At 41.3% G+C, this 71,084-nt stretch overlaps 2 protein-coding genes across 14 annotated transcripts; both read left to right on the plus strand.

Annotated features, from left to right (window-relative positions):
• The first annotated feature begins 913 nt into the window (after positions 1-913).
• ZNF532 (zinc finger protein 532) lies at positions 914-46,694 on the plus strand. Of its 11 annotated transcripts, XM_068665788.1 has the most exons (11): positions 3,077-3,445; positions 3,882-3,991; positions 5,743-5,822; positions 16,403-18,759; positions 24,473-24,654; positions 27,685-27,861; positions 34,347-34,509; positions 38,204-38,482; positions 42,342-42,454; positions 43,393-43,540; positions 44,804-46,694. In XM_068665788.1, the coding sequence occupies exons 4-11, from the start codon at positions 16,423-16,425 to the stop codon at positions 45,296-45,298; spliced, it is 3,894 nt and encodes a 1,297-aa protein (XP_068521889.1). In that variant the 5' UTR covers positions 3,077-3,445; positions 3,882-3,991; positions 5,743-5,822; positions 16,403-16,422; the 3' UTR covers positions 45,299-46,694. The 11 variants fall into 11 exon arrangements, with proteins under 11 accessions (XP_068521892.1, XP_068521881.1, XP_068521885.1 ...); XM_068665784.1 differs by lacking the exons at positions 3,077-3,445; positions 5,743-5,822 and adding an exon at positions 1,304-1,439; XM_068665781.1 differs by lacking the exons at positions 3,077-3,445; positions 5,743-5,822 and adding an exon at positions 1,493-2,267.
• A 13,726-nt stretch (positions 46,695-60,420) lies between these two features.
• Positions 60,421-66,174, plus strand: SEC11C (SEC11 homolog C, signal peptidase complex subunit). 3 transcript variants are annotated; one of them, XM_068665130.1, is made up of 6 exons: positions 60,421-60,669; positions 60,894-61,003; positions 62,224-62,373; positions 64,140-64,259; positions 65,497-65,554; positions 65,961-66,174. In XM_068665130.1, exons 2-6 carry the CDS (start codon positions 60,921-60,923, stop codon positions 66,012-66,014), a joined length of 465 nt encoding a protein of 154 aa, XP_068521231.1. In that variant the 5' UTR covers positions 60,421-60,669; positions 60,894-60,920; the 3' UTR covers positions 66,015-66,174. The 3 variants fall into 3 exon arrangements, with proteins under 3 accessions (XP_068521231.1, XP_068521232.1, XP_068521229.1); XM_068665131.1 differs by having other exon boundaries at positions 60,421-60,605; XM_068665128.1 differs by having other exon boundaries at positions 60,618-60,760.
• The last annotated feature ends 4,910 nt before the right edge of the window (positions 66,175-71,084 follow it).

Genomic DNA, 71,084 nt, shown 5'->3' on the forward strand with positions numbered 1-71,084 from the left:
GATTTGGTTAAGACTGGAAACAAGTTAGAATTGGTATCTGATGAAGTCCCACCTGCTGGGGCACGAGCGGCCCGGCCAACAATGCCTGCGCACAGAGCTTCTGGCAGGGCATCTGCCCACGAGAGGCTGCTTTAGGAACAGTGCGGTAGCTCTTGGTGACTTGCTGCGCTACCAACGGGCTTATAAGAGGTCTTAATACAACAGCATTGTTTCAAATAGGATATGTTGTTATTTATATACTCTATAAAAAGTCAATTTATATCATAAACTGGGTATGGGTGTTGCTGATTCCCTGCACTTACAGCCATTGCCATCACCCAATAAAGCGATTCACGCGGGACACTTTAAATTCCAGGAATCGTGGTGCGCACTTGTGAAAATGACAGAAAGAGAGGAAATTTCATTTCGACGAAAATTTCATTGAAATTAAAAATTGCAACAATGGAGTGACGTCAGGCTGCCTTGCAGCAAACGAGAAGCAGCTTGTCACAGAGATGGCAGCCGAGAAGCGCAGGCCGTCTTCAGGAGGGGCTGCGAAAACTCGTGTTAATCTTGGTTACCGTGAGACGCAGCAGCCGCGGCACGGGGGAGCCGCGGGCTGCGCTCCGCTCGGTGCAGCAGGCGCACAAATGGCTCCGCCAGCAGGCGGGGGGCCCGCAGGTGCCGCGCTCCGCCGGGCACGGGGCCGGCGTGCGAGGGGCGCCCGCGGCGTGCGGCCGGGCAGGGCGCTGCACAGCCCCGCGGGCACCAGGCCCGAGCGGCGCCGCCTCGGGCAGCCGGGCCGGGCCGTGCCGCTCCTTAGCCCCGGGCCGAGCGCCAGCCGCAGGCCGGGGGCCCCGGGGCAGCGCAGCCCCGTTGGCAGCCGCTGAGAGCGCCGCGGCCCGGCCCGGCCCGGCCCGGCCCAACTCCGCGGCTCCAGGCCGGCGGCTGCGGCGGTGCGGGCGCGCCCGGAGCCGCCCGCGGGCACGGCGGGGCCCGGGCCTGCCCCGTCCCGGCCGCGGCCTTAGCGCGGGGAGGGCTCGGCCCCGGCCCCGGCCCCGGCCCCGGCCTCGTCGCCGCCCGGGGCGGGCTCCGTGACCGCCTCGCCTCGGCGCGTGCCGGCGGCGGGAGGCCGCGACCTGCCCCAAGCCTCCCGCCCGGCCTCGGCCCCGGCCCCGGCCCCGGCCCGGAGCCTGCCCGCGGAGCGCCGGGGGCCGCGGCAGCCCTCCCCGCCCCCGGCACGCTCCAGGGAGCCGTTGCACAGGAATCACACGGGAGCGTCTCCCCCATCTGTGCGAGCCGAGGCACCCCCACCCCCGCCTTCCCGCAGTCCCGCAGAGCCTCTCTGCCATTATGCTCCGCCGTCTCCCGGCCAGGCCCCTCCGCAGGCGGCCGGGGCGGCGCGGACCCTAGCCATGCCCGCCTGAGGCCCCGGCCGGGGCAGCCGCGGGCCGCAGCAGGTGTGTTTGCATGGGGTGCGGAGTTTGCATGCGGGGGGGTCGCCTCCTCCCGGCCCGGCTCCCGCACCGCCTGCGCGCAGGCCCCGCCGCGCCGCGGGCAGGCTGCGGGGAGCGGCCCGCGGGGCCTGCCCGGCTCGGCTCGGCGCGGCCCGGCCCGGCCCGGCCCTGCCCCGCCGGGGCGCCGCCAGGACGGCGGCGGCCGGAGCCCCGCGGCCACCCGAGCGGCGGCTTCGTCTGTCCCGGCGGCCGCCCCGCCGGCGCCTCGCCTCCCCCCCCGCCGTCCCCGTCCCCGTCCCCGCCCGAGGGGCCGCGGCCTCCCCTCCCCGGGCTGCCCCGCCGCGGGGTCGGTCGGTGCAGCCGGCGGGCCCGGCGAGGGGCGGGGGGCGGCGGCGCGGGGAGGGGAGGGGGCCGCGGGCCGTGTGCGAGGTGCCCGGGGCCGCGGCGGCCGCGGAGGCCGCAGAGGCGGGGGCAGCCCGCCCGGGCTGCGGGGCCGAGGGAGGGCCGCCTGGGGCCGCCTGTGCGGAGCGGAGGGGCCGAGGCAGCGGCAGAACATGGCAGCGATCCCCGGGGTGGGGTGGGGTGAGGGATGCGGGGAAGGTGCCGGCTCTCGGCGCTCTCCGCAGGGGAAGGGGGGTGCGGGTTGTGCCCGGGGCCTCTGCTAACAGTTGCAGGTGCAGCCTGGAGAGAGGCAGGGGCTAGGTGCTGTAGCCTGGCGTGGCAGCTCCTTGGAGGAAAGAGCCTCGCCGAAGAGCCATCCCGCGGCACATCCCGGCGAGGATGGGGCTTGGCACGTAGCAGGAGGTAGTTACGGGTTGTGCCAGTGCGAGGGTGAGTAGCCAAACAGGAGCGGGGCGAACAATGCCTGGGCCTGGGGCAGCTGTCAGCCTCGCAGGAGGAAAGGCCCCGGGTGGCAGAGAAAGCGGGGGGCACGGGCCACGAGCAGCGCTGCGTCCAAAGGCAGGCGCAGGGCCCTGCTCTGGCAGGAGGCTGGCAGCGTGGGGAGCCGTGCCACGGCGAGGCGTGGGCCCAAGGCAGCCGTGGGACGCAGCGCAGGGCTGCGGCCAGCAGCCATCTTTGCGGGGTGGGCCCCGGCCTCCCACGGCTGCGGCTGTGGGAGCCGGGGGGTGCTGGGGCGTGGGTCCGCAGCCTTCGTTTCGGTGCCTCAAGGAGAAGCTGAACAGCAAAGAAAAAAAAATCGGCCGAGCAGCCAGCTCGGTGCTGCTCGGAGGGGGCAAAGGAACTGTTTTGCAGGCATCTCGCTGCTGCGGAAATGGATTTCTTGAGGGGAGGGAGGTGCGCGTGTGGGTAATCTTTGTAGTTAATGCAGTACGGAGCAGGGAGAATGCCACTCGAGCGGCCCCAGATGCAGCGAGCAGTGGGGCGGGTGGGCGCAGACCCCCGTCAGCCCTGGGCATGAGGGGGCAGCTGTGCCGCCGAGCTGCGGCCACCCGTGTGCCGTGGGGAGCGGGGAGGGGGAGCAGCCCTTGGTTAGCAGCCCGTCTCCCAGTGCTGTGGCCGAGCCTGCCTGGTGCTGCAAGAGAGATCCTGTGAGGATTTTTATTGCGGTCTCTTTGTTAGCTACAGACAGGCACGCACACACTCACAGCTTTCAGCCAGGTTGTGGGAGGTAAGTGGGGGAGGAGAGGAAGGGGCGCGTGGGGCGGCACTGGGGAGCAAGGGGCTGCGCGGGCCGGCCGGGCACGGGCTCGGGCACGGCGGGAGCAGGGGGACCGGCTGCTGTCGGCCCCACCGCCACAGAAAGCAGAGCCCCTGCAATTCCAGGGACTTGTTGGCAACTCAGCGAGGGTTGCCATAGCTTTTTATGTAGGGTGACCAGAACCGGCTGGAACTGGTTTGAGGCAGATCAGCTCCTGAACACAATGCAGTCACTGAGCTGCTACAGTGGGATAGCTTCCTCCCTTCATGGCAGCCAAAAGCAGAGGAGCTTGCAGAAAGATACCATCCCAAAACAGTATGTGAATGCACACTTTAGACACACAGCACTGGTATGTGGCTAATGTAGTCATAAAGGATTCTGTATATAAATGTACATATTTGCAGTAACTGAGATTACTTTGGCTTTTCGTGCCTTTTTATGCTTAAGGAATGGGCAAGAGCTGAGATTTATGACCCTTATTAAAATATTTTTGCTTTGCAAGGGTGGGACACTGGTTATGCAGTCTATTTTAAAACTAAACTAAATAAAATTGATTGAATGATTTGTAATTGTAGTTGTGCTTGTGACTGAAGAATGCTGCTTTGCATGCTGTTTTATTTACAGGGTGCTGTCTTGTGGTTTTCTTCTTTAGGAGACGTTGGGGGGGGGTCCGTGCCTTTCTGAAAGGCCAAAAGGAAACGATATTGTTGTAGAATTGTGCATAAAAGCATTGCAAAGATGCTGTAAGGCATACTCGTTTCTCCCTTTTTTTTTTCTCCTTGTAGGCCTATTGATTGGGGCTGCCTTTAACCCTTTCATATTTGCAGAGGTAATGCATCTGTGGCAGTAACTGAGCATTGGCTAAAAAAATCTTTCAAAGGTCAAGGTTCACAAGGTGAGATGCGGTGTTTTGGGTATGAATATAACAATAGTACAAAGGTACATGTATATGAAAAGTAAATCTGGCTCCTGATTGCACACTTGGCACATTAGTAAAAGAGACAATGGTTTAAGTGTTAGTGAAGAAATACTATTAACCTCCAGGTTTAATAGGATTAAAGCTATTGTTTGTAAAGTCTTACCGATACCTTAGCTAAATACAGTATTTTCATTTAAATATCTTATATCCAGATAGACGTTTTTCACAATGTGGTGATAAAGCATAGGCCTCTGAGTGACAATCATAAATTGTGGACCACATGGCAGTGAACTGTTCTGTGCTGCTTTGCAGCATAGCACATTCAGAATTTGCCGTCTAATTATTTAAAGGTTGCTTGTTTGGCCATATGTGAGTAACCTGATGTTTATTTCTGAATCGAGGTCTTCGGTGTTAAACATGTACTTAATATATCCGACACAGGAAAAAAAAAAAAAACATAAAAAATAAATTGTAAGCATGGTGTTTCTTAAACTGTTGTAACCCAGGGAGAATTTTGCAGCAGCCAAGTGGAAAGATGTATTTTAGAGATCTGATGGAGCTCCAGTGGATTATTAGTTGCATGAATTATAATATTGTGCAGTAATGAAATAAGAATGGGAAACCGGATGGGCAGTGCATCAGCTCCTGAGGGATGACTACTTTTAACTCAAAGCAATGGATAATGGATAGGATTATTTATTTATTTATTTATTTTTAATCTAAAAAATAAATGTGTACTTAGGTTTGAGCTGGCATTTGCATCTTACAGTGAAAGCTGGAGGATTCAGAGAGAGGGAGAGGGGGAGAGAGAAGAAAGCAGTAATGAATATAGCAAAGGGAAGAACAAAGGCTGTTAGAGCTTGCACATTGGAACACTAAACATTTTGCTTTGGGGATTCTTTTGCCAGAGCTGTTACTTCCTATAGCAGGAAATCAGCAGCTCTAGACTCTTATGCAGTGCGATTTTAAAAAAATCTGACCAGCCTTGGCTATGTTAGCTGGTTTGGTAATCTACAATCAAGATAAATATGGAGGCAAAATGGTGAAAATGTTCTGGTCTAGGGTGAAATGATGCTTTTTTCCTCTGTTCAGCAGAATAAAGTAGACAGTCTTAAAAGCCTTGAGAGATTGTGGATATTGGGTAAGTTTTATGGTGGCTGATGATAGGCAGGGTGCCTGCATCAGAGTGTGACAAATACAAGAGAACCTTTTTTATTTCTGACTGCAGTGGATTACATAAGATACTTAGATATTAACTGTAGAAAAGTGGAAGTAGAATGCCGATGTTTAGCTTGAAATTAATGTTTTTGTGGTTTTTAATGCAGCTGCAATGTATTGTTTCTCAGATTTGATAGGGCAGTAAGTAGCTTGTGTGGTGGAGCAAAATGCCTAACAACACTGCGCTGATTTGTGTCCATCTTTTTCTGTAATTTGTATGCAGAGGTTGAATATATATTTGACTGTAGACATCTGTAGCACAATTATGCTTACAAACATGAATTCTTGTTGCATGATAGGAATAGTATCTGTCGCTGCTCTTAATGCATGCTTTTTCCAAGTGTCAGCTAAAATGCATGTAACATGAGAGCACCTTTTAGATTTTTTTTCCCCTCAACCAGAATAGAAAGGTCTGTAAAATTTTAAGTACTTGAATGGTCACCAAATTCAACGTATCTGTTTTATTTGGATTTTTGAACAAGATCTGTACTATGAATTTTTATTTTTAGCAAAGGATTTGAATTTGCGGGGACTTTGTAGGCTCTAAGATAAGAAACCTGACTAGATGCTGGAGTCTGCAGTATTCTTGGTGAGTTGTTGTTTGTTTTGTTTTGTTTTTTTCTTTAGACTAAAAATGTTTGTAAATGTTCTTCACCGGGTGATTTTGATTTTGCACATAGGCCAGCTTCTCAGCAGAAAATGCTGCTTAATGTTTGAGGGTTGGTCCTCTGTTTCAGCAATCATGAGCTCATCTTCCGTTGAGGCTTGTCTCAGGAATTTAATCTTGAGAACAGGGGTAATGACTTATCAAATTCCAAGTCTCTTTTGAATTAATTAACTAGGTTTGTTTTTCTTGGAAGTATGAACGTGTGATAAAATATAAATATGCACACAGATTGCTGGGAATGGATGTTTTTTAAAAAAATGTTGACCCTAATGTTTTAGGGCCTGTTTGTTGCTAGTGTTGCACAGGCTGGCCCTGCCTGACTTGGAGCACTCTCACTGGGGTCGTCTGGAGCTGCTTCATGCAGTTCTCAAGCAGAAATTGACATCCACTTAAAAAATTAAAGGAAATGGACAGGAAGCGAGTGTAATTTGGAACGTGGTTCAGAGTTGATTAAATGACGTGATTTAGCGATGGGACTCGGTAGGTCAGGTTGATGGTTGGAGTTCATGATCTTGAAGGTCTTTTCCAACCTAGATGATTCTGTGATTCCAGACTGAGAATCTCTGAATTCACGCTAGCGTTGTACATCCACACTAGTCACATTACTGTACCAGCCCACTTCACATATAGAATTATAAAACTAAACCATTTTTAAATGGGGTGCAAAAATAATGGTTTGAGGACCTACCTGCTTTTTATTAATTTATCTTATTTTTAAAAGAAATCAGGAGGTTACAAGGCCCAAAACTTTAACAGGATCTCTTTGCAAATGTAGGTTGTTTTTATTTGGACAGCTGTAGATAGAGATGGTATGTTCAGCTCCCTGTGGTGTGAGAAAAGAGATAACCTGCCTCCGTGTTGAAATACTCCCTTTATTTTTGCCAGCCAGAGGCTGGTAATAGTGAACTTTGAACCCATTGCATGTGGTTCTCTTCAGACTCTGCTAGAGGTGTTTCAGTGGCAGTGTGTGAGGAGACATTGACTAGACTTCAGAAGATGGCTCTTCTCTTTCCCTTCCTGTACTGTCCTACTCAAAGAGGAGAACTTGAGATAACCCATTTTGAAAAAAAAAAAAAAGTTCAAAAAATTAGTAGTTAGACTGCAAGATGAGGCTTCCAAGGAGCTGTAAATTACAAGGGATTTTATTTTGGCTGTGGAAAAAAAAAAAAAAAAAAGTGGGATTTTGCATAAGAAAGTGAATAAAAACTCTAAAGCCTGTCTTTACTTAATTATACCTATTGGGGGAAGAAGGACTAGAATTTTAAAAGGTAAGATAAATAGGATCTGTATTCAGGTACAGGATAGAGTAGAAAAGGGGACAAAGTCGATTAGCCGCTCTTAGATAGCCAGTTATGGGAATGGATATGTTTTGAAAGAATGTGATAACATAATTGTAAAGCAACTCAGGCTGCTTTTGAGAATAAATACTTGACTTGTTGGCTTGACAAGGCTTTGCCATACCTCATGTTAAAGACTGAATAAGAGACTCTTCTGCAGAGATCTTGTATTCCTAAAAGTTCTACCTGCACGAATCAACAGCAAATGGCAGTGTAAGTTTTCAAACTTCATTCTGGCTGCAAGTGCATCTGCATTCTGTATGTGGAGATAAGTATCATCCTCATGGCCTCTGGGGACTCCCACATAATTCTGTTTACTGGGAAAAGACAATGTGTATACACATGCAATGTAGGTCTGTCTATGCCAGGTTTTTAGCAATATGCTGTGAACATTGTGCAATTGCACAAGTGCAATTCAGGATTTTTTTGTGTGTGATTTTTCCATAACTTCATGTTCTGCTATCCCAACTGTAATTTGTTACGGTTGCTTTCATTTCTGCTGTCTGTGATTTTGAACTTCCACATTTTTTGTGAAAGACACTCCAGAATTGAAAAGTTAAAAACATTGTAAACAATTGTAACCAAACTGAACTTCTGTACAAATCAACAGAATATGCTTGGTGATACATTGACTTTAGTGCTTTACAACTTGTTTGCTTTCAGTATTGGCCAGTTTAACACAGCTCTTGCAGCCTGTGTGCAGATTAACAGGCCTCAGTGATAGTCTAGAACCAGGCAAACAAAAGTAGAGTGAATGGAGGAATCTTTTTTTTTTTTTAATTATTTTGTAAGTATTTTAGCAGTTATTACAAATTGATGTCTTTTGCATACAGTACTGGGCAATATTTTCCTCCTTAAGACATCCAGATTTGTTTAAAGTGTCTTTATTGAACAACTTGCGTGAAATTAAATCAAAATCAAATGTGAACTGATACCGTCTGTTGTGGTAGCATTTTCTTTCTGCACTTCATATTTCAGAATTTTCCTTTAAAATACTGAATCTGACTTTCTCCTGTTACACTGTATACATTCGCAAATTGTGCCCAGAGTTTTGAGAAACAAAATCAAGAAGCCTGAACTAGCTCCGGTGCTGCTAAGCAAGGCTTCCATAGCCAGCAATGGTCTTTGCTTGAAACCACATGCCTGCAGTTGCTCAGAGGTTGGGGATAAAAGAGAGGAGAACATGGACATTTCCCCAAAGTTATTTTGGTTAGGACCTGACTGCATATAGCTAATTATGGTTTCAGAAAACTAAAGAAAAACCATTATGTATACAGAGTTTTGCCATCTGCTTCTGTCTGTATGCTTTTGGCAATGTATGGTAACATCTACATTTGTCTAAGTTGGTAGAAATAACTTCTGTTGAAAACCAAAATACTACATTTAATCATTTTACTATAGTAAAGTTGTGCCTTTGACTAGTGGATACACGTGCTTGAATGGTCATATTTGATAGGGGCAGAGCAGTTTATTGTGAAGGGTGCAGAGACAGATGTATAAATCACAGGTACTGGCTGGGCGTTGTGTAGCATCGTACCTTGTGCCGGTTCCAAAATGTTCTAAGTGATAGTGCTGGGAGCTGGGATTGTGCTCCAGATCAACAGTTTGTGGGCAGTGTTTCAAAAAGCTTCCATAACTTGCTTCCATTTGATAGAGGATGCTAAAGATGCGTTCAGATATTGTTATGATTGGGTAATAGGGCAAGGTAGGTCTGGATGCTCATTACTGGTTTAAAACTTTTATGATGAGAGTGGTCAGTCCCTGGAACATGTTGCCCTGAGAGGTTTTGGAGTCTCCATCTTCAGAAATATTGACAGCCTGACTGGACAATGTCTTGAGCATCCTGCTGTAGCTGACTCTGATTTGAGCAGAAAAGTTGGAGTTCCAGAGGTCCCTTTCAACCTCAGTTATTCTGTGCTTCTATGAAATGGCTGTTGGAAACTTCTAGGGGCTAGTAAAGAATAAATCTTTAAATCCTTCTGAAACTATCGACAGTTGCTGTTGATAAAAAAAAAAAAAAAAAGTTAATACTTGAAATATGTCGATACTACTTGCCTTCCCAAGCTTTTTTGAAGAGGTGGAAGAGGAAGTAATAAAATTGGTAGACTGTTCTCTTAAAAAAAAATAGAAGTGCAAATTCAAACTTGTCTTACTCGTTGGAGGTTGTATGTGGAGACAAGTAGGATTTTCCTTTTTTAAGGGAGCTACTGTGCATAATGTTGAAATATCAGATTGCTTGGTATAAATGTTGAGTGTAAAACACACCAGTACTTCAAAAAGATGGTCAAAAAGCTAAGGACTGGTACAACAGCTGCCTGTCATGAAAGTTTTATTTTTGGAAGCAAGAATCTGCCTGATTTTTTTCAATACTAACAAGTCATGGGATCCTTGATAAACCAAAAGGAGCCTGTATTTTATGTGAATATGATCAGCATTGCTGATTGTGGTTAAAGTGGCCTCTTGCATATCCTTCTTGCCTGCTGAGTATTTCAAACCACACTGAGTCATGATTTGAGATGTGGTTCTCATTTCCTGGAAAAGTTTTGGTGGTTGAACTAGCATATTGCTTTTGTCTCTCCTTAGATACTTAGCTTTCAAACTAAACAGGCAGAAGTGTTAGTCAATCATCATTGCTAATATGCATCATTGCTAATATGCAAGATAACTAATGAGCTGCTTATAATTTGTGTGTCAGGCTAAGATTTGCCTAAGGTTGGGATATATTACTGTAAGTCTGGTTGAATCACTTATGTCTTCTCTGTATGATGAAATTTCTTGGCATAATGATACAAAAATAAAAAATATATATTTTTGTGCAGGTGAGGCTGGTATTACTCTCTGTGTATGCATTTTGCTCCAGAGTGAACTTGTTGCTATATAGGTGTCATTACTTGCATTTGAAAGCAGAATAATTACACCAGATTATCAGATATTTGTTCTGGAATACCATGTCTAACTGGGAATTTATAAATATTTTGCTGTTGCTGTTCCATAAATCTTCTTATAGAGACTAGGCATTACCATGTACTAGACACCAAAAAATGCTTTCTCAGTGCTGTTGTTTCTTGGTACTGAAAAGGATGCTAATTTTCTTTAAAGAACGTACAAAAGAAAATGTGTCTGCCCTAGAGAGAGCACAGTCCACAACTGTATATTGTATAGAAGTAAAAACAGTAGGAAGTGTTTAGGGAAATTAAAGGAATGTAGTCACAATAACATGAGTGCCATAGGTAGATGAAAATTAACTTTTTTTTTTTTTTTTCCTTAAATAGTGAACAGATTTGCTGCTGAAAGGAAACTTAAGTTGCATATTTGAGCATGGAGACATACAGCCAGTGTAGATGGTCATATGGGATTTGAAGACACAAGTTGGGAATTTAATACAGCAGAAAGGACAAGGCTGGTACAGGCAGTTAAAACAATTGTGTGGTGCCATTGGATTTGTGGTTGAGAAATGAAGAGTTGGATGGGCAAGAGCGTGTGTCAAGAAGGAAAACTTGTTCAGTTTTTTACAGGTTAATGATGAATAAAAGAATAAAAATTGAATATGTTATACCATGCTTGTGATTAAGAATATGTTGTTAGAAATATTAATGCAAAGAGAGTGTTCATTGGGTAAGTACTGTCAGTGCTGGGTCTGAAAAGCTTAAATTGTTCTCGTACCTGACAGACAAAATCAATGTTATGCGCAGTTTGGATCTATGTGGGAGCTGGCAGATCACTCTGTTTTTTGCCTTCATTACGGTGGTAACTTCCCCCAAAAGTCTGACTGCTTGCAGTTGCTTAGCTTTACACCAAAAAGTACCTTTTAATTTCTGCAGTAATTTAAAGACAGCTTGGTCTGTCTTGTGAAGAATAATGTGCCCCATCTGCAGCAGTCCTAAAGCCCAACTGTAAGATGGATCATACTTAGTAACTGAGTAACTGAGTAAAAGTATTTTCTTCTGTGTTTTTTCCCCTTGGCAGAGTGCATGAAAAGGTAGGTTTGTTTGGTTTTTCTCATATGGCTAGAATCCCTCCACCTGGAACCAGCACAGATACAGGGCTTGAGGAGGAGCGACAAAAATTCCCTGTAATAAAACAAAACTGCCTTTAATCCTTCAGAAGCAGCTATTTGCTTCTGGGCCCTAATGTTTCTTCAGTTGCTATTTATGTCATCACATGTTTGAGCCTTCCCCACATCTCTGCAAACAATCACTGTAAGAAAGCTGTATTTCAAAATGGTATCTTGAATCTGTAACAGTAGAATAGGAGCTTTCAGATGTACTCTGTCTTGCACATGTTCTGCCGTTTTTCTGGAATCAGCCTTAGAAAACCCTTGCATGCATCTTTAGGTTTTCCATTTTAACAGGTAGGATACGACAGTGCCAAAAGGTTTACAAGAATGTAACTATTCCTGATGGGTAAGGCAGCAGATCCTTGTCCTGCTCGCTTACTGCCTCACTGATGGCAAAGCGTTCTCACAGAGGGGTTCTTGTTTTGACATAATTACCAAGCGAGTGCTTCACTGGAATGTGTTACCAGATGAGTGAAAAGGCTGACTGGGAGAATAAGACAGTGGAACAGCAAAGCAGTATCTTCCTTTGGCTGAAACCTGGGCCATTTTCTCCATGATGTTCATAGGAAGCCCTTATTCAGGAGATGCATTTCCAAAGAAAGAAAAAATTTGCATCGTGAACAAATGCTTTGAACGGGGAAACAAAATGATCTTTATGTCTCCTCCAGCATTTAATTCAGACCTTACATTTCATCAAGATAATGATGTGCATGTAACAGTGGACTTTATCCCCAGAGAGACTGACGTAAACCATGAAGCAAGGATATCCTTACAACTCTCAGAGTCCTTTATCTTCTGGACTTAAGACTCACTGGTAGTCTTACCAGGAGTCCAGTCACCCACCGTCAAAAAACAGAACCCAAAAGCATCGTTTCTCGCTGCACTGGCTTTTTTTTTTCCTTTTTGCTTTTATCACTGAATAATCAGGAAAGTAATGCTTAGATTTTTAAAGACCCTTTTAAAATTATTATTTTTCATAAAGTAATTCGAATTCCATTGCAAATGTGGCAGGCCTTCCGTGACATTCTCCTGGTAACAATCAGCAGACAGCTGGGCGGAGAGGCAGGAAATGGAGTTAGTCCAAGGGAAGTAAAAGGAGTTTACAAAGTGCAACCACCATCTGAAAATGAAATGGTACTGTGGACAGAGAGAGAACATCTAAGAACTGTCTCTTTATATAAGTGCACTCCAAATTAGGGATATTTAATTTATGGTATAATCTATCCAGTGTGTTTTGTAATATATGCTTCAAGTTAGTAGTCCCATGTATTGATGTGCATTTAATTTCTGTTATTTAGAAAATAAAAATAGAAAGTATTTCAGACAAAGATGTTTGAGGAGGTGGATGTCTTGCAGGTTGTTTCTTTAAATATTTTCTTTTTGCTTATCCTTGGTTAGACGTGTTGCAGACTGCTTCTCTGTTTAATTCTGAAGATCTTCCTTTGTTAAGTGCACTTGAAAGTCATTAGCAATAAAAGAGATAATTTTAATGGCAGCCTTTTGATGCAAGGTGGTTTTTTTTTCATCTTTGTATGTCTCTTGGGAGATGTTGAGCTTTGCTCACAGCAATTCTCAAAGAAAGCAGCTGTCAAAGAAATTCCAGTTCCTGGAAAATCACCATTTCCTAGGGAACCAGGAACTTGCCTCATTTCCCATTCTGAAGTATTTACAGGCTTCGGGTCGGCCCAGAGAAGGAATAGACCAACAACTTGTCTGGCAGCCAAGGCGACAGTCAATTTCAATCTGAGATAAAAGGCAAAGTTTCACCTTTAAGGGGAAGGGTTATTGAAAGATGTCTGTAGAAGCCACCTTCCTCTTTTTTTACTGAGTCCTGACAATTGTGAAGTGAACATAGTTCATATACTGAGTCTTAAATTGATACTCTAGAATAACAAGGAAAAAATTAATAAAATGTCAAGGTTACAACTTTGTTTAGTTGTTTAGCAAGACTTGCCATGCCTTTTCTCCCTTCTTGTTTAATTTAAATTGCTTTACAGGTTTGAAGGATGGCAGAGATCCTCTGCAAGGTCAAGAGCAGTTCTGGGTGCCCCACGCAGACAAAACCCCTCCGTTCTTGTGCTCTGGTAGAGTGCGGGAATCGGTCTGGATGCCTGAAAGACAGTTGTAGCTTTATGCAGCGTGCTCTCTATGGATAAATTTATGATCTCAGCTTAAAGCTTCAGACCTCTGAATTCTTTTGAGATATTTTCCCATTTTGGAATTAGCCTTAATGAAGTTTCTTGGTAAAGAACAAATGCGTCTCCTCCTCTGTTACGTAGTTTTGCTCTTAAAGATACATGGATAAAATACTGTGTGAGTGGCCTTTACTTAATTCATTGCTATTGTTAAATGTTAATGAAACTCCATTACATATAATTGGAGGAAGTTTTAGACAAGGAATATTTTAAGGTTCTTTTTAGTGTGTTTAGTAACTGCAAAAAGACATCCATAGATAGATGTACAGTTGGAGTGGAAGTTAGTATATCAAATCATTAAAAACTGTCAATTAAGGCTTTGTTATTGTGGGTTTGTGTGGATTTGCATGCTGTGGTCTCTAGAAACTTCTTCACTTAAATCTTATAACAACTTTCTTTGTAATGTTAACATTACATATGTATGTGATTCTTCCTCTTTGTTAAATAAATAAATAAATAAAAAGTAAAGTAATTCATAAAGATGTTAACAAGTACCTTGCAACCCAGCAACCTCTACTCAGTAATTTGTAAGCAGGGTGTTAAAGTTGCAGTTCAGTCAAGGTGAACTATTACTTAAATATCCACTGTCTATTTTTTTATTTTTTTTTACCAGCCTAGGTAGCGACTTAACTCTGAATTGTTGTCGTGCCTGGGGTGTGTTACCACAGTTGTGATTATTTGCATTGTGAATAAAACATAGCTGGGGCAGAAAAAAAAGGTCATTTTAGACGTTTGTCTTTCAGGTTACATTCATTATGGTACATCCAGTGTGTTTTCTTAATTCGTGCTTCGTTTATGATAAGGTATGCATCCACATGGAAACAAGGGATACGATCAGACTGGCAGCTCTAGATAGTCTTTTGTCCTTGTCTGTCGTGCCAGATTCTGTCACCAAAGACAGAAATGTTTTGATCTGTGGTGTTCACTGTAGCTTAGTATTCAAACTAGCAAAGTGGTTTTTCTTACATTTTAACTATTACTCTTGAAGGAGTATCTTGGCAGAGCTCCTCTTCCAATGTCTTTACGACAGCTGAAAAGAGGAAGCAGGCAGCAGGACAGCATCTTCCCGAAGCTGTGCTGCGGCCAGGCTCCTTTTGAGTGGGCCCACCTTCTGGTTGTCAGCTCTGTCCTTTGCAAGTTACTCCTAGTGAGTAATTCAGTGTCATGTACTAAATGTGTCTGGTCTCCTGGGATCTACTCTGGGTAAGGGCTGATGACACAGTGGTACACAGATACCTAAGCCAGTTTTAGGCTGAGTAGTTTAAAGTCCCAAGAACAAAGCAGTCATGACTGTGCGTTCAGGCTAACTTACTCTTTGGGGACATCTGTGCAGGGTGGAGTTTTTCCCCTGTTGTGCTTTGTTAGACAATTAGAGAAGGCATTCTGGAAAGGTTTCAATTTCTTGTTCTTTTCTGTTAATACCCTCACTGATGTAGAGTAAGTGATTATTGCAGTCTTCATCCATGGATTATATAAAAGTCTTTGCACTTCAGGAATGCTCATTTGTCTCTTTGTCTTGCAGGGAATAACTTAATGGCTTTTAAATCTAGAAGGGACCATTATGTTTATGTAGTGTGAACTTCTGCAAAGCTTGGACCAAAGAATGTTCCTCAGTAACTTTTGTATCAAACCTGTGTGTGTTCTGTATATGGAGCTTTTTGAAAGAAATCAATAATAGACTTAAAAATATAAACAGATTAAAAAGGAAATTATGCCAGTGCAGGATTCCTTTTATCACAAAATCACAGAATGATTGAGGTTAGAAGGGACCTCTGGAGGTCATCTGTCCCCTCCGTTCCCTCCCCCTTCTGTAATTCATCTTTTTAGACCTCTGTAAGTGATTTGTTTTGCATCCCTTTGCAAATTCTTGAAACATATGTGGAAAAAGGCAAATACCGTAGTGGGATTTATGAAGGAAAAGTACACTTAAAGTTAGCTTTCCTTTTACACAACATTTGCAAAGTTTCAGTTTTTAGTTATCTGTTGGGTTTTGGAATGGAAAGGAAAAAACAGTGATAGTGTCCAGTGCTGAACAGAAAGAATGGGATCTGGAAATTGTTATCAGGAAAGGGGAAAAACAAACAACAACAAAAGAAACCCCTAAGGATCTGGTAATTTTTACCCTAAAAAGTAGGCTGAAGGGAGGTAATGGTCTCAGCATAAAGTGCTGTTGCAAAGAGTATAGGTGAATAGAACCACACGTAGTTGCATCAAGAGAGATTCAGATTATTCAGTAGGAAATACAATGGTGAAATTGTGAACAACTGGAATAAATTGCATTGGAGGTTGTAGAATGGGAGGTCTGTAAAGTCGATGAGACACCTGGAAAGCAATGCAGATATAGCAGATCCTTTGTTGGAGTTACTGGAGAAAAAAAATGCATTGTGGATACTGGGAGACAGATATTCCATAATTCATATAAAGCAATTTAGCTTATAGAAAACAGTGCATTAGTCTTGAACTGTTAGTAGAAATACATCTGTTTTGCTCACTTTGAGAAGGTTCATGAGGTTGATAGTGCAAATGTCAAGTCAAAACTAGACTTAGGAGGAATTGCAAATACCTCATTTTTCTGAAAGTCTAGGTATCTTGCTGTAATCGTAGCATGGGTGGGAGATGGTAGCAGGGAGTGTAGGAGAGTGGGCAGGAAGAAAGCTACTTGAAGAGAAAATTTGTTCCCAGAATAAAAATACTAGGTTACAGTCTGTGAACTTGATGGATTGCTGTAGCTCTTGGCATTGTAATCCAACTGTACCTCTGCACTGGATACTATTCTGTAATGTGTAATTTCTGAAAATACTATTTCAGAGGTGAAATAACTTTTTGCATGGCATATGTGAACATATGCTTATTTTGTGTGCGTGCTATTAGAATGTAAAATACTGAGATGATGATTTTCTGCTTATTTTACAGACTTGCTTACAATCAAATACATGACCATGGGGGATATGAAGACCCCAGATTTTGACGACCTTCTTGCAGCCTTTGACATACCAGACATGGTTGACCCAAAAGCAGCTATTGAATCTGGACATGATGACCATGAAAGCCACATAAAACAAAACGCTCATACAGATGAAGATTCTCATGCACCATCATCATCTGATGTTGGTGTGAGTGTCATTGTGAAAAATGTACGTACAATTGATTCTTCTGAAGGAGTGGACAAGGATGGCCACCATTCCACAGGCAATGGCTTGCATAATGGCTTTCTAACATCATCAGCTCTCGATAGTTACAGTAAAGATGAAGGCAAGTCATTTAAAGATGATGGGTCAACTTCCGAGAGTACATTGAAGGATTCAGCTTTCAACCAGTTTAGCCCAATTTCAAGTGCTGAAGAATTTGATGATGATGAAAAAATTGAGGTGGATGACCCTCCAGACAAAGAAGAGATGCGTGCAAATTTCAGGGCAAATGTCTTGACAGGATCTGTATCTCAGCAGGAATATGACAAACTAAAAGCACTTGGAGGGGAGAACTTGATTAAATCTGGTATCCCTGTTTCAAGCAGTATAGATAAAAATAAAGTAGCTAAACGAGAGACAGAGACAAACTCTGTGAATTTAAGTGTTTATGAGCCTTTCAAAGCTCGGAAAGCAGAGGACAAATTGCTAAAAGACAATTCTGAGAAGCTTCTTGAAAACAGGGTACTTGATGGAAAACTGAGCACAGAAAAAAGTGAAACGAGTCTTGCCAGCATTTCACAGTCCAAAGCAAAGTCATCAGCAAAGCTTTCTTCGTGCATTGCTGCGATTGCAGCACTGAGTGCTAAAAAGGCAGCTACAGATACCAGTAAGGATTTACAGTCTAATTCAGGAGAGTCTTCTCCATTACCAAAAGACATGAGCGAAAGTCCCCGGGCTATGGAAAAGTCACCCGAATCTCAGAGTCTTATCGATGGTGCTAAAAAGCCGTCTGTTAAGCCACCTGATAGTCCCAGGAGTGTATCAAGTGAAAACAGTAGCAAAGGGTCTCCATCTTCTCCTGCAGGGTCAACACCAGCAATTCCTAAAGTTCGCATAAAAACCATCAAGACTTCCTCTGGGGAGATAAAGAGGACTGTTACTAGAGTGTTGCCGGAGGTTGATTTGGACTCTGGTAAAAAGACAGAGCAGAGTGCTTCTATGGTAACTTCCATGACATCTCTCCTGTCCTCTCCAACTTCTGCTGTTCTTTCCTCTCCTCCTAGAGCTCCTCTCCAGTCCGCAGTTGTCACCAATGCAGTTGCATCTGCAGAACTTGCACCAAAGCAGGTCACTATCAAACCTGTGGCTACTGCCTTTCTCCCAGTTTCAGCAGTTAAAACAGCAGGTTCACAAGTTATTAATTTGAAGCTCGCTAACAATACTACAGTGAAAGCCACTGTAATATCTGCTGCTTCAGTGCAGAGTGCCAGTAGCGCCATTATAAAAGCTGCCAATGCTATACAGCAGCAGACTGTTGTGGTGCCAGCATCCAGCCTTGCCAGTGCGAAACTTGTGCCAAAGACAGTCCATCTTGCCAACCTTAATCTTCTGCCTCAAGGTGCTCAAACCACCTCTGAACTCCGCCAAGTGCTAACGAAACCTCAGCAGCAAATAAAGCAGGCAATAATTTCTGCAGCAGCCTCACAGCCTTCTAAAAAGGTGTCTCGAGTCCAGGTGGTGTCATCTCTACAGAGTTCTGTAGTGGAAGCGTTCAACAAGGTGCTGAGTAGCGTCAATCCTGTCCCGGTTTACATCCCAAACCTTAGTCCCCCTGCCAATGCCGGAATAACGTTACCAACACGAGGTTACAAGTGCTTGGAGTGTGGCGACTCGTTTGCTCTCGAGAAGAGCCTGACACAGCATTACGACAGGAGGAGCGTGCGAATTGAAGTGACATGTAATCATTGTACAAAGAATTTAGTTTTCTACAACAAATGCAGCCTTCTTTCCCATGCTCGTGGACACAAGGAAAAAGGAGTTGTAATGCAGTGTTCCCATCTGATTTTAAAACCAGTCCCAGCAGATCAAATGATAGCATCTCCTTCCAGCAATACTGCTCCATCTATGCTTCAAAGCCCTGTGGGAGTCGGCACGCATACTGTGACAAAGATACAGTCTGGCATAACGGGGACAGTAATATCAGCTCCAGCAAGTACTCCCATCATTCCAGCTATGCCACTAGATGAAGATCCATCAAAACTCTGTAGACATGGTCTAAAGTGTTTGGAGTGTAATGAAGTTTTCCAAGATGAGACATCTCTTGCTACACATTTCCAGCAGGCTGCAGACACAAGTGGACAAGTAGAGTATCATATGTTTAAATTCCAATGTTTCACTTATAAGCCTAGGAGACTTTGGATATGTTTTTCTTTCATTTAGATGTTAATTACCTGAATCTCCATGATGAAAAACAAACTAAAACCACAAAAAAATCTTGCACACACTTTTATAGTGAACGTCAACATTTTTAAATAAGACTTTTCTTAGATTTTTTTAGGTCATTGAAGTCTAAAATTTCCACTGTATATTTTTAACTAGAATTTAGCATTAGCTTTTTTACAGGTGAACCTTATAATACTGCAATTGATAATGGCCTTTACTATCCTTGTGCTTTGAAATTTGATTATCCCATGGAATCCACTTAATTGGCACCCTCATTAACAGCACGCTTTTTAGTCTGAGAAATATTTTTAAGTGATTCATTCTTGAGCCGTCCGTGGATTTTGTTATTTTCATATAACACTATAAGTGAGGTTGGCTTTCCTGTTACCTACAGGGACTCTAGCCAGCGAGTAAATGGCACACTGTCCTGAAAGGGTACACGTGCTGTGTTCTTCAGGTCTTTCTTGAACAGAAAGAGGTGTTCACTAGCATACGTTACTTGCTATGTGACCATTTGCATATTTGCATTGGTTTTACTTTCCTCTCATGATTGCTAACGAATTAAACTTATTTTAGTAAAGAATTCTAAAACGGTTTGCGTGTGGCCTAATCTGAAACACCTCATTCAATAAAAGTTACTATTAATCAGTGTGCCATGTATTTTATAACCCTGTAAGAATTAAGATCATTAATTAAATGATATAGCTGAATTTCCATCGGAGTGTGCCAATTAAAAGGGATTCTGGCACGTTTCAAAGCATTCAGTTGATGTTGCGGTTTGTTCCTGCACATCAGCAACAAAGCTGAAAGCCTGCAAACAGGCTCTGACTGATTAAGTCAGGGATGCCCTGGGAATATTCCTAGGACTCTCAGTAAAGTGCAGAGTAAAGGATTACATCCTGCAGCTAGGAGGGAGTCCGCTAGGAATAGAAGTGCAGAGAGGTTCCTGCTGGAATCTCTTCACTGATCTTACGACCTGTTATGTGGCCACAAAGCAGGTACGCTGTTCCCACCAGTACAAGCAGGGATGCAAAGAGATATGAATGTGGAGATAATCTTGATTATATGGATTATGTGGCTCTGCCTCAGCTCCTGCTTCACTAACTGGTTAGCAGACTTAGGCTGAAATTGCCTGGATTCACAGTGAAATGCAATGTGAGCAAGTTTGTGTTTGTAATGTACTACAGACAGGCCTACCTAAAGCCAGTTTATTTAAGCCTTATGACAGAAAGAAGTTAGCAGAATATATTCTGTCCTTAGATCTTGCTGCAGTTTTGAACATTTTCTAATAGCTGACCAAGAGCACGTTCTGCGCCAGCTCTCAAGTTGGGCAATACACAGTAATTGTTTTTAGCTAACTCCTCTGTTGGTGTACGATAAGTTTATCTTTTTTTTTTTTTTTTTTTTCCTAATAGGTCCATTAATTATCATTTGTGGTATGATAAGATGCAGTAGTCCTTGGGAAACCCCTGTTGTGTTTGGTACTATGAAAATGAGCAATTAAGATGGTAGTTCATAAGCAGAAAGCCTCCAAAACAACCAAGTGAATAAGACAGAGAAAATAGGTTGGGAGGATGAGGCAAGGACAAAATGGAAAAAATAGAGAACAACAAATATTAAAAAAAAAACAAAACAGTATTGTACTTGCTTTTTGTGGAGGCCTTTTTTTGGTATGGACAGGTAAACAGGTTTGTAGAAACACCTTTGGCCTTTCTTGCTACCTCTTATTGGTGCTTGTGCTTTGTTGCTGCTGAGTATGCTCTGTATGCATGTCCTCTTAGATACTGTTTACCTTGGTGGATTTACTGTGGGAAAGCAATGAGATCTTCACACAGCATCAAAATGTAGCGTCAGTTAAGCAGAAAGATAAGTATGGGTACACAGATACTGCTGTTTAAGGAGGAAAGCTTATGAAGATACAGAAAATAGCATTGCCTACAACCCACCGATGTGTTTTTATCTCTTGTTGGAAAGCCACTGTCTTTTAAGAGCTGAGGTATGAATAAGGCATTAATACCTGCTTACTAGGCCATGGTTTTCCAGATTTCAAAAAATAAAAAAAAATAAAATAAAAGCCTTGTGCTGCAAAACAGAAAGGAAAAGAAGCAATTTTCACGTTGTTCCATTTTAAAAGAACACAATCAACATTGTTTAAATGTTTGTTGAACTACCTCTTAAAAACTACTTAAATATTTTTTATGGTCCTTTTAATACATCAAGCAGCAGTTTTCAATTGTGTGCTTTTTTTTATGTTGTGCTATATTGCATACTGTAATGATGTTGCTCTACTGCTACATCATGGAAGCTGCTTCACTAAACAGTTGCTTTACAGTGAGAGCAATGCCTCCAGCTTTCTTGACAAGTTAGCTTCTTGTCCCCTCTTCAGTTAGCATGAGCATCACTGCAAGAGTAGTGTTTGCTGAAGAAAGTCTGTGTATAGGTGTTTATTAATAAAAAATAGTATGTTACCCCTTTAAAAGCTTGAAAAAGAGCTTTATTTGACTTCTGTTAGCGCTTGGCACTGGGTTTTTGTTATGAAACTACAATTAATATGGGGGGAAAGAGACATGAAAGTTATATAAAATAGATATTTTCACTTGAGGAGGAAGGAAGGAAAAAATATTTGGATGTAAAAAAAAATAGAAAAAATAGTTATTATTGGCAACTTATCATTCTTTCTAGTGCCTACCTCCTTACTCTTGAAAAGGAAATTGCATACTGCTTTGTGGTAAAAGTAGGAAGTCGCTGTTACTTCTTTTTAAACTCCTGCTATAAAGGTAGAATGTTTCTTTTAGAATAATTAAAAAATAAAAAATAAAGTAAAACATCAATTAAATGAACAGCAATTGAACAGCAATTAAAAAATGTTCCCTATAAAGTTTTTACTTTTCTGTAGCATCTTCTTTCTGTTAGTAGTCCCATTGAAAGGAACCAGACCACTCACTGGTAGATTTCATGGTTGAGTGTAACCCTCACCTACTTGGTGGGGAAACAGAAGTAGCAGACCCAGACTAATTCATGTTAATGTTTGTCTTACTTATAGCTAGCTATAAGTGTATTGCTCTCGGGGATACTACACAGTTCATTTACCTTCATGCTCATAGTTCTTGTGTATCTTTATTTTCCACCTCCACCATTTTTTCTTCTAACCGTTTTTTTTTTCTGGAACTTTGACTTTAAATGCAGGCAGGTGATGATTTTCACAAACTGTTTTATTTTGGTATGGGTTGGAATGAGAGAACTGGAAGTTAATGCCACCTTAAGCCCAGAATAAAATGGTAAGCAAAAGTGCTGAATTTCAGAATTTTGCAGTAGATTATTCTTGATCTACTGTAATCAGTTACAATTAAATATTTTCCAAGTCAACATAGCAAACCAGTAGCCTTAACAAATAGCATTATTGGCATTTCTCGTCAGTCTGAATTACTGGCATTGCTGATGAATCTTGCAGACTGCTTGTTGCAAAATCACCATCTGGGATACGCTTAGCTGGGGTTGGAGTGTTGCATGGCTCTTACGTGGCATAACACCAGGTTTCCTTTTGTAGTGCTGCAGACAAAATGCTTGGGAAGGGCTGTGAAAACCCCGTATGTTTCTGTGATTGGAGTAAGAAGTTTTGTTTTGTCGGTTTCTTACATAATCGAATAACATTCCAGGCCCTCCAGTGCTATATTGCTACTTGTTAATACATACATGACAGAAGATAAATTTTAGGAATGGTGCAGAAGGCAAGTAAATGTGGCAAGCACATTTTAAGTAGAGTTATGGTTAGTCAGGCGTTTGCAGCCCGTCAGCCTGAGCTGAATACAAAATTCACGTCCCAGACCAGCTCTGTTCAGTGTCGACAGGCATGAGTCAGTGGTTCAGACCATGGTTGTTTGGTCAACTGAGGACAAACTCTGACATTTCAGAGTGGATAATATGACTATATTTAGTCATGTTTGTATGACTGTAAAGCCTTTTTGCTTCCGGCACTGGGGTTAGTATTTGTCTCGCATTGATTAAATGGATACAGGTGATTTTTTCTACTGGCAAAGTTGCCAATAGTAATAAGGCAAACTCATTTGAAACCTATTTGTAACACTGTAGTATTTCTTCTACAATGGTAGCTTTGATTCTGCTGTTATGTGCTCTGAATACTAGTGTTTTTTAAAAGACACAGGTTACTGGCCTAAACTGGGAGAAGGGGGGTGTCTCTTTGTGAAGCCCCTGTCTTTCAGTAAGAAACTGTTTTATCATGAGGGAAAGGATTATTTCTCAGTTATTTGAGGATTTCTTTATACGTAGGTTAGTAAATCACTTTTAACACAACTTTGGAGATCTTGTTTTTTCTATATTCTTGCAAAATGTACACATTACTCCATCTGCAAGACTCTTACGGATAACATTTCTAAAAATATGTAAATATCTTGTTCAAAAATACCCATGCCACGAAGAACTCTTAGTTTTGCTTTTAAATCTTCACGAGTCACTGATGACATTCATAATTTCCAGGTCATAAGAGAGAACAATAATTTAAAAGGCCTTACAAAGCAAAGTTGTACAAAATGAAGTCGTTCTGCAAAGCCTTTTATTTGTGCTTGAGTTTTAGCCAGTGTTTCTGTTAAAGCCAATGAACCAGTAGCTTCTGTGATAAAACTTAACCAGAAGCATTGCTCCATAGAGACTGTCAACCACCTGCTTAGAGATCTTTGTGATGTAATACTCTAAATGAAACATTTTCACAAATGGTTTTACAGGTTCTGCTCTTTGTTCTCTCCAGTAATGGAAAGCAACTGTGAGCAGAAGTGAAGCGTGTTTCCAGCTCAGTTGCATCATTTACATTTCACCCCAAGAATGACACACAGTACCCAAAGAATTCCGTGATTCTGATTTGGCAAATGGTCAACATGTAGTTGAAGTTGTGTGTTTTTTTTTAATTATTTTTGTGTAACAAAATACTAGAAAAGAATTGGTACAGGAAGTAGTTCCTGCACTGAGAAAGATTGCCCTTCAAAGAAAAGCTTCTAAAGTATTTAGTATATCTGCAGTTTTTACTCAAATGCACAATATTTTGATACTTTACAAAGCAGATGCTGTGGTCTAGCCTGAGAAACAGATTTTGAAATTATTTATAGACTATTTGATTGATAATACTCTGTTTTGTTGGTATTGAGGATATTGCCAATAAAATTCATCAAGAGCAAGTATCAAAGAAAGTGAAGATAATATATATATATATTTTTTTTTTCTGTGTTTATTTTTTATTTCTTGTCACGGTACTTTTAGATAAAGCTGCTATGTTTGTTTCTCAAGTTTTACATAGACTCCTTGCACTATTAAGGTAATCTTTTGAGGCACGTAATAAAATTTAAATAATCTGACATGCATCTTCTATGGTCAATGGTATGTGAAAGAGCTTTGTTTTGTCAGAATCTGGCCCAAAATACCAGTATATCCTGTGGCCAATATTCTTCACCTCCGTCCCGTGAGGTTAGTCAACAGAGTCCAGAATTTAGTCCTTGGCTACTTCTTTTGGTTCACATCACAGTCACAACATTTAACCTTTTGTTTGTATTGCAGTGTTTGACACAAGAAATTATGTCTAGCTGAACCAAACCTTTTGTTTCATCTATTTTGGTTTATCGTTTAGAAGACATGCAATATCTGCCAGATGCTGCTTCCTAACCAGTGCAGTTTTGCATCACACCAGAGAATTCATCAGCATAAATCTCCATACACGTGTCCTGAATGTGGAGCAATCTGCAGATCTGTCCACTTCCAGACTCATGTTACTAAGAACTGCCTGCATTATACCCGAAGAGTTGGTTTTCGGTCAGTATAATGATTACTTTGTTGTCAATTTATATGTAATTTATGCTTTCAAAAGTAATTTTCCATTTTCATAAGCATTGTTTGTAGAATACAGCTTCATGGGTTTAAGGTTGTCATGGAAACAATGCTATTAGTACTACAAATTTTGGAATAAATACTGCATTAGAATTCAGCTTTGTTTTGGGCATCCGCTTTTGTATGTTATTAAATCGGAATATTAGCTAATCTCATCCAACCATAAAATGTCAGATTCAGGACTTCACAGTTTCTAAGGTCTAGAAAATTCAGATGTATTTTCTTAATTTCAGGTTCATAACAGACTTCTTGAGTTTTTTTCAGGACATTGAATTTTAGGCTGTTCTTTCTGGTAGAACAGTCATTTTCAGTATTTATTATCAAGAGAATTTATTATCAAGATGTGGATGGGCATACGGCACCGGTCTGGTAGCATAATAAAAACAACTTTGTAAAGTCCTTTTTGCTCTATTTGCTGTGGGAAGTCAAGATTTGTCTCTTTATACTGCTTGAAAATTATCTTCCTCATTCAAACAGCCTGCTCTTCTGGTTGTTCATTGTTACTCTTCAGTTTTCCTTTTATTCTTTCGTTTCCCTGTAATGGCAACTCACTGAGAAAACGGGGATCAGAGGCATTTCATGAAAATGTTAACTTTTGAAAGGCTTGAAAATTGTTTTACCGTCAGAATTTTACTGACTCTGAGTGGCAGGCAGCACAGCGAGAGATCGGAAGAGCAACCTGTACAGCTGCTCTTTGCTCAGCAGTCCTCAAGCATTTCCATTTCATCCTATTTGCCTGGGGAAGGGTGATTTAAAGTCCTGCCTACTAGAAAGCTTCTTCCCCTTCATGGTACCGCAGTTCATTTACTAGGATGGCTGTGACGTCCTTCCACAAAGGGAAGAAAGCATTTTTCCTCCATCAAGGCAGCTGCTGTGGCAATCAGTTTTCAGACTGAACCTATGGCCTGACACAACTCTCAAATCTTCATGTTTCTTTGGATTCTTTTCTTTTATCCTTTCCTCCCAAGCAGTGGTCTTTCTTGTCCTAAGTTTCTTACATCTGCTTCCTCCACTCTACTGCCCTTCCCAATAGTCTGTACCTCTTTGTATCATCTTCAGGGACTCTTGGGCTGCACCAGTAACACCGGAAGATTCATAAATCCTTCACAGTGAATCATGATAATGTTCCTAAGCCTTCTGAGATTTATCATAAACATCTCATGTCACACTAAGTCAGAATTTATTTGGTGAGAAAAAAACAAAAATACTTAGGCAAGGAAAAGCAGCATCTGGGAAAGTTTAACTCCTCAGCATCTCTTTATCACCACAACACATGCGCTGGTGAAATGCATGGTATGTCTTGCCTCCCCAATGGACCTTGTTTGGTTTCAGTGGTTTAGGCTAACTTCTGAACTAAATAAGCTAAAAGTGTCAACCTTAAGTTTGATTGCATCCTACTGTGTTGAGAACATGAAAGGTGATACAACAGTCAAAGAAAGGAAGGCTTGGGCCTTAGGAGTTGTTTTAATATGCAACAGTGGATGCTGAGGATCATTTATGATTTTGCATCGCTAGAGAATAAATTCCAGGCAGAATGGGATGGAGGGGGAGAGGGGGGATGCGCCCCAGCTCTATTGAGGTGACGCCGTAGGAGTAGAGCTATTAAGGATTCACTGCAATGAGAGGGTCACACTTTCTACTGCTATGAAGAAATGTTCATCTCTATATAAACAGAGAACAGCTTAACAGAACCCAAAAAGGTGAGGACCATTTACTTTAGAAAATGTACTGGCAAGTGGAGACTAGATAGCTATGGACTTACTAGGATTTACTAGTTATTTACTTATTTACTAGTATTAGGGATGTAAATTAAGTGCTTAAGAAAGAAAGGGTGACATTTCATAAAATTCCATGAAGATGCATTTTAAAAGGAAAGCAGGATTGTTAAGTGCAATTTATAACTATCTAATGCTTTATTGGTATCATTAAGATGTTAAAACAGTATCCAAAAATCCAAATCCAATATCCATGTGATGTTTATACAAAAATGATCATGCTAATGTGATAGATGCCAAAATTATTATTTCAGAAGCTAGGGGCCTTCCAAGTTGAAACTAAAACTCTTACTGCAAAACACGGATCACTAAGAAATCTGTTGATTTGACAGGTTATGTTTTAATTGCTTATTGCAGTGTATTTGCAGGCTTACTGGGTATATATACTAAGACTGGACTGGAGGTGCATGGCACTATAAAAGGGGCCATTGTGGGTAGAAATTCTCATGTGCTAATTTTAATTCAATTTTTTAATCATTTTGTTTTAGAATAGATGCGGAAAGGTCACAAATTTTCGACATTGCAGAAGTACGTTTTTGAAAAATATTTACAGAATTCCAATCTGATATATTGACGTGATTGTAGAGATTCAGTTTAGTTGTTCTGAATTTAAATTTACTTTTTTTTTGTTTGTTTTAATCCAAGCATTGATTTGATTACTAGCACAGAAAATCATTACCATTATGTTTTCATTAAGTCTAAACAAGGGAAGTGGTGAAAATGTTTTGCTTACTGGTTTTTCATTTTGGTGGTAGCTCCTAAATTACTGTGGTGTACCTTACATAATCCACTGCATGTGAAAAAAAAACGCATTTTATGAAAGCTCTTTACAAATTTGCAGAGGATTGAAGCATTCTTTTTATAATCAATAGAATATTTGTCTGACTCTTCTGTCTATTCTGTTGTAATATCATGAAACATGCTCTGACTTCATCTCTCTTAGATTTTACAAGTTAAAATTGGGAAAATCCTTTTTTTTCTCCTTTTTGATATGCAAATCTCTGCTTATAGTGATTCTTATTCTGTTGTTTGTACTTTTAAATTGACAGTGTAATGTAGTTTTAACTGGTTATATGCATATGCTTAACTCTTCCACTTGCTTGAAAATCAGTGTTGATTCCATTTCTTTCAGTACTGCTTTATGCTAGGCTGAACTGACTCTTTTCCACTCTTTTTGCAGCTGCGTGCATTGCAATGTTGTATACTCTGATGTGGCGGCACTCAAGTCTCATATTCAAGGTTCTCATTGTGAAGTCTTTTACAAATGTCCTATCTGTCCCATGGCATTTAAATCTGCTCCCAGCACACATTCCCATGCCTATACACAACACCCGGGTATCAAGATAGGCGAACCAAAGTAAGCAAAATTACTGTTTTTACTGTACTTGCTTGCATTCTAATAACCTTTGAAATTGCATTCTGTCCTGTACTTACAATCTTAAGTCAAGTACTGAACAATCAACAGTTTGTCATCCATTTGGTAATATGTGTCATTCTTCTAATATTTTCAGGAGGTTTTAGCTAGGAATTTATTAGGCAAAGGTTAAATTTCCATGAACATAGCCATAGCAGTTCTTTAAACACAGCACTCCAATAAAGTGATGCAGTAATTACAAAAACAATTCAGCCTGCTAATGTGCTGCTTCTTGTTTTCTAATCCACTTACCTCACATGCATTTTTACTGTGAATTAAATATAATGTGATTCCAAAAAGAACTGCTAAGACTCACCAGTGCTTTTATAGTGATTTTCTTAATGTCTGGTTGAAAAGGCAGAAAAAAAGTGATTTTATTTTTTTCTGTTATGTGTTTACAAATAGTTGTCTAGGTGAATTTGGGAAATTGGTTCTTCTGGTGCCATCAGCCCTCAAGGGTTGGGGTGCACACTTGTGGCTGGGGCGTTAGATGCAGCTGCAGTTGTCTCTGGGCAGACCTTAGGCGGCTCTCACGGGCTGCAGCCTCCTGCGGTGCCACAGAGGTGGTTCTGATCAGGCAGCTGCTCGCTTGTCAGGCTGCTATCTGCTAGATGTGTCTCGTGAAAGCTGTAAGTTTGGGAATGGTGAGCTAGGTTTTAGCTTCACTAAAACCGTCATGTCTAAAGGACAACAATCCCCATCTGATAAGTGAGAGGTGCCAGCCTTTAAACCTTTTCCAGCCTTGCCCTGAAATTCAAAATAAATATATATACAGAGCTATTTTTATATAAGACTTTTTCTGATACAAAATCTTTTCTGGATTAAGGCAGAAGTGTTTCCATTCTTCACCTAGGTTGGTTGTATATAAACACAGTAAGTGGTTTACTGAAGGCAGTAAGAAGGAGCATAAATCAGGGTCTTCATTGTGAAAATGTTGAATATTCAAGGCAGGGGGAGCTGCAGGTGTCGACACATATGAAAATCAGACTTCAGACTGCGTAGGCCTTAAGCCCAATGCCTTCTAATCACAGTCCTTTTTCTTCTCTCTTCTTCCTCTGCTGGTATGAATGCAGAACAGAGTAGATACTCAAATGTTTAACTCTGTTTTGTTCCTTTGAACTGCTTGGAGCACACAAGTACATTTTAACAAATTTCGGAGTTGAAAAAATATAGAGCAGATGAAAGAAATAAGGTATCCTGCATTGTAATAACCAGATTTCACAAGAATCTGGCATAACACTTTTTCTTCTAGCCTATTAAAAGGAGATCTAAAAGGAGATCTGTTTGTTGGTTGTTTTTTTTTTTTTCTTTAGCAAAATAGCAACAGACTTACTGTGTCTGATACTAAATTCAGACATTTCCACCAGTGATAAGTGATACCTTGTTTTAATTCAGGATAATATCTGAGTGAGAGACTTTGACATACCAGCATTTTATCTAAAACTTGTTTAAGGTTCCCATAATTTCCATTACAGAAAACTGAAAGATTAAGATCACCAATTGTGTAAGATACTCCACATATGAAAAGTAGAGAAGATTTACTGAGTTGTGCTTGGATCTGTTGAATTCCTCATAAATTTGGTGAATTAAGTATTTTGCATTAGTTTCCTTTCCATATAAGAAGGTGTGTTTTCTTTAAATTTGGCCATTTAAATCAAGGTGCTGTCTCATATGCTTGCGGAATGACTAGTAAGGTTTTCCCAGTCTTTGCAATGTTTGGAGTTACTTGTTTCTGTTTCACAAGCACCTGTAGGTAGTACAGTGTCAGCACCAGGGCACAAGATGCTCATTGATTACTGTCTGACCGTTTAATGAGGTCTATTTCAGGCTATCAGGACCTGTGGCTTTCCTCAGAATTAACTGGATGTATTTATGCTGTTCAGCAGCAATGTAAAATGGAAAGTATTTTCTTGTTTGGATTAATTATTTGCTGAGGATATTTCTCACATATCTTAGTCAAGTGACATCAAGTTTTCATAGCTCAAAGTCTTTTTTATCTACTGTAGTGTGCCATATTGTACTGGAAGAAATTTTATTCTTGCTTGATGAATATGCCAGTGCCACTGCTGGTTTACCTGTCTTGTGTTACCTGCTATCTGTGCTGCACATGGCCTGCATACATTCTGAAAGCCTGACAATTTGTTGTAAAGAAGGAGTATAATAAATACAGTATTATAATACTAGAGATATTACCATGAAAGTTCAATTGTTTATTGCTATGAAGTAAGCGTTTTAAAATAAATGAAAAGCAGTGTACAGTACCCTTTTGTGTTTTAAAACAGGAAGCTTTCAAGCTTTTATGTAGTGGTTGAAGGTCATTTAACCCAGATTTTTAAATGGGAGTTTCAAACCTTATGCTGATAGGCAAATGTTTTTGAACTCCTGTCTGACCACAGAGCCTGGTTTCTAGAGGCCCTGGTCACGGCGGTGCTGCAGGAAATCAGGCTGTGTGTGTGAACAAATCAGGGGAGCTGGCAAGGATTTATTAGTTCTCCCTCATAAGTGGGCCGAGACCAGCTCAGGCTCTGTTTACTTGTTCACACAATTTTTGTTTACAGGAATTAGGCTTAGCGGGTAAATGGCTGTGTGCCTCTGGCATTTACTGGAATTGTATGATTTATAATTATATTAAAAATGGTTGTTTCAGAACAGATATAGTAAACTATTTGCTGCATGAAAAATGAAGTCTATATGCAGTGATTCTCTAACAGTTGAAATTAGATTATCTTAATATAGGGAAATGGATGGCTTTCAACTTTGTCAGCTCTCTCCTGTAACATATCTAGGATGTTTTGATGTGAAACCTAAGCTTACATGTGATTTAGTTTTTTCAGTAAATATTGGAAGTCCATAGAAACAGCATTAAGGTATTTTTCATGGCTGATCTCTTTTTTGACATTGGAGAAATTCTTGTTTATGAAGCCAGATTATGAATATATACTGTACTCTCAGAACAAAATATATTATCCCACAAGTACTGTTTTTTTGCGGAAAAAAGTGCAGGAAGGAGAAATACCATGCTCTGCAAAAGCTTTCAAAATGCTAGACATCTTTAATGCAATGTGAAAGTATTTTTCTGTGATATACATGTGTTCATTCAAAGATAATATATGAATATTTATTACCCAGATTTTTGAAAAGTGAAGAAGTGTATGTATCATGCCTATTTTGGTGTGTACTGCGGAGCAGGAGTAGTTAGTGAGCATGTGTAACTACGCTGGTTGTGCAGTGGCAGTACAACTGGCTGCCCTTCTCAAGGATCGTGTTGAACTTAGGCTATTGTAAATTATGTCCTGAAGAAGCATAACAGCCTTTAAACTTCGGGCAGGGCTTTAAGCTGATATATGTTAAATACCAATTACCTCAAATTTAAAGCAAATCAGCACACTCAGTTGCATGTGTTTAGGATTGAAAGTCATGCTTTCAAATGTGAGTCAAAGTAAAACTTGGTGGAGGATATAGTCACAACACGTACTGTTAGGTATCTTGGTATGAATTTGAATTAAGACAGAGGCCTGAGTTTTAAAGTTCAATCTATACCAGATAGTTCCTGTGCTTTTGTGAAAACAGAGTAATGTCATTTAGCTTTCATGGAAAGTGTAACTATTCAGCTCCTGGTGTTTTTAGAGAGAGAATTTTTTTATATACAATGAATTCACAAATAAGTGATTTTTTTTGTAGCAGATTCACTTTCTGGTGCCAGTAGCACCTGTAAGTGTTAGTGAGTGGTGCATTACTCAAGGTGCACTTTAAGGTCTTTAAGGGACTGGGAAGAGCATTGGCAGCAAATCAAGGGAGGTGATCCTTCTCTTATCTCTTCAGTGCTGATGAGACACATCTGGAGTACTGGGTCCAGATCTGGCCTCCCTGGTAGAAGGGAGAGGTGGACATAGTGGAGTGAGTTCAGCACAGCACTACTAAGGTGATACAGGGCCTGGTGCATCTCACATGTGAGGAGAAGGTGAGAGAGCTGGGACTGTTCAGCCTGGAGAAGAGAAGGCTCAGGGAGACCTTATCAATGTGTATCAATGCCCACCTGATGGGAAGATGAACTCCTTTTATCAGCACCCACTCACAGGACAAGAGGCAATGGGCAGAAATTAAACCACAAGAAATTCCATCTGAACACAATAAATTACAGGTTAGTGAGGTTGGTAGTCAAACACTGGCACAGATTGCCCAGAGAGGCTGTGGAGTCTCCACCTGTGGAGATGGTCAGAACCTCACTGGACATGGTCCTAGGCAGCTGCTCCGGCTGACCCTGCTTGAGGCAGGGCTGGACCAAATGACCTCAAGAACTCCCTTCTGACCTCAATCATTCTGTAGTCTTGTGTTACTTTAGGTACATTATGAATCTGAGGCATAAAATAGGTCATAGTATATTTGATTGAATTACATAATCCTGCAATAAAAAATTTATGTTCTACAGACTTGAAATTGTTCCAACTCGGATGACTGTCTAGTTCCACAACAGATGATAAAGCAGGTTTTCCAACTTTTCTTTTGCCTCGTTTTATTTCCAAGATATTGTTCGAATAAAGATGTCATGAAATACACAGGCAATAATTTTCAATTCTGCCAGTCCTTATTTACATCTCATTAATCCAGAACACAGTAATTTTACTCATCTTTCATTAGCACTTAGCAGTGGCATTGAGTACTCAGTAAGAGGCACCAAAATTCTGGAATTGTGGTTGTTATCAGTGGTCCATGAGCAAGGAACCAGGAGGATGACAATCTCCCTCCCAGCGGCAAGGCTTTGATACAGTCTCGTGCCTCGGGTTGTTTGCCTTGTTAGAGAGTGATCAGGTTTTGACATTTCATTACTTTTGGACAAAGTTGCTGAGGAAGATGTAAAACAGTAGTATAGAAGACAGGACTTAAAGGATGGAATAAAAGTATTTGGTACCCCAGAACCAGGAAATATCATCAGGCAGTTAGTATCTGCTCTCAGCTTGTGTTCTGAGATATTAACTACAGAATTGTAGCAAGTACTTCTCTGAGGAAATTACATTTTTTCTTGGGTGTAGCGAAGGCAGCTGGCAGTAAAATTTTTGCTTCAGATTATCTTGAACTGTTCTGATGAGAAAAGACCAAGATGTTGGTTTAGAGTGCTGAGATGCTCAGCAGCTGTGTGCTGAGGGAGATGATCTATTGCATAGTAAATCTTTATGCTCTTGCTTTTCTGCTTCCCTTAAACAGTGCATCCCATAGCGAGTGGGTGTCTGTAATAGTGCCCTGTGCCTGGGCAGATTCACGTTCTCTCCATTTCAGTCTGCATTCACTTCAGTTTGTCTGCCAGGGTGGTAATCTGCTGATTTATTTCCCCGGGAGTTGTCTCTTATAATCTCAGTTTAAACTGTTAGTAAGATAAGTGAGGTTTTATTGATGTGAGATATATGAGGCGAAACTGCATTTTAGAAACCTTTTTTTCTTCCTTACCAATTAATATCAAGAAACATTTCCTATTCCTGGCAAGCTCTTTAACACCTTCCTTACAGGAACTTACGTGGGCAATGAGAAAACTTAGCATGCTAACAAGCAGGGGTTTTGTTTGTTTGATTGTTTTTTAATGGAAATCCATTTTTTAGGACAGAGATCTACCTCTAAGTGATGGGATTAGGAAGACTGCTTTCACAGAGGAAGTGCCTGTCTTGGTACTCAGCACTTGTGCTTGAGTTTCCTTTATCTTATCTGAAGTTTCTCTGAAGTACCACTACAGATGGATAATGGATTTGATTTATCTCTCATCTGATGATCTATGGCAAATTTCTGTATTCCTTTTCTTTCACATGTCATTTCCTTTCATTCATTTTCCAAGTTAAAAAATGCATATGCTTTGAGAGAGGAAGTTGCGGTTTTGGTGGTATCTCTACATTGCTGTGATAGACAGATTCTTAAAGGCCTGTAATTGCAAAACAGGGAAATATCACCCTGTGAAGTCTCAGTTTCAGGACATTAACAGAGTCTAGATTTGTCATTCAAGTGGTTGAAAGCCATATACATTGACAAAAAATAAGTGCATCTTGAAGTGTATTACTGATTATGATCAAATCAGTAACTCCCTTAAAATACATTGCCTTTGCAACCTGAAACAGGTGTATTCAGTTACAACATGGGTTCAGGAGCTGAAGACCTGTTACTTCAGAGTACTGTAAGCAGATGTTGGTGTTATATATGCAACTAGCATATGCTATTGTTTTCTGGCTTAGTCATTTTTTTTCTATTTTTCTGCTTTTTCTACCACTCCTTTATTTTGATTTTGGAAGATGTTCTGAATTAGTTTCATTTTACCTTTTTTCAGGCAGTGCAAAATAATTGCTTAAACGTGTCAGATCTTGTATCTGCTGAGAAAAAAGTTAACATCATGATTCTTGCTGATAGATCATAAACATGACTGACACTGTTTATTGTACTTCTGTTTTTAGAATAATATATAAATGCTCTATGTGTGACACTGTGTTTACTCTACAACCTTTGCTCTATCGCCACTTTGATCAGCATATTGAAAACCAGAAGGTGTCTGTTTTCAAGTGTCCGGACTGCTCTCTTCTGTATGCACAGAAACAGCTTATGATGGATCATATCAAGGTGTGTAGGCGTCTCTTGTTTTATTTTTAGATACTATTTATCATGCAATATGTGTTTTGAGAAAATGCTGTAAAAAAGGCTCAAAATAACAAGAAAGCTGCTGGAAGAAAGAGATGTTAATAATTCCAAAAGATTAAATTGTGACTATTGTTTTCAGATGTTAGTCTTATATTTCATATGGTTTTCAGCATCTGTGATGTAACCACTTACTACTTCTACATGATTGTTGATTTTGATATGCTAAGAATATCTTAGTACATTGCATTCAATATGTCATTTTATGAAAATTAAATGAGGAGATAATAATGTATAATAATAATATTGGAGTACATTGATCCAATCCTAATAACTGTTGAGCCTTATTTACAGTATTTAAAGTATTATTCCTGTTGTTAGTAGTTGAGAATGCTGAGCACGTCACAAAATGAAACCTTTAATATTCAGAACTAACTGGGGGGAACCTGTACGTTTCTCAAATGTAGAAATTTTGTGTGTGGTGTGTGTGTGTGTGTGTGTGTGTGTGCGTGCCCATGAACACATGCACACTTAAAAAAAAAAAAAAAATGAAGTGGATTTTTTCATCAATATCCTTATAATTGCTCGAAGAATTTGACTAGAAAAGACTTACTGCCATCCTTGCCAATCATGTTATTAAGAATCAGCAGTCCCCTGGCTCTGACTTGCTAGCTATACACTTTAAGTACTCTGTTACCTTGTTTTAAATACACCAAGTCTGTTAGCAGTGCTGAAATTTCTTATACATTATTATCATAATCTGGTGCCTGGCAACTGTTGAAGCGATTTAAATAGTAAAATTTATATACAGAGTAGTGAAAAATCAGATATCTTTCTTGCCTGCTAAAACTATCAGTTTGCATTTTAGCCTCAACTATGGTACTTATAACCTTAGAAATCACTAAAGTTGCATTGAAAACAAGATCAGAATTCTTGCAAAAACAGCTGGTTTTAAAGCCAGTTTTAAACATGAGTTGGAGATAGGGAAATGTCCCAAGATGTTCAGAAATGCAAGGACAATATATTTTCTTTGTTTCTGAACTACTTTATAAATAAACAGTATAAATAAACAGTAAGAATCATCTTAGACTTATGTCAGATACCTTAAATGGTCCTCTAATGCAGCAATGCAAAGTCATATTTTCTAATTCCTTCAATCTACATATATCGCTTCTTTTCTAACTAGTTAGGCAAATTCCATACCTTGGAGTGTATGTCTTATGTACATAATTAGTTTTTCTTGAATCAGGTATTTTTGTGGGAGTGATGTTACATACGTATTTCTTTAAGACCTGAAAACCACTTTGGGACATGATGTTACTGTAGTTAGAGATAGGAACTATTCTTATGCGTTAGGGTTGCTCAGCATCTCTCATAAAGTTACACTTAGTTACCTATGTTTTGGATACTTTTCTACATTTTTGGCTATAGTTTTCCATGCCAATATTCGTACTTTTGTCCAGTATATTCTTAGCATGTTTCACTACAAATGATGCAGACAATTCTGAGAACAAAACTAGTGAATTAGAACACAGGATTTCAGTAACAGCATTACAGCTTTTGTTCACAATTGCTAGTGCTTTTACATTTAGGATGTGTGTATGGTATTAGGAACAACAGCAGAAAAGTAAATTGGACTTGACTCTAGGGGGAAAGAAAAAGACAGTAACAGGGTATAGATAAAAGCAGAAAAGGACACAGGGAGAGGAAGAGTGCTCAACAAGGGCAGAGCTCATCCCAGCTGCAACAATCATAATTGTTTGATATGGCTAGACATAAAGCAGCAAGGCAGAGAAGACTTGGATGAAAATAGAACAGAAAGGGTTAGAAAGAGGCTCAGAAGGAGGTTATTTAAAGCTACAAAAATAACCTAGAGTAATTCCTGCAGATGGGAAGGTATCTTGTTGGCAAAATGTATGTCTTATTTTCCTCTAATGGCAAAAAAAAAAAAAAAAAAAAAAAAAAGGAACAGCCAGTGATAACAGGTAGTGAAGGTCTGGACTGGAGGTATAACACTTAAGTCTAGTGGTGGTATATACTGTCACTGTGACTTCAGGTTACGCTTTAATGCTTTGGGATTATTTTTAAGAAACTAAATTTCAGATATTACATTTAAAAGACATAACGAAAGTTGAGCACTAATGCCTTACATGCTGATAAGTTAAGATGGGATGGAATCTCCAGATCGATCTCCAGTTGCCTGAAACTAGAGGACCCTCCTTCCCCGCACTCAATGCTTGTACTTCATCTCCTAGTGCAGTGGGATACCCCAAGAAACTTCTTCCTTTACTACACAATTTTAATTTGTTCTTAGAAGCTGTCAGTCAATCCTGTGCACTTTGCTTTTTAATAATGTCTTAGCTTTTAAAAGTACTGGCTTTCTTTTCCAGTCGACTATTCAAATAGAACATGTTCTACAGATCAGGTTGATATTTGCAGTGCAACCTGCAGGTAGTCCCAAAAGCCACACGATTCACAAAGAACTTGGTACTATAGTGTTATACTGGAGAAGCAGATTGGTATACTTACATTGTCCAAATCAAGAATATATTAGATGCTTTTTGTTTCTGAAGTTACCTGCATGTTTAGGGTGGCCAGACACATTGTCCACAATAGCTATAATGCAGATCAATATATGAGATGATTAGAATGCTGTCAATGTAAAGGGCAAGTCTTTTGGATGTGAAAGAGACCTTGACAGTGGATCCATGTTCAACAACACGTTAAGCCTGGTTTGCACTCATCTTTGTTGGCCCAGAACTCTGCTGATTCATTCCTGTTGAGTCCATGGTCATATATGAAACAGACACACAGCTGAGGTCCAGGTCTTCCTGAAACAATCGTCTTCTCTGTGGGCTGAGGTATCACGCCACCATGCGACACTGGCTCCATAAACAGGGGAGGTGAAGAAGTTTTCCCATCATACTAATCAATTACCTAATCTTAAAGGCTAGAAATACATCAGTGAGGAAGGATCACTACCTAAGAGCTGCAGGGTGCTGAGCAGCTTGTTAGGCACTTAGCTGTCCCCGCCAGCCCTGAGCACCTTTGATTCCAAAAACCGATAGCAGTGTGTAGCCCTAAGCAGTTATAACCTGAGCATGCAGTAAGACGGGGCTTAGCACAGACTTAACATAAAACATTAATATATCCTAAAAAACATAATTGCCTGATCTTTCCAGAGTTACCTTTTCTTGTCTTATTTACCGATGCTCCAAGTCAAAACTTGTCAGTAAAAACCCTGCCTTCTTGGAAATCTCTCTTTAGACACACAGTTTGAAATGAGGATGTTCAATAAACTACATTAGGTAAGTAAAGCAAGAAACTGAACTTAACCTAATGTACTTCTTGAGCCCTTTTTTTCTCCTTATTCAACAGCAATTTATACTTAACCTACATAGTCTCATTTTTTGTGAAAATATCCAGCCACTGAATGAAAATTACTGCTTTAGCTATGGCTGGTGTCAATGTTGTTGGCTAGTTTCTGCCTATGTCTATAGGCAGAAACATTGTCTATATTTAATCATTGTTTCTTTAAGTTAAAAATGTGATCTGATGAAGTATGACAAAGAAGTAAATGGAGACTCATGTTTCAGTAGGTCTTCTGCATTTTATCAGTACAATTGTACACATCTGTGTTAGTTGTTTGCTTATATATATTTTTTTTATTTTATTGTAGTCAATGCATGGAACTTTGAAAAGTGTGGAAGGGCCACCAAACCTGGGGATAAATTTGCCTCTCAGTACGAAACCTACAAATCAGAACTCAACCAGTCACAACAAAGAGGACACAAAATCTGTCAACGGAACAGAAAAGTTAGAGAAGAAATCTCCTTCTCCTATAAAGAAGGGAGAGCCTAAAAAAGTCACTAGTCGTGGCTGGACATGTTGGGAATGTGATAGGTTCTTCACTCAGAGGGATGTTTACATTTCCCACATGAGGAAAGAACATGGAAAGGTAAATGAATAATACCTATTTACAAAAAGTGAGTTAAACCTGAAATATTGTCTTCTTTTTTTAAAAAAAAGTTGTTGTGGTTTTGTAATTAATTCCTTTAAGTTCCATCATTATTTTCCTCTGTTCTTACATGTATGTCATCTTTCTCTCTTTTGCTTCTTGGTTTTTGTCATTTTCTACATAGTTCTTTAGAGAAAATCTACACATGCTTAGTTAATTGTAGGCTTGTTCATCCAATACCAACATTTCTTGAAGATGGAAAGAATGAAAGATGTTCCACTATTTCATCCAAGTCTTCTAATCTGATCCAGATTATTTTTTCCTTTGTGATTTCACAGTTCCTTCTGTCTTGAAAATTCATTAGCTGTTAAACTTAGGGAATGGAATCTCAATTTGCTGGTCCAATGATCACCAAACAGCATTTCATTTTAAAGCTAGACTCACTGTAACATCAAATTACTGCTCTAATCTTACACGTGCGGGCTCAGGCAACAAGTCAGCAGAGTTGAGCAAGGTGACATTTTTTATTCAAGGCAGCTAGATGTGAGATAGCTTACTTAAAACTGACTGAAAGTGAAATATGGAAATGCTGTAGTCTCAAGTCAGCAGAAAGACAGGTTGATGTCCTTGATGCATTCTATAACTTTTCCACTTAAATTAAAAGGACTGGCAGGCGGACAGTGGTGAAACTGAACAACTTTCTTCTGCTACTGCTTCAAGGGAAGAGAGCAACAAAACTGGCTTTTTAAATTTAGCTTAAAAAGGAAAAGAATAGTGAAAAACATAACTTCACAGTGCAGTTTGAGGAGTCCATCTTCATACATTGCAGTGCTGCAAGCTAGAGTAAAGCAAAAAAGCAAAAAGTTTTGTTATTTAAGATGAATTTTCCATTTTCAGTTCAGACTTCATTCTTCCACATAGTATCACATTGTGGATTTGGCTACCAAGTTCGGTGAAGTCAGTGAGATTCTTTGGGTTGATTCAGTTTGAATCAGACCCTGTGCTACTGCCTGTACAAACACATAAGTAGTGAGTGATTCGTATATGTAGCACTTATGATTTGTATGAGGTTACTCAAGTGCATGAGTATTTACAGAAGCGAGGTCAAAGTGCTAATTGTCAAGCACAGAACCAAAAGGGGAAAAGTAAATTTCGGTTCCTTTATTGGTTTGGTTTGTTGTTTTTTGTTGTTGTTGTTTTGCTGCAGTAGTGTCTGTGTCCCCTGTTGCCTTGCCTACATTAGCTCTCCTGATGGTACTAAAACTGTTGTACCCACCGAGAGCAAGGGTTGAAACCAGAAGGCGGTTATCAAAGTCAAAGTGAGCCAAGACTGGGAAACACAAAAGCTGAAGATTACACTGACCCAAACATCAAAAATGAGCAGGGGCTGCATGGGAGGAAAAGATGCTAGGGAGCTGGGCTTGTAGGCAGGATTCAGGGCAAGGAGAGCATGGAGCTGAAGGAAAACCAGGCCTGTAGGAATTAAAGGCCAGTTCCACAGAGTCTGGACAAAGGAGCAAGGAGTAGCAGGGCAGCATTAACCCAGTGTCATGAACAGCCAGGAGCGGTGGTGCCGGGAGCAGTGCAGGTCCTCACCCCCCAGCGGGCTGGGCGCTCTGCCGGGGTCCTCTGCTGGACCCTGCGTAGCTGTGGGTGGGACCGGCCAGGGCAAGGTGCAGCCCGATGCTGCAGCACCGCGGTCGTCTGCTGTCCAGTCCTGGCCTTTGCTGTGTGCCAGGAGCAATGGCCTGATTCTTCCCTCAACAGAGAAGCAAGGAATTAAACTAAAGTACTGTGCTGCACTGAAGAGAGAGAGCAGGGCTGGAAGGGACAGCAGATTTATTTTGTCTAAGTGATGAAGAATCATCCAGAGTGGAAAAATCTGTAGTTTTCAGGATGCTGATATGCTACAATAAATGATAGCACATTTTCAGAGGTTTCTGTGTCTCTTCAAATTTCAGTGCTTATCTCTGAAGCTGTGTTGTGCAAATTGTTTTATTCTGTTTCTAAACATTTTATAGAAAGGCTGAAAATGCCAGACTGCTGAGTGTCATCTCTAATTTTCTTATGACAACTTCAAGCAAATAGCTCCCAAGCCTGACTGAAAGACCATTTTCATGCTCATCCTTGCCTTCGGTAACTCCCACTCTGTTCTTTCAGCCACGTCTGAGAGATATTGCCTTCCTGCTGTAAAGAATGCCGTATTCAGGCTGCATAGCTACATTTCCAGTCACCCTTGGAACAAAACACACAAAAACAAATGATTATGATTCACAGAACTACATTTTCTTTTACCTGGTTCTCCTTTTACAGTTTGAGGGCGTGAAAGTTGGACAAACATCTCTGTTTGGTTTCTCCTGTTGCTTTAGAAGCCCATTTTTGCATTTCTGTCTATTGAAGTTCTAAGGAATTAGTGTTAATTGCTTCAGTTTCAAGCCTAGCAAGTATATTTGTGACACTTATGCTACGGAGCGTCTATAAAGAAACTCCGTAAAATATGTTACAGTCCCTGTAGTATGACTATGAACCAATTACTTACTCCTGATCCTGTAACACTCATACAATCATAGTTTAGTTTTCTTTCAAAATCAGTCCCTTTAGCAGCATGTGAAACGTTTTGCCCATTAGTGCAAATACTAACTCATCAATGCTTTTAGTGGCAAACAGAAGTAGGTTCAAGCTCAGATACACTTACATTTTACACTGATACAATTCTTTAAAACAACACGAAGCAACACACCTCCCCATAATATTGTCACTTCTGAATGAGCTGGAGAATCACATCCAGTCTAATCAAATCTACCTCAGAGTGACAGAAGGCAAGTAAAAAAATATTAGTACCATATAGATAATGCTTGTTCAATTAATTACAGTTTGTACAGTATAGTCCAGGGCTATTTTTTGATTGAATCCTTAATATGCCTTCACATTCTGCTTTAAGCATCCGTAAATTCTTCTCAGAGTACTGCAGTCAAAAGCATACTGCAAAACCATACTGCAGAATGTACTGATTAATGCATTTAATTAATTTGTTTGGGAATATTTCAGTTTCCTTGCTACAACTACTTGGGCTGGTAAGACAGGCCATTTGGACTGAGTTCTAGGATTGACGATGTGCTAGTAAATTTAGAGGATAGGACCATGTCATTCGTTCTTGGATCTTTTATAGCTGACAGTTTTGGAGATGTTATTTCTTCAGATACTATAGCTCCTATGGCTGCGTTCAGCTGCAATGACATGGGTGGAGACCACTCCATCATTTTTAACTTTTCTTTCTCCTTACACTAAACTAATAGTAATATAGGATCCATAGAACTCCCCAAGTAAATGTTCCTCAAGCTGACATCAGACCATCTCTCCTCATGACTTTTTTGAGCCCTATTATCACATCAGTATTCGTGATGTTTTGCTATGGTCACTATTTAGTATGTGCCCTTCGCCTCTTTTCTTGTGGGTGATTGGTAATCTCTCCCTATCAGCAGCTGCAGAAGCAATTTGGTGATGGGAAGGGTGAGATTACTTTATAGTGAAAGCAGGTCTTTGACCATGCTACCTTTACTGGTCCAGAAATAATCCACCGATTTTCTGTGCTTCTTTGATGGAAGAACTTCACTTCACCCACAGTTTGTGGTACCAGTTTACAATTTTGGTAGGTGCATGTGTAATTCATGCTGGCCACATTGCTTTGAAAGAGCTTTAATTCCTCTGACTCCTACAGTGTTGCTGTAGGAATGGTGTATAGTTGAAGATACAGTGCCAGATACTAGTAAGTATGTTTCTTTCCTATTGTTAAAGGATTTAATGCATGCACTACTTTTACTTAGCTTTATTTAGTTAATGCATTTTTCTTCTTTTAAAGCAAATGAAGAAACACCCTTGTCGACAATGTGACAAATCTTTCAGTTCGTCCCACAGTTTATGTCGTCACAATCGTATCAAGCACAAAGGCATTAGGAAGGTTTATACATGCTCGTAAGTTCTATTTATTTTTTAAACATATCAGAGACAGACTATAAACCAACAAAAACATTGTTAATTTATCTTCTTAACTGTATAAAAGCAAGTGTCTTGTTCATTCAAATGAATAATTTATTTAAATACATTTTAATTGCATTATATTAAATATAATTTAATATATTAAATACTATATTAAATATGTAAATATTTAAAAACAGTCCAAACTATTTGAGCTGTTCTGCCTGCATGAAACATAACAAACTACTCAGAACACATGTACGTAAAGTCTGCAGCTTTTCAGGAGCTTTAGCAAGCAAGTCAGGAGTTCTACTGAGCTGAGAGTTTCCGTGGCTGATAGTTTTACAGTGGTGAATTTGGTTTTTAGTAGTCTCTGAAATATACAAACCACTCTTCTAATCTGCAAAAGTCAATATTAGTAGTATTTTTCTCATGCATAAAACTGTGTAATGTCAAAAAGTCCTCAGTGATATTTAAGTGGCTGGAGAGAGGACACATAATGTAATAAAAAGATCCATGTCAATCAGATAAAACATATAATAAGAAACTTTCTGCTCTATCTTTATGTGTATGTATACATATATTTGTATTTGCATACTGTGGAGCTAAATTCGATGTTATGGTAAGGATGATATGCTCACAAGTTTTATTCTGACCCATGCTTCCTACCATTTTGGATATTATCTTCAGAGAATTCTTTCTCATTTTCTGTGAATACGAGTTGCTCAAACATTTGCAGTTTTATTTTGTAGTTGTTCTCCTTTTCTTATAATACTTACCTATATGATTGATTGGAAAAGTATTGTCACTATCTTTAATAGATTGTCCTGTTGTCTGGATTTATTTACTAGTTCTGTTCGCATTCTTCAGAATATTACATCTTTTTTTTAAACATGACATTTGAATCTCTGCATGTCTGCTTTGTGTTTGTATAGACACTGCCCAGATTCAAGGCGTACTTTTACCAAGCGGTTGATGTTGGAAAAACATATTCAGTTGATGCATGGCATTAAAGACCCTGATGTAAAAGAAATGACTGAATCGACCAATATGGAAGAAAGGGAAGTAAAAGAAGATACAAAGGTAATTTCTTAGATTTCACTGAAAGTGAGATTTTTTTGTGAGTATACATTCAGGATCTTTAAATAGATGCAGATATTTTGATCCCATAAGATTTTGATCTGTGAAGTAGAGCCCCCAAAATGTCTCAACGGTTACTGCAACAAATTCTATCATGCTTGAGCTATAACATGTTTTTTGAAAGACTTTCAGTCTAATTTAATCACTAAATCATAGAGAATGTAACTCTACTTTTGGTGGTTTGTTTCATGATCACCTTTCAAAACTTCTGCAACTAAGTCCTCTCATAGCTGTAGAAAAACTAAAGGTTGCATAGAAGCATTATGAGCTTATTCCAGGTACCCAGCCTTGAGCTTATTTGACAGAAATTTTAGAGTGAAACTGCTTTCAGTCTGTTGATGAGTGTTAGGAGGAAAGCAAAAATAAGGAGACAGCACTGTCAAAAGACTTGTTACGTGCAGAGTTTAACAGCTTTATATATATATATTTTTTTAAGTGTTAGGGGCTCTGTATGATGAAGAATTTCACATGTGATAGCACAACCAGAGCTGATAGTAGATACACAAACGTGCATGTTTTTTAAAATTTACTCTTGTCTTTTACATGACTCTTTTTCAGCCCAACATACTGCCTTTTTATTTAAGTGTTAAAAATGTGGCAACTATATACATTGTCTTCTGAAATATCATGGAGTGTATCCAAGCTACGTAGGATGTAGAGGATTGTAAAGAAATACTCATGTCAGAAAAGTAACAACAAGAATTAAAAAAAAAAGATATGTTTAAATAGTTTTAAAAAAACAAAACCTTGCAATATTAGTTCATCCTTTGCCATTGTGTTCTTTTGGCTACTAACAGCCAGTAGATAATCCATCCTGTCAAATTTCAGTTATGAAATATTAAGTGCAATTAAAATACAGTTTCAGAAGGTGGTGCTAAAAAGTTCTTAGACTGATACTCTATGCACAACTGTAGTCACAGTGTACTTGGATGCAGTTACACTGGCAAATATTTAATCATGTTAGCACAGTGCATTAGATACTGTTGCTTTATCAGAGCTGACAAAATCTACGTGAAATGTATAGTAAAGAAAACCCTTACTTTTCTAACATGTGCAACATATATTTGCAAGTATTATTTCAAATACCGTATTTTTCAAAGTTGTACAGGAATCTACCACTGGAAAGTTTTTGCAGTTTGCAGTCACAGTCATGGAAGTCACTGCATATTTATGCTTACACAAAATGCTGTTTATGGCTTTTTTTAGGTTCCTAGTCCAAAGCGTAAATTGGAAGAACCTATACTGGAATTCAGGCCTCCACGAGGTGCAATCACACAACCACTGAAGAAGCTAAAAATAAATGTTTTTAAGGTTCACAAGTGTGCTGTCTGTGGCTTTACAACAGAAAATCTTCTCCAGTTTCATGAACATATTCCTCAGCATAAATCTGATGGCTCTTCATACCAATGCAGGGAGTGCGGACTCTGCTACACATCTCATGTGTCTCTCTCCAGACATCTCTTCATTGTACATAAGCTGAAGGAGCCTCAGCCAGTATCAAAACAAAATGGGTCTGGGGAAGATAATCAGCAAGAAAACAAGCCCAATCATGAGGACGAGTCATCTGACAATACGGTATCAGACAGAAGATGCAAAGTGTGTGCAAAGACTTTTGAAACTGAAGCGGCCTTAAATACTCACATGAGAACACATGGCATGGCCTTCATTAAGTCAAAAAGAATGAGTTCAGCAGAAAAATGATCAGATTATTTGGGACACAGAAATTTCTCTCCACATTGGAATACTAATGACATTTTTGTTACAGAAAGTTCAAGGTATAATAGTGTTAACAGTACTGTTCAGGCTGTTGCAATATATTCTGCATAAAAATGTCCCCTTCACCTCATTGTCTATACCCTCAAAACCATTGAAGCAGTATTTGAGTTGAAAAGAGTTTGTATATATTTAAACTAATAACTTTTATACTCTTTGTTACGTGTTTGTATTGGTATCTAGTGGAAAATTGTTTTTTGTTTTGTTTCTGTTTTTTGTAGTAAGTTTCTCTAAAACAGAGTTCTTAATGCTGGGGCAGTTTCTCGGGTTTCTTAAATGAATGCTTCTGAAAGAAAGTTTAGCTAATGGGAGTGCATCAGAAGGCAGTGCTTGGAGGGGAAAAAATGAAGAAAGAAAACAAGCCAAGGAGAGATTTTAAATTCTACAGGACTAGTGTTTCTAAATGCGTAAGGAAGCTTTTAAACCTTCTCTCTACAAAGGAAAGAAAAAAAGAAAAAAAAAAAAAGAAAAAAAAAAAAAAAAAGAAAAAGAAAAAAAATTATCACTGCGTGTGTAAAGTGCAGTGCTGGTTTTAGGTGTCAACACCAAAACAGGTGCAGACCCCCTAGAATGATAAAGTACTTCTGAAAAGTATAATTGCACAACTATATATGTATCATGAAGTAATTTTTAGACCATCAGGTGCTTGTGATCAAAGCTAAAATAGTTATAAAAGGGCTGGGCTGCTCTGGATTAAATAAATAAGGTGTAATTAGAGGAATAGGTTTATAATTATGATGTTTTTTGTCATGTAATTTATTAAACATATAGAAGCGAGTACACAGCATTATGTATTTTCCTTAATTTCTGGTTATCAAAAGAAAATAGTTAACCCTTGCTGCAGGGGTTGGTGTTTCCCAGCTCTGTATGCTAATGCCAAATGTTCTGGTGCTCAGTGTTACATACAGCCACAATTGTCAAGAAGCTAACACACCAGCCTATGTAAGTATTACTGGGGCTTTCAACTTTAGCACAGATCTTACGATGCTAGTTCAGCCATTTCAAAAGTGTATCTAATATCACTAGTTATGCTTTCACAAAGTACAAAGAGGTACCATACTGTCCCTTTCATATATTGGTCTCTGTGAGAGTTATATTTTTGGTTTGTTTTTGCATTTTATACCTTGTATGTATCCCTATAAAAATTTTTGTACTTTTTTTTAAAACAAATCATGTATATATAGATAGCTGCATGATATATGGTAGTAATTGTTTGGTTCCTTAAAAGTCTTGCTGCTGTCAGATGTTACTATACACTATGTCCATTACAACTGTATTAAACACATTTCATATGTAAATAAATGTGGAGCATTTTGCCCCTAAAGATTTGTGAGATTCTGTTATTTATCATTAAATTTTAACAATTTTAAAGATTGAAGTGTTTGAAAAAATACGGATCCTTCTCAGCCACCTCTGTAAACCTTCTTAATCATTCTGGAAATTGTGTATCAGATACGTTAATTCTGCTTTGTCTCTTCATCCTCATTCTTAAATTGATTCATTGGTAAATGCTTATCCCATTTATATGACTCACCCATTGAGTGGTTATGAGGCACTCCATCCTAAAACAGCTGGCAATGCAGGATCTTAGTGTGTAATGTACACTGGCCATCACTGCCCTTCTCATTAAGTGTATACCTCTTTAACACTTGTTTGTTGATGTGCACTGTCAACTGTACAACAAATGAGTTATCACTATGCAGAATGGTGTTTTGTACACAGTGAACAGATAATAAAAGTTAAATTTTCACAGCCATTATTAATACTTCTGTTTGTTTTACCACATCATAGTGCTGCACCTCCACGGGATGCTGTGAACCAGTAACTTATGTCATTGTCACTGTGAGAAGCAAAAGTCACTGACAAGCCAGGAGTGCTCGAGCCATCTGAAAGTTGTTGGGGACTATGTGAAACCATTCAGTGGTCACAGGCCTCTTCCTGGGTCAGACGTGTGGTGTAAGGTCCCACGCTGCCTGCTCCTTGTAATTGGCACCAAGTGGGCACGTGGGATTTCTTTTTGCCTGGGCAGTTGAGTGGAGTTCAGCTTCTTGGCAGTGGGCTCTGTTCAATCCTTTCTAAGTGGAAGAAGGATTTAACTCTACTTTAAGTAATCTTGCGAAAGGTTCAATGGAAGGTAGGTTTTGAACTGCCTGATAAACTCGAGGCATTTTTCTTCTGTGTCAGAGTTTCTACCCACTTGGGTACACCGGGAAAGTAGAGCTTTTTCCTCCAGGCCAGCAGTCCACTCTTCTGACTGTCTCCTTATGACAGACAGAAATCCTCTCAGCTAGATAAGGGGCTAGGAGTTCCTTAGAGAAATGTTGCTTCTTTAAACAAACAAACAATAAAAAAGACCTAAATAATAATAATGATTTTTTAAAAAATAAAGGAAATAAAAGGTTTAGCAGGACAACTAATTTCATGACGTTGATCACCTGTATTTCTTACCTAGTCCCACAGAGTCTGGGAATTTTCAGTCTGTATCTTCTGAGTAATTCAAGATTCATCAAGATTCATAGGGATTAGTAATGAAAAAGGCCTGTTAGGTACTTCTCTCTCTTTCCAGGGTAGATGGAAATCCAATCCCATTTCCAAACACTACTCAAAACAGTTTCTGCCTGTTCCTGTTGTGACTCTACTGCTTGGAAGTTGATCTTGTCCAAGGGGAGTTTTCCTGGTAAAGACCAACCTGTTTGGTATTAGCTTGATCTTAGGCAAAGCAAGTTTTCATGTTTCATTTGGCCTGACCCTTTTCAAAAGTTATGGCTCCTCCGCTGTTGAAACCACACAATACAAGTTTGTCACGGTCCTGTGCGTGCTGGTCTCATCTTTGCTCCAGCCCTCAGGAGTCACGCTTGCTTACAGAGGGAAAAGCAAAAGCAAGTAGTGCTCAAACAGTGTCCAAAATGCAGGCACATTGGAAGCAAAGTGGCTTATTAATGAAATATGTTTTTACTGAGTTGGAGTGTGGCTGGTCCCCTGTCCCCTACCAGCAGCTGCGTGGGTGAAGGTTTCACTCTGTCTGCTGGATGAGAGGCTGAGCAGCATGCAAACAGAGCCCCAGAGCCCTGCCAGGTCTTCCTGGGGAAGATGATTTCATGAGACCAGGCAGTGAACAATACTTCCTAGAGCAACGTGAGGCACAAATGGAATGGTAAAAAAAACTCATTTTGCATGGCTAGGAGAATAATTTACTCTTGTAAACTATACAGAAGATATTTAAACATATTTTTACTTGAGTTCTGACATGTGAATTGTTTGCTTTTAATTAATGTTGTGACACTGACAGTCAATTATAATGATGACATTAGTACACCTCTTTGCTACATCTGCTTCCCTCTGAGGACTTAACAGTAATGAATAAAACCTCATAGAGCCTCTCTGTGAGGTAGGAAAGGGATCATTTAGCTTCCAGTGTTTTGCAGCCACTCTTTTGGTTGAACACAAAGGTACTTAGCATTGTGCATCAACTCTCCAAGCAAATTAGAATGGAAATACTAATTAAGGCTTCAGGGAGCATTTAGGCAGGCAGAACAAAGGGTTAGTGTCAGGTCGGGGGTTAGCATTTGGCTGATTCACTCAATTCATCCAGTAAAAAGGCAGGAATTTCAGATTTCAGTAGGGGCAGTGCCTGTCCGGGGGTGGGTAGGGTGGTGGGGTGTGTGGGGGGCTGTATCCTCCCACTTGCTATGTGCATTCCCAGTCAATCCCTTCTGCTCTTCAGCAAGCTGGGAATTTCACTAGGACCTCTTCCTACGTATCCACCACCAACTGGAGCTGTGGCCCAGCAGTGTGCGCCTGTTCCACCTCTTCCATTCAGGTTCAGAGCAGGGCAGCAGCCACATGCCCACCGCCCAGCCTTGGCAGAGGCGCGCAGGCATGGCCAGCGCTGCTGCCTCCAGTCCCAGCACTGGGCCACCGCAGGCCGTCCCTTGGGCAGGTCTGTCCTATGCCACTGGCCGTGGAGTGCCAAAGACGGTGATGTCCTGGCTCAGCGCTCTCTGTGTGATGAACGGCCAAACCCACTGGCAAACAATCGGAGCAAGGACTGGAGAAGCTGGTGTGTTTGGGGCTAGGGAAAGTCTCGTTACAGTGTTGGTGCAAGTGCTCCTGATTCCTATGATGAACTTGTTACAGCATTGGTGGTATTTAGTAGGAAAAATACGTATTTCCCTCAAGGGTAAGATAGAAACGATGGAGTTCAGCTTATCACACTGCACCACTCAAAAGGCAACAAAGCTTCTGCACTGCCTCTGCCAAGGCTGGGAAGTCCCCATCCTGTCCAGCCACTGGCTTCTTCTGCCTCCTGAACATTTATCTCAGCCCCCAAAATTTTCCAACCGAGGCTCAGAGTCAGTAGTAGAGACTCCAAGGGAGCATGTCAGAGTTCATGAAAGATGTTAAGAAAATTGTTTTTATGCTAACATTAGCAACTGTGTTGGTTAAGAAAAATCAGCACAAATATGTTGTTGTTGTCAAGCTATTTTGGGAGCTCTGGATCTCTGGTCCATTCACCAGTTCCTTCATTTTCCCTCAGACTGTAACATCATGCAGCACAGCATGCTAAAGAAAGAAAGAAAAAAAAAAAAAAAAAAAAAGGAAAAACAAAACAAAACAAAAGCCTCCACCCTAAAACGCTGTGAGCATTACGTGTTGAATCACAAGAAATGTGATGCTGTTGTCATTGTCCATTTCAATAAAGAAATCGCAAAAGGGAGAGCCAGGGGCTGCACATGGACACAGGGCAGGGCCCAGGTGCTGCCATGCCCCGGGGCTGCCCTGTCCAAGCGGGCTCTGCTGAGCAGTGGTCAAACTCATTCTCCACCTCACACCCCTTTGGCCCACCAAACCATGCTTTAGTGGTCAAAAGCAAAGCTTTCAAAAGTGAAACTCTCCCCCGCTCTTGCAGTTCATAGTATGTACACACTTTGATGCCTGGTTTGCAGGTTTGAATGGGCATGAGGCTTTCCCAGGGCCGTGGGTGTGTGGGCAGTGCCCGGCAGGTCTTCGGGCAACAGCACAGAAGCAGGCCAGCAAGGATAAAGTACACATTAAGCGAAAAGAAAGATCAGGGGAAGTTTTGAATGCAAACAGCTACATGGGGACACTCACCCAGTTACCAGTGGGAAAGTGATAGAAAATGACAGCATGTGAGTTTACAATAGCACAGCGTGGAGCTGGCCCTTCGCATTGTGCATGGGGCCACACTGAGACATCAAAATGTTCAATTTTCCAGCAACAAAATGCCCTTGAGAAAGGCTGTGAGAAAGGCAGGACAGAACAATGGGCAATGGGAAGTGGGACACTGGGTCAGCCAGAGCCATCGCATCCAGGGCAATCAGCCCCCACTGGAAGCAACACCCCGTGCTGGATAACAGCCACGGTGGGCCCCGTGCTTCAGGGCACCATGGGCACTGCGGGCGTGCGAATGGTGTGAGGAGGCGATGAAGCCTCCAGCTGGTGATGGCTTCTCTGCCCAGCCACCCTGCTCGCGTGCAGCACTGGTATGGGCTGAGACCGACAGAGGCAGCGCAGTGAGAAGGAGCGGGCTGAAAGCACAGCTCGGTGCGCGGTGCAGAGGACACCTGAGGATGCGACAAGGGGAACCATGGCCCGCAAAAAGCAGAACAGCCAAAACTAATAAAAGCTGTATTTCTAACTCTGTTAAACGGTAAAAGTATGGAACTCAATGCTACAGGAAAAAAAAAAAAAAAAAAAAAAAAAAAAAAAAGTTTAGCAAGGTTCAAAAATGTATTTATATGAAATACAAACATTTTGGAAGGAATCCTCAATCTCTTATTCTGATATAATTATGCCTTTCCAAGAAACCAGATTACTGCATGTCTGCCCTGTAGGTTTTCTTCATTCACATTGCAAGAACCTGGACTAACACAACCTTGAGACAGATGGGGTCTGGTAGCAGTTTCTACACCGGGGTAACTGATCTACTCATTTAATCCAACTGATCTAAGGCTTTGAAGCCTTTGATTTCCATGCAGGTGGAAACCTGCTTTTCAGCTGCACAAAGAGTCACAAAGTTTAATTTTTCTGCTGGGCTTCAAACAAGGTTTGGCTGGACTGCTGGCACTGCTTAGTTGCTCAACTGAAACAAGATTTGACTTAGTCATAAAAACACAAGAAGAGAACAAAGCTCTTCAGTGTCAAGGCACACACGCTTACATCCAAAGCATCACACAGCAATGACACTTCTATCCATGCAGGTTAGTTGTGAATTAGTCCCCAGAGGCATCTGGGTTGAAGGCTGTCCTGTTCATAAACAGTCTGAAAAAGGGAGCAATAGCAAAGTCACAAGATTGCTAATGAGACAAAGTTACGTAGGATCTTATAAATGAAGAATGATTGCAAAGCAAAGCATTGCATAAGAATATCACAGTAATGAAAAAGGTGAAAAAGTGGCAGCGGAGAGTCAGTGTGGAAAAAAAATGTGACATGATTCAGAAGTGAACAAACAGGACCAACTTCATATACCAAGTGACAGATCCTGAACCAGCAGTTGCTAATCAGGAGAGAAGACTTGGAGCAGTGACTAATAATGCTATGAGGTTGTCCTCCTGGCACTCAGTAATGATTAAGAAAGCAAATAGGTTAGTAGCACAGGAATACAGACATAATTATAAAACATAGTTGTGCCATTGAATAAATCCATGGACACCTGCCCAGGGAATTCAAGCCTTATACAGCTTGAATTCCCCAGCAGCACTCAAAAGACAGAGCAGACCCATGCAGCACAGGGAAGGGCTGGAAGAGGGGATAGACACAAGATGGACTTCTGTACAGGGGACATCACAATGGGGTAAGGGATGGGCAAAGCAGGTGTGACAGAGGTTACCAAAGCCACAGTGATAATGAACAGGGAATGACATCTCCCTTCATGAGATGCAGTGGCATCTAAATGAGGCGTGGAGTTCCTACAGGAGTGCTACGTCCTGTGCATAGTGAAGCTGGGAAACTCTGCAACAGGATGTTGCAGATCTTGACAGTTCATATGCACCAAAAAGTAATTAGACAAATTCCTGGAAGAAAGACCCAATCAGTGATCTTCAAATGCAAAGAGAGCTTCTCTGACTTGGGCAGTCCCTGTCCTTAGAGCCTCCTCCAGGCAGACGGTGGTCTAGGCTTTGTCAGAGACAAGGCTGGAGCTGGACAAACCTCTGCTCTGATCTGGGCAGGTTGGCTTTAGACGCCTTCCGATCCTAGCTGTAGTTTTCTCTTGGAGGCTGTGATGCTGTCACGACCTCCTCCTGCTGTGCTGCCAGGCTTGGCTGCTTCCTGCCTCTGGGGGATATTTGCAGACGCAGAACTCAACCTGCCGAAGGCCCAGATGCTCTCAGTTCTTAACCGCTGCTTATCCACAGGGAATCCAGCATGCCAGGCCTATTTAGTTTTTAAAGGATTTTTATATAACTCTGACCTTTTCATTCTGTTAATATTACCTTTCTCAGCGCGCCTGGCATGCACGCACAGCTGCCAGGCTAATAATGGGACACAGAAAAGCCTATTTTATTTTAAAACCTTTCTCAAATATTAGGGCAGTTCAGGAGCAAACTTCTCATATTTGAATTTCAGATTATCACCAAAAGGTTACCCATCCAGGCTCCCAGAAGGACAAAGACTGAGTAATGGAGTGAAAAAGAGAAACGAGGCCAGAAGGCGGCAAACAGCAAGCGGGCAGCACCCGACCCACAGCGGGGCGCTGCAGCTGGAGCTGGGCACGGGTGCATGTGAAGCCGTGCGTCTCCGTCCTCTGAAACGGTTGCATTTCCACAACGGTTTGGTTTCCACAACAGCAGCCACACAAAAGCTGTTTCATCAGTATTAATTTTTGAGCTTTGCAGGCCACCAGCAGGCAGGGAGGATGCTGGGCACGGTGAGCACACCCGCAGCGGCGCAGGGAGCTCTGCAGCAGGGTGAGGGCACTGCCCGTGCGAAGCACCGCACTTGCCTCTGCTGCGACAGGGCACGTGAAAGGCCCAGGGAGAGCAGGGTGCTGGAAATGACTTGGATTCCTCTGGAAGATGAACTGGAGGCATTACTGTTGTCTTTTCTGACACCCTGGTTCCTTCGCTGAAGGGAAAAAATGTATTTGGAACAGTAAAGTGACTATTAGCAAAATAATCTGAACGTTGTCTCCCTCACAGATGTGTCCCGTAATGTGATTTGACAGGAGCCTTTATCCAGTTTGTTTATTTTATATTCTCAAATTCTGCCGTTTTGTATTCACAGATTCTAATGTGATAGTGGTGATATGAACGCGCTGCATTGTAAGCAGTGCCCCGAGTGCGCCTGCTAACACCACCACAGCACTGTGAGCCAGATTGATATCTGAGGTCAAGGACGACGATATTTCCTACTTTAAGTGACTGTCACTTTCCCAGTTAAAATGCAGAGCAGTTCTTGATGGAATCAGACTGCAACTGGAGGAGCTGCTTGCTGAAAATACCACTTGACCATTACATTTACATACTGTTGCTGTTAGCAAAACGAGCAGGGCCCTTTATGTGCAGAGAAATGTCTCTTCATCAAGCAGCTCCAGCACTAGATGGTTTACCTCACCGAGATGTTTCCCACACATGCTGTGCTCCAGTCATGTAATGTCAAGTGCTTTCTAAATGCTCATAAAAGTCAAGGCAAAATCAAATATCAGGCTCTGTGGCCAGAGGCCAAATTCATCTCCAGTGAAGTCAGTTACCATGGATCAGATCAGCTTATGTGCTGCTATGACTGAGGCCTCCAGGAGCCATCACACATACAATTTCTTTTCTGTTTTCTTGGACGGTGCTTTAGCCTCTGTCCTTCAGCACAGGTTAAGCAAATAGCAAAGTAAATGTGTATCATTATCAGCCTGAAACACTGCTGATCTTCCCAGGTAAAACAGTTACAGAAGGGAGAAGAGATCATGGAAGAGGCACTGGTAGTTCAAGACGTGGTGACAAGAAATTAAGAGCTGCAAATGAGATTCGCCAAAGACGTCAAAACCATTTAGGAATGAAAATGCACTGTGACGGCCCAGAAGTGCCATGAACTTTGCTCCACACAAACGCTGCCGTCAGCCTCCCAGCTCTGCAGCAGCCCCCAGCTGCAGCTCGCACCGCACCAGAGCCGCATCTCCCCGGCAGCAGGGGGGCTTTGAGGTGCCCCCACGCCTCCAGCCGCCCTCAGCCCTGCACCCAGCTGCCTGGGGCCTGGGCAGCAGCTGCAAGCGCCTGCACCGGCCACTCTCATCACATCCCTGACACGCAGGGATGTCAGAGCATCGGTGCCTGGGCACACAGCACCCCAAAAACATCAATCCTTACTGCTACTGCTTTATTGCTAATGCTTCCTTTTTTGTGAGAAAAAGAAACAAAAAATCCCATAAGCCAGCTCAGCACCCTCCCCTTCCCCAGCAGTAAAATGAAACCTAACACGTTGCACACATCTCAGGCTCACCAAGAGATTGCTGCTGGAAAATGGAAAAGGATGAAATATCTCCTTTGTTGTTTTTGTTGTTTGTTTTGTTTTGTTTTTTGTTTGTTTTTGTTTTGTTTTGTTTTGGAACTCTGTTACTGCCCCCTTATTTACTCTTGGGTAGTTTTAACAATTAATAACTCTTTTCACCTGAAAAATTCTAAACAATTTTTTTAAGTTATTCCTGATTTTTGTCTAGTTCTTGGAGGAAGGGGAAGGAAAAGAGGGTATTATTATCTGCTAAATTCAATCAAATGTTCAGATAGTTTGATTCCTCACTATTTTCTGCCTCCCCCCCGCCCAGCAAAAACAAAACAATCTGAAACACATGCACACAGCTGTAACCACATTAGCTATCCAGATAATGGGTTGCAGAGCAGGATGAAAACGTTGACTTATACATTTAGAAATACAACCTTACAAAGTGACATTTTGCTGGAGAGGAGAGGAGAGGAGAGGAGAGGAGAGGAGAGGAGAGGAGAGGAGAGGAGAGGAGAGGAGAGGAGAGGAGAGGAGAGGAGAGGAGAGGAGAGGAGAGGAGAGGAGAGGAGAGGAGAGGAGAGGAGAGGAGAGGAGAGGAGAGGAGAGGAGAGGAGAGGAGAGGAGAGGAGAGGAGAGGAGAGGAGAGGAGAGGAGAGGAGAGGAGAGGAGAGGAGAGGAGAGGAGAGGAGAGGAGAGGAGAGGAGAGGAGGAGGAGTTCTCAAAGACTATTTAAAAAGGAAGTGTTGCTGAGATATTTTAAATTAAAAAAATAAAAAATAAAAAATGTTGCTGTCCACCTAGCATTTATTCTAAAAGCAAAGAAAGGAATTTTATTGAGATAAAGGGCAGACAAATTTAAATGCAATACAAAACCAAAATAAGACTCTATGGCAAAATAAGAATGCCCCTCGGAGGCATGCACTGAAAATAATAGATAATCAGGACCTACACCAAGCCCCAGGGAAATGTCTATACTTAGATTTTCAGCCACTGAAAGAAAACCCTCTCAGAAGAGTGAGACTTAATCCGGAAAGGCCCATTAATAACCGAAACATGAAGGTCTACATTTCCAACAACGACAGGTCATTGCACGTCTTGCCTGTCGGGTGTCCAATTTTAAGGAACTTTAATGGGATTTCAAAGGAAAGACATGCAGCATTTCCTGAGACTACTTGATGTGGCATCTGAAATGACTTCAAAATCACCTCTGAAAGTAAAGATGCATATGTGGAGTCATATTATACCGTACCATTTCTCATATACAGAAAAACAGCCCTTCAGCGTGTCCATGGATATTGTGCATGTGAAAATGAATGAGACCGAAGCGTTGAAGGTAACACAGCCAATAAACCACACACCAGCAGCAATGGGTACCGAAGGCTCCTGGATGCTGCCGCAGGGGAGCACTTAGCATCCCTATCTTTGTCAGAAATGTGTTTTTATGCAGATGGAGGCACCTGAGGCACACTTACATTCCAGCAACCTGTCCAGCCCATCCCCTGTCATCACCTTGGCTTTGTGCCTCAGAGAATGGTACAGTGACCAGTGACTGATCGTACTGAGAAGCTGAAGAGAAGTACACACTGGGGCTGATGTGGAATCCTCCAGGGCTTGGCTCAAGTATGTAAAGTTGGATAAAAAGATCTGAACACAGAGACACCTGGTCTTGTGTAGCTCCTCTGACAGCAAACCAGAGGTAATGGGTAAAAGTAATCATGGTCCTGCTTATGGACATAGCAAAAGAAAATCAAACTGAGGCTGGCCAAGCAGGTGATGAACAGTATTGTCCGCAGCATAAACACGAGCTAGTGTTACTTCCAAAGCACAGGTTCAAGGGAGATTTGTTTAGTGCATACACAAGCTGCTTGTTGACGTTCACAGTTCAATCCCTTCCTTCTGAAATACAGCCTTTCTCTAGCATGCATCTTTTCCCTTTCAGAGTTGTTCCTTGGCAGATATAGCGGAAGCTTCTTTCATAGCAAAGGTGGCTTTCCACTTAATTGCACTGCGATGCTGCTACTGCTCTGGGCAACTTAGTGCTCCAAGGATGAGGAGCCAGAGAGGAGCCAGAAGAGATTGGTGTGAGTGGCATCCCGTTGCTTTTGGACAGCTCTGCGTGCATTACTGGCTGCCCTAATAGCCTGTTGAGTGAGAGGAACAGAAAGGAGGTAAGTCCAAATGTACGCTGAAAAAAAAAAAAAAAAGAGCTCACTCAGGAAGCCAGTTATTGCTTTTTTGTGTGTGTGCTTTACCCTGAGTGGCTGCAAATGGACTTCTGCAGCTTTCTCTATTAACCTACATTTTTCAGCTCAGGTGCAAGGTGCTAGTTATTTGCCCATGAACAATCTCTTTGAAAATAAAGAGCTGTAACTCAAATATTATACATATATATATATATATAGGTAGTACTAATACCTGGATGTTTGAAAAGGTCTGGCAAAACAGACAGAATGTCAAGAGCTAGATTTTTCTGTGGACTAAAAAAATTAGCATAATTTTCTAGCCGCAGAGCTTCAGAAGATCTGCTGTACAAATATTGAAGTCAAACATCTGGAGAATGGAAAGATTCAAAAATACGTGTAACCTTTAATAATCAAAACCATCCAGACAGTAAAATAACAAAGCCACCAGCAGAAGTGTGGGTGAATCCTAGCATCTGTGGAAAAGTGTGATCCTGAGATGGTTCCCTTGACTCATTGAGAACAATGGGTGCCCAAAAGTGTCTTCTGAGCTTTGGAAGGCTAAGCAACAGCAAGTTGTTTCCCAAAGGTACTGGCAAATGTACTTTGGTCTCAGAATTAAGTGTAGATTTGTGCTTTAGAGAAAAGAATGTAGCATCTTCTGTGACAAACAAAAAACAGACAAAGAAACAACAACAACTAAGGGGCTTCAGTCCTCCTGGGTCACTCAAAGTTGCATTTTCTTTTCTAAATTCTCTAGAGACTAGCTCTGCTTTGTCTTTCTACTTGTTGCCAAATTAGAATTTACCACATGAATTTCCTTTTTTATTTTCTTCACCGAGAATGACTGCAAAGAACCATTCTAACACTGCCCAGTCTCTGGGCATTTATTTCCTCTAAGATGCTGCCATTTCCTTGCTAGAACGCAAGAATTCATGCATTCCTAATTCACAACAGGCAACAATAACTTTTGTGCTTTGTGAATGTTTTGTGAATTAAAGCACTACCTACAAACAACAGAGCTCATTCTCCTGTCAGCCATTTGGCTTCATGCAGCATATTGCAGCATTGCAACTCTAGTCTCGGATGCAAAGTCATCCATGTACTTTCAGCCATTCATTTTGTGACCTCTTAGCTGCAGTGAGACTGTACAGAGCTACATTTGCAGGAAGATGTAAGAGCACAATAGCCTAAGCCTTGCTGTCATCTTTGTACTAGTGAATTCCTGAAAGAAACCAAAAAAGAAATCAAAACTTCAAAAGTCTCATGATTTATTCTGGATTGCAGCAACCACAAGAGCACAGCAAAACATCAGCTAGCCCATGGCTTATTGGCCATGCTTTCTTGTATCCGTGCAGTCCATTTTTCATATTGCAGCAGCAATATTTGAGGATTGCAGTTTGTCTCCAGTTGGCCAGCTAGGTTTCAATCATGCATCACAGCAGTGCACTGTTCAGGTGTTGGACCAGTCTGAAACAGCTTATTGAAAGAGATGTGGTTAACCAACCTGAATGGCTCTCAAAATCACAGCCAGTGTAACTTTGCAAATAAGGTTTTAAACTTGCTTAGAGGAGATGGGTAACAGAAAAGTGCAAAATTCTCACAATTATATATAAACAGATAATTAAATGCAAAGTAAGCTTTAAGTTTATTCCACTTTAATAGGAATTTGGGAGTGGTACACAGGATTTTGGAACAAAAGCTCTTATATATACATATATATATATATTTAAAGCAAATATAATATTCTGCATTAATACCATGAATTAATAGCTAAAGTGAAAAGTCCCTCTATAACCACAAGAAATAATGTAAAGATTTCATTCCAATCACACAGTAAATTTAATAGACTTAACTGTCAGATGATTTCTCATTGCCTATGACTTATGATGCTAAACTCAATTCTGCTGCCTCAGTGAAAATTAATGTATATTCAAAGAAATTTTTAGATGTACTCCAGGTACAAATGCTTTTGGTGTAAACAATTATAACTTGGACTTGCTTTCCTTGAAAGGAACAATTTTCTGGGAGAGAAACGCAACTAGACCATAAGTAGCTTGTGTGTTATATTTTAATTAGTAGCTTTGTGATCATCATCTCTCAGTTGTGTAACTATCAGTCTTGTGGGAAATGCATTTATGGGAGCAGTCAGCTATTGAGAAGGAGGACAGGCTCATAAATAGGCATGGATTATAAACCATCATCACAGTACGCACCTAACAACAAGTCAGAAGCTGTGACTGACAGTTTACTCATCATGAAGAGATTCATTTCAAAAAGGAGAACATGTGAGACACCACGAGCTCTTTTAAGAGAATCAGTAATTAACTATTTTTAATTAGAGGAGCAAATGAAAAACCCCAAACCCATACGACCGCCCCCTCACAATAACAACTCTCATGGTTTCATGGTGGGCAGAAGGTAACCAACAGGTGTTTGAACTCTTCATAAAGCTTCACTGAACTATTACCTTATCTTTCACTGCCTCTGTCTTATATGGACACCTCTGCAAAAGGCCTCAATACACCATAGAATATGCCCAAAAACTATACGCAGCTACGGATTTTGTGGGTAGCAGAATCACCTGCAAGAGACTGTGACTTGCTAATCCCCCTTAGGTTGACTGCAACCTATGATCACGTTGCCTGAATCACCATTTTAAATCTTTGTTTAAAAAAAAATAAAAATCCGAGCAGATTCATACCCGGAAAAACTCTGTTGTTATTTTTTAAATCAGTCTAAGTAAGTATCACGTTATGAAAACCTGCTCCAGGGGTATTAAAGAAACGTTTTGCTAGGCAAGAACCTATTGAGTGTTGCAGCGGGCAGATCAGTCGTTTAAAAATTAAATAGCTCTGCTCACAGTGCTTTAATTCAGATCTTAATTAAACAGAGAAAATCTGGCAATCTTCTCGCCACCTCTGGGTTTGCTCTTGTGTGGTTCCTCCCCCCGCCTGTCTCAGTAACCGCTTCTGCACGCAGCCCCTGCCCAGCGGGGCAGTGCCAGGCACAGCCCGCCCCGCTGCCGGTCCCTGTGGCCCGAGGGTCGCGCAGCGGCCCCGCTCCGCGGCCATGCCCAGCTCCCGGTTTCACCGCGCGGCTCCGGGGCGCGGGCTGGGCGGGCGATGCACGGTCTCTGCCCGGCGCCTCTCGCCCCGCGGCCGGCTGCCCGGTGCGGGCTGCGGGGTGCAGCCAGGCGCTGCCGCCTCCTCACCCCACAGCGCCCCGCCCACCCCCCCCGCGTGCTCGCGCCCCGCGGCTTTGCCGGCACCGGCGGCCCCGCCCCGCCCCGCCCCGCCCCGCCCCGCCCCGCCCGGCCGGGCCAGCCAATGAGCCGCGCCCACGCCTCCAGCGAGAGCTGCCCGGCACGTGCCTGACCGAAAAGCGCCGGCCTCCCGGGCCGCCGCCACCGCTCCGCCGCCCTGCAGACGCGCCCGGGTCGCTCCACGCTGCCGCGGGGCCGCGGCTCCCCGCCGGGAGCCCTCCGGGCAGCAAACCGGCCGGGCGCCTGCGGCGGCGGGACGCGAGGGGCCTCGCCCGCGGGGGCCTCGCGGCGCGGTGCATGCTGGGAGTCGTAGTCCAAAACGGTGGCGGCCACACGGAGCGTGAGCGGGGCGGGCGGCGGCGGAGAACTACAACTCCCGGGGAGCCCCTCGCTCGGGGCAGGCGGTAGTGCCGCGGGGCCGCGGCGGCGGTTGTGGCGGGCGGCGGGGCCGCCATGGACCTGTTCGGGGACCTGCGGCGCATGAACAAGCGGCAGGCGGGTGGCGGCGGGGCCCGGCGGGGGGCGGGGGGCGCCGGGCGGGTCCCGGCCCGGGGCCGTGGGGCTGGCTGCCCGCCGGGGCTGCGCCGTGCCCCGGGGCGCCGCTGAAGCCGTGCCGTTGTCTCCGCAGCTCTACTACCAGGTGCTGAACTTCGCCATGATCGTGTCCTCCGCGCTGATGATCTGGAAGGGGCTGATCGTCGTCACCGGCAGCGAGAGCCCCATTGTGGTGGTGCTCAGGTGGGTGCGGGCGGAGGCGGAGGCGCTGCCGGCCGTGCCCAGCCTTGTCCCGCGGCCTCTGGTAACGCGCGGGGCTCCGGGCGTCGCCGTGCAGAAGGCCACAAACGCTTCCCGCTGTGTCTGTGCTTGGGCGCTGAGCAAAAGCCACTCGCAGTTGCGGTCTAATTTGGTGAAGTCTGTGGAAGCAGTGAGTGAGCGAAACCTTTGAAAGCCGGGGTTTGTTCCCGTAACGTACAGACCAACAGCTCAAGGTTGGTTGTCTGTATTGCTACCTAGGAACAGTGATCCTTGGACAGAGGGGTTGTGATTCCAACACCCAGTTCTGCTTTACCAGGAGCACACATAATCCTGTGAGGCTTCTGTTGCCTGAAGAATTCAGTAGGCGTATTGCACCTTCTAAAGGCACTGAACATTTTCAGGTTTATTTGTTCGTTTCTTTTTTACCATTTGTGCATCTAAAATTGCATTACAGTAAAAGCTGCTTTTTTAATAATTTACACTTCTGCATGGCTTTTACCACAATGCTAACTTACTTCAGGTACGTAAAGACCCAGTCCTGGAGGCCCCTGAGTACTGACCAAATACACAAACTCACAAACTTTAAACACATGTTAACGGAAGATTCAGCCCTGTAGAAATTGAGTGTGCATTAGTAAGGACCATATGCAGGATATAACAGCATTTTGATGGAAGAAGTCTGTTACAGCAGATGGTAACGGGATCTGGAGTCCTACCTGTAAGGATGTTACCAAAACCTACTGTGTCTGGCTTTGGAGAAAAGGCATGGACTTTTCTGGTCATCAGTAGTAATCGTTGGTGCAGCTAAAAGTTTTGCTCTTGTTAGCTCAACTCAATGTAGAGAAGTCTTTCTGGTGCTGCTCTGAAACATCTTTTGGGGTTTTTGCCAATGGATTGGTTTTCTTAAGCAGAATGGCTTATTTTGTTCGTTCGTGATAGCTACAATACTGTTACTTTTCTATAGAGCTTATTTGTTTTATTTCTTTCGCTGAGGCAGTAAGAACATCTTCTATAGGCTGGCTCAGCTTGGAACTTGATGAGGTTTCAGTTGCGTGTTAAATGTCTGTATGGTGTTGCTGAATGGTGGAAGCTACAGATTTCGGTTAAAATTGTGAGTTTATCTGTAAGAATTAACTGCTCTCTGTATTCATGTTTCTTCCTTTGTTTGCCATAATGCTGATATATTTTTTCTTTGTTTGTAGTGGCAGCATGGAACCAGCTTTTCACAGGGGAGACCTGTTGTTCTTAACAAATTTCCATGATGACCCAATCCGAGCCGGTGAAATAGTTGTCTTTAAAGTTGAAGGCAGAGACATTCCAATAGTTCACAGAGTAATCAAAATTCATGAAAAGTAATGCAACTTGGCATTTTCTTTGTTTCTAAATATAGTTTTCCTACTCCATGATTTTCACTTACATTATAATTACCTAATATTTTGTGAAAAAGGCAAGCAAGGATTTGCTGTAAGATACAGCTTGTCTCTAGGATGTGATCAGCTTCTGCTCCCCGTTCTGTGGCATGCTTCTTGAGACTCTGGCTCCTGTCCCTCAGCAAAGTTGGTCAGGTTCAAAGTAGGTAAACCTACGCCAAAGAGGAGTCCAGAAACACAAGCTGTACACGTCATTTTTTTTTCCCATTTTTTCCCAATTTTTTTAAAATACTTACATCCAAGAACTACCTCTTTTATTATTATTTTTTTTTTTAATACTTAATTTGTCTTCATAAAAACTCCTTATTTGTTGATATCACTACTGGCAATTAGCAGCTTTTTGAGAAAAATAATTTTGAAGACTGGAAACCTACTAACTTTTGTTTGAATGGGAGTGTTAAACCGAAATCTTGCACGTATCTGCACGTGCATAATGCTTAAAAGGGAGCAAAACATGACAAGTTTTCTAACACCAACAGTTAAATTATATCATGTTGAAAACAAAATGTAAGGTGCTCTGTCCATTTGAAACAGTAAGGAAAGGCAACGATTTGTGTGAAGGGTTCAATACCTGTATTCCTACAAAAGGCATGAGCCGTCTAATGGCCAGGAGAAGTCAGGACATCAGCTCTGGCTGCAGGGGAGCAGCCAGGCTCTGAGCACTGCGTACGTTTATTCATGTGGGGGAAAGAGTGCAGTGCCACCTACTGAAGCTGTTCGCATCACTTTGCTTTCCCCATACATGGCAGTAAAAACCCCACATAATAACTTTGTTCACCCAGTGTTATTTCAAGGCTTGTTACGTGTATTATTTCTTGTCTGCCCCATTAACAAATAACAAAGATAAATGAAGTTTTGCCAGGAACTTGCTATATTGTTTAGCTAAACAGCAAGTGACTTGAAAGTGTATTGCAGTGACAAAGTATTGACAAAATATTTAATTTTGATGCAGATTTGCAGCTATGTTAAGGGGTTCTCAGTATTTACTTGCATCAAAAGGAGGACAGGACTTTATTTTGATTAAAATGCGATTACTAGGAGTTAAATATATAAAAGAGAAGTACGTGGAGCATTCTGTTATACTGTTTTCTTTACTACAGGAAAATCTGGGGGTATGCCTCATGCTTCACGAACCTTGTGGTTGAAATTCAGTTAAATTAATTCTGCAATGACTTCATGGGGTCTTACTCAACATATTGTCATAAAAAGAAAAAAACACAAGCCTTTTAAGTTTTTGCACTGTTGAGATCTTTGATAAATAAAATACTGTTTCTAGTTTTTTTTGTCTGTTTTATTTTTAGCTTAAAATTTCTGTTCTATTGAAAATAGAAAGGATTTTTTGTTTTGTTTTGTTTCCCTCCAGATTGGCATATCCTGATTTTGTTAAGGAAATTAGTGCCAGTTCTGGACAGAAAATATCCAGATCATAACATCCTTTCATATTCATTGTGTAATTGCTTACATCAGATGACAGCCTAGGAAAAACGTCTCTTGTTAAAATCTGTTGACTCTGTCAGTAAAGTCTAAAATGTTAATGATTTAATGGTGTTTGTTAAATAAGCAGGACAGGCAGGACTGGAAGTAAACATTGTTATCTAATCTTGTAGTACGTTTCATTGTGCTTTGTAGATGTCAATTGTGGTTTTTAAATTAAGTGGTATTTACTTTATCACCTCGTTGCCTTGTAGAGAAAATGGGAACATCAAATTTCTGACCAAAGGTGATAATAATGAAGTTGATGATAGAGGCTTGTACAAAGAAGGTCAGAACTGGTTAGAGAAGAAAGATGTTGTTGGAAGAGCAAGAGGGTAAGTGATGCAAAGTCTGTTCTCTATAACTAAAATAGAAAAAAAAATGAACTTAACATCAGTTTCACTCTTCTATGTAGTGTGGTATTTATTGAATTTCATAAATAGAATGGTAATAAAACTAATTTACCTGGCAAAGTGGTGTTCTGTAGCCTTCTCACTAATGTGGACCGGGAATATTTTTTTCTTTTTAGAAAAACAGCACACTTAACACACCAGTGAAAAAAACCTAGCCAACCTATCCTTGCAATTGTTAGAATTTACTAGGAAATGTTTCCACATCTCATGAGAATCTTATGCAAAGTTTGAGCTTGTTTCCTTTTCCCCAGTTGAGATAAAAATTCAACCTCTTAAGACTTTTCTCAAATAATCTAAATTTTTATGTAAGCAATACATAGGCATATATATATATATATATATACACGCACAGGTGTGTGTGTATGTATGTATGTTGAGATGTATAAACTTAATTCCCACGTCAGGTGTGCATTACTGACAAGTGTAAATGATGGTTTTGCACACTTGTGCTTTTGGTCACTTTTGCTCAGAGCCTGTTGCAGAGCATTATTTGGGCTAGGAGAATGTTATTAATGCAACAAGAAGCTTGATGCGTGTTCTGCCGTATTCAGTGGGCAAAGATTAACAGTGTGGGCCTAACCCTAGTAGAAAGTAGGACTTTTTGTATCAGGTTATACATCTGTGTATTTTCTTGCCTAATATAAGTGTTTCATAAGCAGTCATAAATATAGTAACTTGCATAACAGTACAAACTACTTTTGTGGAATAATATTTATTTGCTTGTTATGTTAATTTAGATGTTAAATTAAGTTCCATATTCACTTAAAATTATTTCTGTTTTAGATCATACGGCTTTTATACCTTCATAACAACTGAAAAACTGATTCTGATGTGTTGCAGGATGTTAGGCTTGCTTTTGCCAGTACCCCTCATTTTGGTGATACTTGCCATTTTTGGGGTGCATGTGTACTTTTAATGCTATGAATAATATTCAGCAAGTTGAAGGATTTACATGATGGAAGGAGTAGGGAGTCAGAAATCTTGCTTCCAAATTTGCATTATCAAGTACATACTGTCTTTAAAACCTTTGTTATCTGTCTGAATGTTTTTGTTTTCTCTGAAATCCATTATCTAAAGTTTTCAAGACCGAGTAACATTGAAACATGTCCATGTCATTTTTGAGGGTTAATTTTACATTCGTCTTTTTTGTCAATTACAGGTTTTTGCCCTATGTTGGTATGGTAACTATAATAATGAATGACTATCCAAAATTTAAGGTATGTATACAAACACTTGGAATACTTAAATCTAAAACTAAAAAATAGCAAATAAAGGTAATACGAAAAGAATCATGATACATGCAAATAAATTTTTGTTGTTAGCTAATATGAAATAAGTAGTGTTCTTATGCTTTCTTAATTTAGCTTGACTGTTACCCAGTAGAACTGACTATTTTTAATCATTTGAAAACCATGTATAGGATGTAATGAGTTAAGCATACACAGTTGTGATGCCTATTTATAAAGACTATGATCACACCAGAATACTGCTGCAATTCTACAGGAACACAACTCAGTAACTGTACTCATCTAGAGGTGTAGAGGGCATGTTTCAAACAATTTGTGATTTCAAAGCTTCTCATAAAAGAAATTTTAATCAGTCTTCATTCTTTTTCTTCTGCAGTATGCTCTTCTGGCAGTAATGGGAGCTTATGTACTACTGAAACGGGAATCCTGAAGGAAGGAAAAGGAAAAAAATCACTTTTCCAAGAACAAAATACAAAGTTAAATATACAGGAGAAAAAGCCTAATATATTTCAGATGTTTTAATTTCTGTATACTGTTACAAAACTGTGCAAACTTTTGTCTTGTCTAAATAAACTGTGCAATTAAAGCTATTGGCTGATGGTTAATTATATAATGGCAAATTTACCATCTGATCTACGTATTCCTTTGTTAGCCTTTTGCAAAGGGGAGACACTGACTGTCGTGCTAGAGTAGCTTATGGCGATCCTTAACATGCTGTAGAATACAGTGATCTCGCTGTGGTCTGATGAAGGCTCTTTTGTTTTAAAGTGGTACTGCAACTGAACCTATTTTGCCCTTCCTGTGTGTTCAGTTATTTTGCTTGATTATTTTTGATCTCTTGTCAACTCAATCTCTTCACAGTCTTGCAAACTATTTTATTCGTACTAATAAAGACATAGCATATGGGTTGGAACAGGTGGTGAGTTGTAGGAGGTTAGTCACACTGATGCCTAAAGAAAGTTGTCTAGATATGGTCTGAAGGGGAGCAAAACAAACGAGCTTTTATTGTGATTAAGAATTGAGAAATGGAAATGTAGTGGTTTTACTGTTCGTTTGTTTTGTGAACATGAAACTTGCTCCTCAATGGGCTAGAGACAAAAACAATTAATGGCTGGATTTTTAGGCACTCTACGTGATTCTAGAATGCAAGGTATTAACCTTTCTGCCTTTATGTTCCTTGCTGTAAGACCAAGCTAACAAAAAATCTTTGTGGGGATTTATTAATACTTAAGAATTACTAAATGAGAGGCAGAGTTGTGTGCTTCAGAAATATTACCAATAAGGGAAAAACATAACCCAAATTCCTGTTTTGAGGATGTATTGTTCTCTCCTGTCTTATGACACCTGAAGACTGTTGAATGTAAATTTTTTTTTTTTCATTTTAAAACTTACCTGATAACCATCTTACATGAAGTTCTGGGTCTTTCTCTTCTTGGATTCAATTGTCAATTTTGTGCCATCGACAAAGCAAAACTTGTTTTCCTTACTTGCTTTGTTTTTGTTTCTTTGATAAGGAACAGCGTGATGCTTTTTTTCTATGGAGTTTTGTTTCTTCTGTAATCCCTCACCTCTACAAAAATATGCCATTATACAATAATGGCACCCCTTCTGTTGTAACTGCCAGTGCTGAAAAGCACGGTAACTGCTGAATTTTTCCAAGTAATATTACTTCTTTTGTGTCCTACTAAGCAGTCTAAGCAGTTTTCACAACAAACTGTATTACAAAAATGACTTACTTTGTATCAATTTGTGTAGAAATAAAATTGAGTATAATAAATAACATGTCAGAATAATTTAGGTATTCTTAAGGCAGTCTTTCTGGAAGTGTACCATCCCAGTTAAGAAAAAATAATTTTTGGAGGCAGTGTATGGGTAGTAAGTCCTGTTCACCTGGACCAGTGTTCCTGAAATCAGAATTTATTCCTACTCCAATACAATTGCAGTCAATTCTACCTTTGAGAGTGGGATTCTGGACATACCCAAAATGAGCCAAGCTTATCATTTGGGTTGTTTTATCTTCATAGAATCATAAAGTGGTTTTGGCTGGAAAGGACCTTGAAGCCTATCGTGCACCATCCCCCTGCCAGGAGCAGGGATGCCTCCCGCCAGCCCAGGCTGCCCCCAGCCCCATCCAGCCTGGCTTTGGGCACTGCTAGAGATGGGGCATCCCCAGTTTCTCTGGGCAGCCTGTGCCAGTGCATCACTGCCCGCATAGTAAAGAACTTCCTAATGTTTAATCTAAATCTTCCCCCTTTCAGTTTAAAGCTGTTCCTCCTTGTCCTATCAGTTGTGTTCAGTGGAGCCAACGCAACGCACATACCCAGGATGAAGTTAGCAACTCTCCTCTGGAAAACAAACAAATATAAATGCAAAGGAGGAGGAGCAGGTTTAGCTTTTGGGAACAGTGAGCTGCTAGATTTTCCCAGCTGTAGCATGTTTTTCACTGCTGTGCTTCAAAAACAAATACGCTCTTGCTCTAAGAATGCATTTGTATTTGCTTTGAGAAACAACTAATGGAGCAGGCTTCTAAGGAACACCAGGGAAGTAGTGGAAGTAGCACCATGTACTAGGGAGCTGGGAAGTCAAACTGCGTAGCAATGTGCACCCTTAGATTAAGAATTCTCCAACAGCAGCAGGAAGTGAACATGAATACTTTGAGATTGATCAGACCGTGGCTGAGATCATGCTGTGAAAGCCCCACCTGACCCAGTCTCTGCCCATAACCCACTGTGTGTTGCTGAGCATTGGCTGTCGTAGCTGCTGCACGTGGTTTGCATTGCACTGTTCAGTGGCAACGCTCCTGCAGCCTAAGGCTTCCTGAAAATGCTAGCTAGCCTGAGCAGAGAGGATCCTCCATGTCGGGTGGGTGAATAGGAGAAAAGAAATGTGATTAGATAGATCATGTGTAAAGCCATAAGGCACAAAATTCTAAGGACACCACCTGAACCTTTCTTGCTTGCTCTCATTCCCAGCCCACTTTCTCTTTCTTCAGCTAGCATTTCCCCAGCATGTCACTGAAATTCTAGTTTATGGCAGTGAACTGGCATGAAACAAAGCTATCCAAGGGTTTAGGATGTCTTCCAGGTCCAAGACCATAGCTTGCTAAGTTAGGTCTTTTGAGCTGTAAGCATTACACTTCTGTAAACTGTAGAGTGTGAAGTCTTTTTCTCAGAGGAGAGGAAATGATGTTGTATACTAAGCTTGGTTAATCACATCTCTTTTTCTCAGAGAAAAAAAATGCAAGCTATGCAGCACATGCTTTTTACAGGAGAAGTGCTTTGCAGTTCTGCAGAATGTGAATAGCCTAGCTTTTTAAGACATTTGTCTTATTTTGAACATCAGTGCTGCTGACAGGATTTGTCACTCAGAAAGAAATGCTTTCAGCACTCACCTCTTAACATATCGGAAAAGATTATTCAGATTTTTTCCTGCCTTTTCTGTTAATCACACATTTTTCCACATCTTTGTCTTACTGACTTAAGGCCCATCACTGATAGTTCCTTGAAAAGCAAAAGAGAGAGAAGGCACAAGAATCCACAGACAGCTGTATGTCTGTCCTGAAATGACTTTTAGTCCTCATCTAGTCATACCCAGGGAGAGAAGCATTGGCACCCCGAAACCTTCCCTGTCCAGCTGCAGGGGTGCCTAGCACCAGTGCTTGGTGCCAGCAAGATGTACACCCCTAAGGCTGATTTCCACAGGAATCCAGGTGTTGAGAGCTGTGGATGTTTTCTGAAGCCAGAAGGTAGGCTGCACACCTAATTTCCATTCACTTCTATGGAGCTGCCTTAGCACTTCACAGTACCCTGGTAAGCAGCCTTCTGAAGCTGGAAGCCTGAAACTTTTCAGTTTTAAAAAGAAAGGAAAAAACAAGTTTCGCTATGTTTAATTTGACCTCTGGTATATCTTGGCCACAGTATTTCATACAGCTTCTACCAGCCCCATCATCCAGGTTTACCCGCAGCCTGCATTGGTAGAGATAAAACGTGTGTGGAGTAAATGCAGAGAGAACTCCAGTTCAAGCCTTGTTAGCAAGTCATTTCTCTCTGTGTTTAATCAAGATAGCAAGCAACAGTGATGAAAACATTTTCACTTGTGTGCATGGATTTTATCAGTGTTTCTTTGAACATCTTATGGGCCTAAAGGAAACAAAACGTAAGCTACGTAAATGACAAACAATTCAATACGTTTCCCTGCTACACAGCTTGGCTTAAATAAGTGTATTCCATCTCTTTTGTCACCATTTATGCTTCAGTACATTACCTTTGTACATGGAACCAACTCTGCTTCTCTATCATTTGCGTGTGACTATGCTATCAGCAGAAATTACAAACACATATGGTGTGTACATGTAGTCTGTATCTATATGTAGATCTATGAAAGGCTGATGTGGATGTCGCCACCATCTCAATCAATTCTGAAGCTGTTTGCAATATGAGTATCTGTCTGGATTTGAGTTTTACAAAAAAAAAAAAAAAAAAAAAAAAAAAAAAAAAAAAAAAAAAAAGCCATTATGGACAAAGCTCCATTTCTTTTGTACTTACGTTAGGACATCAGTTTCCAGCATGGTGAAGGTCATGTTTGTGGGAAGGGGAAGGTAAAGGGGAGTGGGAAAGGGGAAGGGGAAGGGGAAAGAGCAGAAGAAGAGAAAAGAGAAGGAGAAGAAGGAAAAGGAGAAAGAAGGAGGAGTCCCACCTGGGTTTTTGCTGTTTGGCAGGCAGGGCACACAGCATGGCTCTCTTCAGGGAGACCCGAAGCCTTGGTTCACTGCCCTGGCCAGGGCCATGCTCCAACAGTTGCAGCACAGCTGGGGCTGTGTTTGGTTGCCTGAAGGTAGCCCAAGGCGCTAGGGGCTGGCCACATTGGCCCCTGCTTCCAAGAAACATCGACCTATTTGCCAGCTCCTTAGTGAGCTGCTGTTTTCCTGCTTTGCTTCTTGTGTCTGGAGTTTGGGGCCTCCTTATAGCCTCGTGGCTTGCAAATGCCTGTCCCTTCTGTCACCTATGCTTGTTCTGCTCATCATCTAATAGCTATCTAGACTTCTGTCATGCAGTTTCCTCAGCTCTATTTTCTCAAACATGTATCATGTTTATAAATCCAGCTTTAGCCTCTAAATATGGAAGAAAGTTGGCATTTGGGAAACAAAACCTGTAGTTTTATATTTCCACGGTACTTATTTTCCATAGATTTAGTTGCAAATTGACAAATTGACAGATGAGCCACCTGCTGGGTTGCTGCACAGCTCAGCTACAGCTGGTGTGGAAGTCCTGCTGAAACAGCTCAGCCTGCATGGGGAGAATGTCCCTCACCTGCTCCTGTGCCCTTCTCTAGACAGAGGTCCTTGCATGTTCGCAAGGCTCGCAGCTGTGCCACCTCTTCCAGCTTTCCCAGTGGTCCACCAGGGTCTGCCACCCCTCTCCAGGCCCGGGCACACTGGCTGGTGAGCCCCAGCACCTCTGTTCACCAGCTCAGGCTGCCAATGACCTGTCCCAGCCCTGCG

The sequence above is a fragment of the Anas acuta genome, chromosome W (genome assembly GCF_963932015.1).
Source record: "Anas acuta chromosome W, bAnaAcu1.1, whole genome shotgun sequence".
NCBI classification, from domain to species: Eukaryota; Metazoa; Chordata; class Aves; order Anseriformes; family Anatidae; genus Anas; species Anas acuta.

What these genes read in the sequence shown, in the direction of transcription:
- SEC11C (XM_068665128.1), top strand. Translation starts at nt 60,719, where the DNA reads ATGGACCTGTTCGGGGACCTGCGGCGCATGAACAAGCGGCAG. An exon ending in CCCATTGTGGTGGTGCTCAG is followed by an intron (nt 61,004 to 62,223) that starts GTGGGTGCGGGC and finishes CTTTGTTTGTAG; the next exon opens with TGGCAGCATGGAACCAGCTT. An exon ending in GTAATCAAAATTCATGAAAA is followed by an intron (nt 62,374 to 64,139) that starts GTAATGCAACTT and finishes GTTGCCTTGTAG; the next exon opens with AGAAAATGGGAACATCAAAT.
- ZNF532 (XM_068665780.1), top strand. Translation starts at nt 16,423, where the DNA reads ATGACCATGGGGGATATGAAGACCCCAGATTTTGACGACCTTCTTGCA. An exon ending in AGGAAGGTTTATACATGCTC is followed by an intron (nt 42,455 to 43,392) that starts GTAAGTTCTATT and finishes GTGTTTGTATAG; the next exon opens with ACACTGCCCAGATTCAAGGC. An exon ending in AAGTAAAAGAAGATACAAAG is followed by an intron (nt 43,541 to 44,803) that starts GTAATTTCTTAG and finishes GGCTTTTTTTAG; the next exon opens with GTTCCTAGTCCAAAGCGTAA.